The following is a 72089-nucleotide window of genomic DNA, read 5'->3' as shown; positions in this document are numbered from 1 at the left end:
TGCATGTTTCAATGCTACGTGTTTCAGTCACAAGTTCCCAGACAAAACAGTTTTCACATCTGGGGTTATTGGTGGCAACATGGTGGCGCAGTGGTTACCACGGTCACCTCACAGCAAGAAGGTCCTGGTTCAACCCCCAGGGTAGTCCAACCTTGGGGGTCGTCCCGGGTCGTCCTCTGTGTGGAGTTTGCATGTCCTTCCCGTGTCTGCGTGGGTTTCCTCCGGGTGCTTCAGTTTCCTCCCACAGTCCAAAGACTTGCAGATCAGGTGAATCAGCCGTACTAAATTGTCCCGAGGTCTGAATGCACGAATGTGTGTGTCGGCCCTGTGATAGACTGGTGGCCTGTTCAGGGTGTCTCCCCGCCTGCTGACCAATGACTGCTGGGATAGGCTCCAGCATCCCCGCGACCCTGAGAGCAGGATAATCAGCTTGGATAATGGATGGATAATGGATGAATAATGGATGGTTATTGGTGTTGCCTTAAGACATATTGTATCCCATGTAGTGTATAGGATGAATGTTGTAAAAGAAAAAGTACTTAATGTTATCCACATGTATTCCACATCAGTTTTTGTATAATGCTCCTGCAAACACTGTTTTATCAGAAGAAAACCCCATGTCTCTGCTGGAAAGTCTCTGCTCCTCGTTTAGCCAGTATGCAAACAGAAACTATCCTCCTTAGCTCCTCTTTCTTTCCCCGCCACTTACTTGAGCATTGAAGGTTGTCTTTTGTGGAGTCGCTCCATGAAGTCTAGAGTAAGATGCACACATGCCACAAGCTTGCCTCATGCAGAGCCTTTACTTAGGCAATAGGCTAGAGGCTCCATTTGCTCATGGCTCTTGATTGAATTGCCTTTGTCATTGTGGAATAGCTCCAGGCTGTACATGTGCTGACGGTAAGTGCTCTGCCTCGCTATCCCCCAACATTTTCTTTTTTCCCGTCAAGTTGTATTAAATCTTGCAGAAATGCTCCAGACTGTAGTCTACATTTGGGCTCAGCTCAACTTTGGTGTCACATTTAATTTCATTGCATTTCATGTTTAATCACTTTTTTTATATGATGTCATGTTCCTGAATGGCTTCAAATTGCCACATCCCTCTCGTGAAAGTGGTCGTCTATTATCAGGGAGTCTTCACAGTTGACTGAAATATACAATTAAAGCTGTTATATAAACCGTTTTGTGCATCACATTGTCCAGTGCAGGTGTGTTGAAATAACTGAAAGCTTAACACCCTTGGAGAGTAATCTACCCCATTCAAACAGCGACCACTGAGCATGCTTCAAAACATACCACTGATATAGGTCTGTATTACAGCTGATGGTGTAAAGTAGATACTGGAGTGGTGTTACTGTAAACTATGGCTCTCACTTGTTTTTCTTTTCTTGTCTTTTTTCTGTCTGTGTCTGTTTATGCTTGCATGCATGCATCCCTGGGTGTCCATACATTGTATATTCACAGTACCAAGACTAATAAGGAGGAGGCGGTGCTGCAGAGGAAAACCGCGGCCAGCGCACCTCCCCCACCCACCGAGGAGGCCATCTCCAGCACATCGGAGGATGACTCTGAGGAGGACCGTGATGATGACGGAGCCGTGTCCCAGCGGTCCACCCCCATCAAGCTGGTCACCGAGTGTGGGGATAGCAGCCGCACACAAGAGGTATAGAAAAGACACACAGACACGTGCACGCACTCAAGCACGCACAGTGCAAGATGATAAAGTTGCTCATACATGGAAAATGGTACACATCTCATCTGTGCAAACAAACACAAGTAACATGATCATGATGTTACTTGGCACAAGTTAAACAATGGAAAAAAACCCACAAACCATCACATAATTTGGATATTATTAAACCACTTTTTTTTTCTTCTTTTTTTTTTGATCCCCCCCCCTTTTTTTTTTCTCCCCAATTGTAACCAGCCAATTACCCCACTCTTCCAAGCCGTCGTAATCTCTGCTCCACCCCTTCTGCCGATCCGAGGAGGGCTGCAGACTACTACATGCCTCCTCTGATACATGTGGAGTCACCAGCTGCTTCTTTTCACCTGACAGTGAGGAGTTTCACCAGGGGGACGTAGTGCATGGGAGAATCACGCTATTCCCCCCCAGTTCTTCCTCCCCCCTGAACAGGCGCCCCGACTGACCAGAGGAGGCGCTAGTGCAGCAACCAGGACACATACCCACATCTGGCATCCCACCCACAGACACAGCCAATTGTGTCTGTAGGGACGCCCAATCAAGCCAGAGGTAACACGGGGATTCGAACCAGTGATCCCCGTGTTGGTAGGCAATGGAATAGACCGCCACACCACCCAGACGCCCCTGAAAACCCTTTTTTGACGAGTGAAAAGATTTGAGGAGAGGATAAAAAATAAAAAGGAATAAAAAACACAAGCCTTTGTCTTTGCAGAGCCTCTGCTGACCTATTGTGAGCCCTGCTGGAGAGGAGAGCCGGCCAAGCCAACTGTACTGTCTCCTGATTTGAGGACACATGATTGCCTCAGAGGCCCTCACAGAAATGTCAGCAGGGCTCGCACATTAGATTGAGACTAGCGCCCTGGCCTCAAACTGAACTCGTCACCCTGGGTTTAGCGAAAGTCATTTTGCATTTGCACTTTGCATTCTGCAAATAAGATTTGAGTGCCGAACACCGACTGTATTCTCTCCTCTCTGTATTCTCTGAGCCTCCCAGAAGAAATTAGTTTTCTCCTCTTCTATGCGTCACAGTGGAACAATTGACGTCAACTCGACTGTCTTCATGATCAGTTTGCTGAACAGAAGTTTGAAATATCATCAACATTTCAGTTTATTTAGGTGTTGATTCCAAGAGATAAATGAATGGTGCTGAACTCAAGGTAGTTAGTGAACTCTCCCAGCCTCTTGCCTTCTCTATTGCTCCCGTCTCCCCCATATTTCCCCACTGAGATGACCATGCTCTCTCCCATCACCTCTCACAGAGTTCAGGGTTTCTTTTGGAAAAGCAGCTCCTGTTATTGTCCTTCTTCTTCACCATAAGCATTGGTTAACATCAAATCGGCATTTCGATGCCCTCGCATTCCTTATCTGGCTTTCTTAAACATATGCACACACATGGAACAGAAAACAGACTCGATGTACAACCCTGTTATGACATGAATTCCTATTCGGTGTTGCCATGACAACGTCGAAGTTAATAATGCTCCCGTGGAAGGGGTCGGTGGGAAGAGGGGTACAGTGGGGATAAGAAGAACTCTGATTATATCCGTTGTTGCCTGTTAGTGACAGCAGATGCTGGCGTGACATAAAGGTACGCAGGTGCCAAAGTTAACTCAACCATGATCAGTTTAAATGTCGCACATGACGTTGACAGTTAGTCAAGGAAATGATTTGCCTACTTCATTTGTTGAGAACCCAAATAGACATTACAAATTGAGCAAATTTGATACAACTGTTACTCTGCTTTGGTTTTATGGAGTTAAAAAGAAACTAACGGATCTGCTAGTTTGTAATCTCCTGTACTGGTTGCTGAAATTATCAGGATTTTGTCTCTCGTCTTTGTGGCATCTTTCAAATGCATCGACTTGAGACGTCCAAAAAAAAACCTTGGGGGCATCCAGGTAGCATAGTGGTCTATTCTGTTGCCTACCAACACGGGGATTGCTGGTTCGAATCCCCATGTTACCTCCAACTTGGACGGGTGTATCTACAGACACAATTGGCTGTGTCTGCAGGTGGGAACCAGGATGTGGGTATGTGTCCTGGTTGCTGCGCTAGCGCCTCCTCTGGTCGGCCGGGGTGCCAGTTCAGGGGGGAGGGGGAACTGGGGGGAATAGCGTGATCCTCCCACGCACTACGTCCTCCTGGTGAAACGCGTCACTGTCAGGTGAAAATAAGTGGCTGGTGACTCCACATGTATCGGAGGAGGCATGTGGTAGTCTGCAGCCCTCCCCGGATCGGCAGAGGGGGTGGAGCAGCGACCGGGATGGCTCAGAAGAGTGGGGTGATTGGCCAAGTACAATTGGGGAGAAAAATGAAAAAAACAAAAAAAAGAAAATAATGAATTCAAGTGGCTGATGGACAAACAGGACCTTCGTTCCTTTAGCTCCTAACTTAGAACAGGAAAAAACCAAATCCATAAAAAAAAAATGTGTCGTTTGCACTAAACCCCATAGTAATGTACTGAAATGACTTTTCCTTGTACCAGGAGCAGCCTAATGATCCTTTGGTATCGCTCCCTTTTCGTCCATTATTATCATGCTGGTTATGTATGTTGTTTACAGCTTTGGAGCGTCCTCGCTTCCTCCGTCAGCTCATTCATTTCATGCTTAAGGCGAACCGATTGCACACGTACCAACCTCCCAGTAGCGCAGATATAACACCACACAAGCAGAACCCAATATTCAGAACAGACAACATGAATGTGTAAATGGCATTGGATAAAAGGTACAAGGAAATACCATCCTCTTAAGAAGGTGTCAGTGTAAATGACATCCTCTGTTACGCATGAAAAGGCCCATAAAAACATCCCCGCTACACTCCCAAGACCCAGCCTGTCTTCCGTAGGGCCATATGGCTCCATAGTTATTTGATTTCACACAGCAAACACTTCATATAGACAACCCTTTGCGAATGAGGACACTTGAACCAAGAGCCCTGGTGAAATGGATCAATTCTCACATAAGGCACTGTCCAGCACAATGGGGAGAATTGTGGATAAATAGCCCTTTTGCCCATTCAGCCGTCACTTGACAGCATTGTAAGTCATGGGCAGCTCCACTGAGACACAGTTAATTTCTATTTTTTGGCGGGGGGGGATTTTTCACCCCTTTTTCTCCCCGATTATATCCAGCCAATAACCCCACTCTTGCGAGCCGTCCCAATCTCTGCTCCACCCCGTTTGCTGCTCCGGGGAGGGCTGCAGACTACCACATGCCTCCTCTAATACATGTGGAGTCGCCAGCCGCTTCTTTTAACTTGACACTGAGGAGTTTCACCAGGGGTACATAGCACGTGGGAGGATCACGCTATTCCCCCAGTTCCCCCTCCCCACTGAACAGGCGCCCCAACTGACCAGAGGAGGCACTAGTGCAGCGACCAGGACACATACCCACATCTGGCTCCCCACCTGCAGACACAGCCAATTGTGTCTGCAGGGACACCCGACCAAGCCGGAGGTAACACAGGGATTCGAACCGGCGATCCCCGTGTTGGTAGGCAATGGAATAGACCGCCACGCAACCTGGACGCCCCAAGACACAGTTCATTTCTAATGTTAACAGGCATTGCTCATCTCTCCTCCTCTTGTGATAGAGTTTTATAGGGTTATTGAGTAAGGAGGTTTGTTTTGGGATGAGACATATGATTGTTGATTGGAGAATTGTTGGCAGTAAATTTACCTCGCTGCTTATATGCTGCTGAACAAAGCCACCAACCCCTCCCCACTCCCAGACCACCCCAGCAGTGGCTTGCTAGTTCCTTAGTTCTTTCTTCTGTGTGTGTGTGTGTGTGCGTGCGTGTGTGCGCGTGTGTGTGTGTGTGTGCGTGCGTGCGTGTGCGCGTGCGCGCCCCCCGCCGTCCCCAGCTACTACTTCCATGAGGTCATTTCTGTAGAATTGCATAGAGTACACACTTTTCAGTTTGTCTAATGAAGTATAAGACTAATGGGTTGACTTTTTAATTGCAGTTTGACCCTCTTTGATTTTTTTAAATTTATTTCGGTCATTGTAATATGCTTAAAAAGGTAATAATGGCGTCTGTAGAACTCGCTATGGGTAGTGCTGGAAATAAGCTTTGGCTATTTGACAGGTTAATTAGGGGGACTCGACATAGTTTTGTGATTTTTGACAACACTAGTCCATGTGTGGCTCCAAATCATTTAGAAACAAGATCCCTGATCTCTTTCATCTCCACAGACTCCACTGTAGCCGGCGCTCTCCCACCTGTCCGTCTGGGGGCTTTCTTTTCCCTCTGATTTCTAAAATACTTTCCTGGGAGTTGGTGGTGAATATTTTGGTAGTGGCCAGCGAGCTCACGTGTCGGGCTCACACCCCCCCGCGTGTGTGTCGCGTGTCACTGCCTCCGAGCCGTTCCCCGAGGATTGATGGCCCCGGCGCCAGCAGAACACAAAACTGTTAAAATATTTAAACATCAGATCATTACCGTGTTCGCTGTGTAATCACCCACACTCGTTCCAGAGCCCGTCCCCCCCCACCCCCTTTTGGGTGCATGTGCGCTTGCACAAATGTGAGAGGAATGCGAGAAAGTGCGTGGGTGAGTGCATGTGGGGCTACATAGGTTGTGGGTGTGCATGCGTGTTTATATGTTTATGTGCACGTGCACATGCACATGCACACGTGCACAGCTGTATGTACGACTACAATGGTTTTTGTCCCCGTGTACTCTGTTCTCTGCTTGCATGGCTCTCTGTACCTTTGTGGGGGTTTTGAGTATGCGTGCATTCTTGTTTGTGTGTACGACTGTGTGTTTCAGTGTGTGTGTGTGTGTGTGTGTATGGATATATGTGTGTACACAGCTTCTGTCTCTTGGACCCAGGCCTGGAAAACTCCAATCTCCACTTCCAACACACACCCTACCCTCCACTGATCCACACACACACAATGAACAATCTATGCTAGATCAATACAAATAGAATGAAAATTAAATGCACTAAGTTCAGAACATCGCTGCAATGGTCAAAGCAAGAATAATGGACCGAGCAACTGTTTTGAAAGCCAATGCCATGCATGTGGTTATGTAATAGGCGTACTTGGGTGTTTCTTAGTTTGCTCAGGACAGATGGTGAGAAAGATGCACCTCCCTGCCACTACCCGTCTTTCATCTTCTCTTATGAAGAAGTTGTGTTCCATGCACTCCATAGACAGACAGGGGCGACTTTTGAAGTGATTATTGGTTGCGATTACTTCATTTTCTATGGAGGGAGAGTGGATGCGGTCTGTGGTTTTGACTTGTATTCCTGAACTGTGAGCGTTGAGCGTGCTCCCTGGCCGGTGGCAGAGCACTGCCCTGCTGCCCTGACGGTTTCTCACCGCTCATGTCAACGAGTCTCCCTTAATGGTCCTTCTTAAATGCTGTGCTCATAGGTGTTGGTGACTTGCTGCAAAAATGCCACTGCATTTAACAATGTGAAGGAAAACGTATAACACCAACCATCAGGGGTGCTTCTGACACATCGCTCTAGGCTTGAATACAAAGGGGACTGGAAACGGTGCCTATTTTGTTTTTGTTCAGAATGGCGGTCATTTCCCCCCCCCCCTTTTCTCCCCACTTACGCTACTCTTCCGAACTATCCCGGTAATTGCGTCACCCCCCCTGCCAATCCGGGGAGGGCTGAAGACTACCACATGCCTCCTCTGATACATGTGTAGTCGCCAGATGCTTCTTTTCACCTGACAGTGAGGAGTTTCGCCAGGGGGACATAGCGCATGGGAGGATCATGCTATTCCCTCCAGTTCCCCCTCCCCCCGAACAGGCGCACTGACTGACCAGAGGAGGTGCTAGTGCAGTGACCAGTACACATATCTACATCTGGCTTCCCACCCGCAGACACGGCCAATTGTGTCTGTAGGGACGCCGACCAAGCCAGAGGTAACACGAGGATTTGAACCGGCAGTCCCTGTGTTGGTAGGCAACGGAATAGACCACCACGCTACCCGGACACACTAGCTATTTCTTTTTAATTTAACAGTATAATAAAAATACCTGACCAATCATAGCAAAGGCTGTGATGGAAAATGTCATAAACACAATAAGCTGATACATCACTGCCATTTAGCTCTATGCACTGTATTGGGTATTGGACAAATTTGTGTATGTAATGGCGCTATGATCAAAACTTTTGAACGTCATTGCTCTGGTTCTCATTGCTCCTGATCTTACCTTTTGGACCTCTCCTAGGAGTTCCAGCAGCAGCAAGTAAGGGAGACCTACGGACTCAATCTCGCCGAGTTTCCTGCCGAGGAAGACGTGCACATATACGAGAGGTGAAGGGCACATTACCCAGCCTACACTTATAGTAGTATGTGGTATTATATGACACACCATATAGGTCGACTCCTTATCCAGAGTCTCCCAAAATGTTGCTGTTGGATACAGTTCCGCATGTGTGGCTCCAATGCAGCATAACATTGTTTTGTTTTGTTATTTGGTTTTTAAGAAAGTAATGTTGCCTCTGTGTAAGGTAGACTAACTGAAATACAAAGGACGCATACATAAGAGATGGTAAATCTTGTAAATTGAACCCTAACATTGGCATATCAATTCTGTTTATCATTTAGCTTGTCATGTGGCTGTATTGCTTTTTGTTAACATAACAGATGAAATTACTCTGGACTAAGGCCATTGTAAAATGTTGCATAAAACACATGACGTAATGACACTTACTTTAAAACATAAGTTAAAATGGCCTGTTTGAGAATTAAATATCTACACCTGCACATTAGATGCATTCAGTTGAGTAGGCAACAAAGTCTATTTTAAAAAGATAAAAGAGAGCCAGAGAGATGAGCCCCCACAGCTCCAATTAGTCTTCTCTTGATCCTCCTGAGCTGTCAGCTGCTTTATGGTTTGACCCAGAAAGTTGAATCAGTTCATCTGGACGCAAAGTTTAGTGGGAGAAACGTTTCATCGCTCATCTAAGTGACTTCGTCAGTCTCAGCTGACTGCAGGTATCTCCAACCTTAGGAACAATACAGTTGCATCGCAACCGAAACCAGTGATCGGGTTCGTATGCAAATTGCTGTGACTATTCATTAGAGTCACAATGGCCATGTGTACTGTTCACAGAGGATTTGGGAATAGTTGCAGTCACAGCATTGTAAGATGGCGACAGATGTACTCTTAGACCCCCCCCCCCGGGTTCAGGGATGGTAGTTCCCTCTTCACATAGATGGCCTCTTTGACTCCCTGTTCAAACCAGTGTGCCTCCCTATCAAGCATGGCCACATCCTCATCCTTGAAAGAGCCTGTAGATGGTGTAGACTGCGGAGTCCTGGCCTGACGTATTGGCGCTCCTGCGTTGTGCCATCCTCTTTGCCAGCGTCTGTTTGGCTTCCTCAATGTACAATTCATGGCAATCCTCCTGGCACTCAACAGTGTACACTATATTGCTCTGTTTGTGCCAGGGGACCCAGTCCTTAGGGTGGACCAACTTCTGGCATAACTTGTTTTGGGGTTTGAAAGCAACCGCGACATGGTGTTTGGAAAATATGCGTCTCAGCTTTTCCAACACTCCCGCCACATACACAATCACCACTGATGTTGTCAGCTCGGTGGTACAGCATCCTGATGACTCCTAGTTTGTGCTCCAGTGGATGATGAGAGTCAAACCTTAAGTACTGATCAGTATGTGTTGGTTTACGGTAAACATCAACAATCAAATGCCCCCGTCACCAATTGCAATTTCACAGTCTAAGAGGACTAACCTGTCATTTTTCACATCCTCCCTGGTGAACTTGATGTGGTTGTCCACAGGGTGAATGTGGTCAGTGAAATGCGGTACCTCCTGAGATCTAATTTTAACCCAGGTGTTGTCCACGTATCTGAACCAATGGCTAGGTGGTCCCTGGATAGGGCATCAGAGCCCTCTTTTCCACTTCTTCCATATACAAGTTAGCCACTACAGGTGAGACTGGGGAACCCATAGCACACCCATGTTTCTGCCTATAGTACTGCCCCCTGTATGTGAAGTACGTGGACTGAAGACATAGTTTCAGGAGCAGACACACTTGGTCAGTGTTAGGGGTGATCTTATTGCTAAGGGTGGGGTTGTTTTGTGATTTCATACGGACTACCTCCACTGCTTCATCAACAGGAACACACGTGAAGAGAGGCGTAACATCATAAGAGACCATTGTTTCATCCCTCTCCATAATGATGTCCCTCACCTTATCCACAGTGTTCTGAATGTGATATTCATTACTGCCTGCCAATGAGTTAAGAAACTTACAGATGTTATAGGCCACTGAGTTAATCATACTAACAATAGGCTGTAATGGCACACCCTGTTTATGTATCTTAGGTAAACCACACAGACTAGGTGTAGCTTCCTCTGGGTGTAATCTGTGGTACAAAATTCTGTCAATTGCATTGCTCTGTTCTAACAGCTTCAGACAATCACCTTTTTCTTGTAACCCCGGCCTGGATCTCGTTTCAGGGGCTCATAAATATTCATGTCGCTAAGTAACGTCATAAATTTCCCATCATTGTCTGTCAGGTTTAATAAAACAGTGCATCTACCTACCTTTGTCCGCTGGAAGATTGATGATGCTATTGTCATTATTGAATGCACTTACGACTGAGAGAGGTGAGTGCATTCCTCTTGTCTGCTGATGTTGGACAGCAGCGGCTTTGTGTTGCTGAGGCACGCTGAAACTTCCATCCGCAGTTGCTCTGCTTCCAGGTCCATGATTTTGTTACAGATCGCTGATTCTGTGGCTGTGATCAGTTCCACTAGTGGGATTTGCCTCGGCGTGGCAGCAAAATTCAGCCCATTAGCAAGGATATCTTTATCCGCCTGGGTCAGTCGTCTATTGGACAGATTCTCCACCCTTATTTCCGGCGTGTGTCTGGCGTCCATCTCTCTGCCTGCTGTTGAGGGCACTGTCCATTGTCTGCCGACGTCTCTGGCTTGCAGCAAGTAGGTCGAACTTCTTTTGATGCCTGGTTTTTGACTCGCCATGTTGTGCTAGACGAGCGTTCTCCGTGAACTCAATCACATGTTGGAACATGATCTGATCTAGACGTGACGTAAGTCTCTGTTGGATCTGCTCCTCTTTGGCTTTCAGAACGTCGATGGTAAAATTAGTTTGTCGCACCCGTTTGTTCAACAACTGGCTCTGTGCCTTCTGGAGGATCTTGCTAGCCTGGTGGCCCTTGACAGAAGATTTCATTTGTAGGCTCTTAGGTGTAATCCCGCTTTGTCTGCACCTGATGCTGAATTTCAGGTGGTTCCTGTAGTCGCCCATCTTAGGTGCTGTCCACTCATACTCATGTACAATTTTAAGGCAATCCTCGCAGAAGTGAGTCAAAATGTCTTGAGAACTTTCTGGGATTTCCTTACCTGGATTATTGAGCAAGCATCAAGACATTTTTTGTTTGGCCTTTAGCTGTCAGTATGTTACTAGCATGTTTTCTTTTACTACATTGAAGTCAATTTCTTGAGGATGGAAGGACTCTGGCCTTGCTCTCTAGATGCCTTGAAGCGGACGTTGTCTTTGTAACTGCAGGTCCACCTACCGTTGCCTCCATGATAGGGAAGCAACGGACACTTAGTGTCAGCTCTCTCCTCAGGGTGACCGGGACGATTTTGGTAAAGGGATGCTGTCAATTCGAAACCCCACTGTGTGGCTTGCAGCTCTGACATTATCCTGTCTTTGTTCAGGTCTCTTTTTCTTCCTGTCCTTTCAACTTCCGCCTCTCTTTTGCTCACACTTTCCACTCAATAGCTTTGATGGTCATCTGGCACAGTGGTTCTCAGTCTGGTCCTTTTAGCTGCACAACACTGTTGATCTTCTTTTCAACCAGGTAATTGAATACGGTCAGCTGTTTTGCAAGATCAAAAAAAAAGACTAATTTATGGTGCCTTCCAGACAGCTCGGAAAGTAAAATATCCAAGCTCCTACTAGGGAAGGTGCAACTGAAAGTCATTCAATGCCGTTCAATTGTACTCAACTTCCAACTAGTAAACTTGGGCAGAATTCGTCAACCTTTACTTCAATGAGAGGCAGTTATATGACATCACATGAACATTGCAGCACGCAGGACAGAGTACACCATGAATGGAAAAGCGCTATAAAAAATACAACTTGATTGATTGATTGATTGATTGATTGATTGATTGATTGATTGATTGAATGGTAAACAGTCATCTTAAGACAATTTTAAGCTATTGGAATGCATTGCGGAGTCAAATTTTCAAATGGCATGATAAAAAGGCCTGTTATACTTGGCAGTGACAGGTATATAATCACAAAACATTCGCTCTATTTATTTATTTTAGATTTTTTCCCCCCCTTTTTCTCCCCAATTGTATCTAGCCAATTACCCCACTCTTCCAAGCCGTCCCAGTCGCTGCTCCACCCCCTGTGCTGATCTGGGGAGGGCTGCAGACTACCACATGCTTCCTCCGATACATGGGGAGTCACCAGCCGCTTCTTTTCACCTGACAGTGAGGAGTTTCACCAGGGGGATGTAGCCCATGGGAGAATCACGCTATTCCCCCCAGTCCCCCCCCCCCGAACAGGTGCCCTGACCGACCAGAGGAGGCACTAGTGCAGCGACCAGGACACATACCCACATCCGGCGTCACACCCTTAGATACGGCCAATTGTGTCTGTAGGGATGCCTGACCAAGCCAGAGGTAACACAGAGATTCAAACCAGCGATCCCCGCACTGGTAGGCAATGAAATAGACCGCCGCGCCACCCGGACGCCCCATTAACTCTATTAATATGTATGTCGTGCTCTCTGTGCTCCGCTTCAATTTGAATGAGAGATGATGGTTGCTAATGTGGAGTATTACTTTTGTAGTTTTCTTTTGTTGTAATTATAAATCATTGAAAGTCTGGCAGTTACATTTACAGTTACTCATTTAGCGGATGCTTTTATCTAAAGTAACTTAAAAGAGAGTCAGCAATTAGCCGATAAATTGAAATCTTACCATGTGGCATCATAGGTAATCATATCATATCCAAGAGTGCATTCCAGGTTGAGTGCATTTAGTGTAGGTGTGCCAGAGCATCGAGAGGCGGGGGAAAGGGAATGGAAGTACAGAAGTGTACTTATCAATAAATGAAATAAGGACAAACCTGTGAGACCAAAGCAGCAGTGTTGATAAGCCTTAATCTTATGTCAAACAGTGTTTGACCTTCTACAAATTAACATGGAGGAATGCGTGCTTAGAAACAAAAACATCCACTAACCGAAGGGAAATATAAATATATCTAAGCTTAAGACCACCTCTGTCTATCTCAGTCAAACCAAACATTGCTCTTGATAGTGATGTCTTGTCAGTGTCTAATGTGAAAATGAGATGCCAGCAGACACAGCGGTAGAGGGAGAAAAAGTTAAACAAACAACACTTTATGCATCTTCAAGGAGTGTTAGTATGCTCCCACAGGGCACATTCAGAAACAAAGGTGGATACTTAACATAACAAAAAAACAGCTAATGCAGGGCGTCTGGGTAGCGTAGCGGTATATTCCATTGCCTACCAACACAGGGATCACCAGTTGGAGTCCCTATGTTACCTCCGGCTTGGTTGGGCATCCCTACAGACACAATTGTCTGTGTCTGTGGGTGGGAAGCCGGATGTGGGTGTGTGTCCTGGTCGCTGCACTAGCGCCTCCTCTGGTCGGTCGGGGCACCTGTTCAGGGGGGGGGGACTGGGGAGAATAGCGTGATCCTCCCATGCGCTACCTCCCCCTGGTGAAACTCCTCACAGTCAGATGAAAAGAAGCGGCTGGTGACTCCACATGCATCGGAGGAGGCATGTGGTAGTCTGCAGCCCTCCCTGGATCGGCATGGGGGGTGGAGCAGCGACGGGGATGGCTCAGAAGAGTGGGAAAATTGGCCAGATACAATTAGGGAGGAAAAAAATCCACAAAAAAAAAATAGCTAATGCACATTCATTCAAGTTTTTTTTGTACCATATTACATTCTTTTGAAATGTCTCCAAAGATGTTTAGTTGGATTTTCAAAGTGATGCTAATGATTATATTAACACTAAAAAGTATTGCTCCAATTGACATAAAATTAAAGTGGTGAGTGAAGCTTGAGAGGCTTGAAAATGAAAACAAAAAAATTACCAACACATTCAACCATTCCAAGTACAACAGAAATATGAACAGCTCAGCGTTCAGCCCCCAGAAGTCCCACTTGGATAGATCATAGACATTTCTCCTGCTACTTTGAGCTGCTGCAACAACTTTAACACTCAACATTTGTACTCAGTAACAAGGTATGACACTGTCTGTCCTAGTTCATGCACTGTCTGTAGATAGGCTTTGAGCCCTGTACTTCACATATAAGGATGGGAAAGGAGCATGGCAGACAGATGTCCATATAGTGTTTTGCCTTATTGAACAGGAATATTTGTCTGTTTCAATTTACTCGTTTATGCTTCTTGACTGTGTGTGTGTACATATGTCTGCAGATTTGCACGTCTGGGCCAGAACCAACACAAGGTGGAGAGAACCGAACCCATACATCTGGCCAACATCATCTGCCTGTGAGTGGAACATGTGACACACACACACGCTCACGTGTAATGCCAAGTGTTGAGTCAAGACGTGTAATCCCGGTGCTGATTTATTTTTATGATTCAGCCCCTTCAAAAACCCACTCCAACATTTCCAACGACCTTGGGATGAGAGAGGGCTTTTTTCACTCACTAGTCTTCAGGGAGGTTTCTAGCTGTTTACTGCTTAAGCTTCAAGTGCTTTACTCCTTCTTTCTCCTGCTCACATCATCCATACCATCCATACCCCAACCTCCCCATCTGACAATCCTTCATCCGCCTGCTCTTTTTCCTGCCATGATCCAGTGGACTGTGGATGGATAGATAGATGGATGATTTTCCTTAAAGAGATTAAAAAGTCTGCACATTGCCCCCCTACACGTGGAGGGGCAATGTGCAGCTATACGGACTTACTGAGCAACTGCTTTCTCGTACGCCCTGCTCTCTCACACCGATTCCTACTCAAACAGGCGGTGTACACACACATACACACACATCATCTCTATGACAAAAGCCTCCTGGAGGGCACTCCCAAGATTCATTATTTTGAATTCTTCTTATTTTTCTCTTCCTCGCAGTCTCTCCCTCTTTCTGTCTCTCTCTCAAACATTAGTTACTGTTGTACCATGACTACAACTTCGGCCACAGTGCTTATTTGAAGTCGTGTCAGGGATAAATGAAGGCATATGAGAATGAGATACACTATACAACCAAAAGTACGAAGACACCCAAACATCACACCCATATGTACTTGTTGGACATCTCATCCCAAAACCATGGGCATTAATATGGAGTCGGTCCCCCATTGCTGCTATAAGAGCCTCTACTCTTCTGGGAAGGCCTTCCACTAGATTTTGGAGCATGGCTTCAGGGATTCACTCCCATTCAGCCACCCGAGCATCAGTGAGGTTGGGCACTCATGTTGGGGAGAAGGCCTGACTCACAGTCGGTGTTCTAATTCATTAAAAGGGTGTTGGACAGGATTGAGGTCAGGGCTCTCTGCAGGCCAGTCAAATTCTTCTACACCAAACTCAGCAAACCATGTCTTTATGGACCTCGCTATGTGCACAGGGGCATTGCCATGCTGAAACAGGAAAGGGTCTTCCCCAAACTGTTGCCACAAAGTTGGAAGCACACAATTCTCTAGAATGTCATTGTATTCTGTAGCATTAAGATTTCCCCTCACAGGAACTAAGGGGCCTAGCCCAAGGCATAAAAATAGCCCCAAACAATTATTCCTCCTCCATCAACCTTCACAGTTGGCACTATGCATTCGGGCAGATAGCGTTTTCCTGGCATCTGCCAAATCCAGATTGATCTGTTAGACTGTCAGATAGTGAAGCGTGATTCATCACTGCAGAATTTTATGCATCTACTAGCAATGGATGTGGCTGAAATAGTCAAATCCACTAATTAGTAGGGGTTTATACATACTTTTGGTTGATTGGTTATAGTTAGATAATGGTGTCTCCTCTTCACTTTATTTCCCTGGCCTTCGCTTCAGTCTCTCTATTTTTATACCTACCATGATACCTGCATTCTCCGTTTACTAACGTGCACACACACTTACACACACATGCACACACACAGGGCTGCTGAAGACATGATGCATACAGACTGTTGTATTCACAAGTTCACATATCAGTGGTCTGTACATTCTTGGGTGTTTAGTCGGCTTCACCATTAGTGTGGTTCTGATGAAGACTGTCCCATCGAAACGTGTAGTAGGCCTACCATGCTGGAATAGATCTATTTTAGACCATTTGACTTATTCAGCAAGTCCTATTTTTTTCTGAATCATGTTTGATTTCCTTGACCCTGCACCTGAAGAACATTGTTGGATGTGTGTGCATCTTTGGGACACTTTTTGACCATTTTTCAACAGTGTACTCTGCCATCTGTCGAGTCTCCATCCATACTTGTCACCATTTAGGACAGGAGGAGTATGTCAGAGGAGTAATACATTTCCCAGACCTGAGGCTCCATTGCTGGAAGACACTAAATGACAAGGAGACATGTCTTTTTGTCACATATCAGTGTGGGTGCAGGGCATTGGGTGATGAGATGCTTGTGAGTAAACAAACGTGCAGCATCACACACAAGAGTGGTTGGTGAATACTGAAAAGGGATGAAAAGTCCATGAATCTGCTTTTAATCCATCTGCTTTTAATCCAGTAACACAAAGACACTTCTGCAGCACCTCCAAGAACTACAAGTCGACACAACATTGGTTTTATGGATTAAAGATTTTTGAAGGATATACTCCAACATGTCAGAGTGAACGGTTTTAAATCAAGCAATATTGTTTTAAATACCGGGGTCCCACAGGGACTTGTCACCCATCCTCTTCTCCATATACACAAACAAAATCACTTGCAATAGCAGTGGACTGTCACTTTTTATATGTGCTGATGACATGGCCTTGGTGACCCATGTGGACACCATGGTTCTCTGGTTCCAGGAGAGCTCCCTGGAACTGCACATCCGTCAGATCAAAGAGCTGTGTTGCAGGGGGCAACCAGGCACCTGACACCCCACAGCCTCTCTCTGGACCACTCGGGCTGGAGGGGCAGATGGTGGAACAGGTTGAGCTCTTCAAGTACCTGAGCACAGAGATCGACCACCATCTGTCCTTCACACAACATACGGACGAGGTTTACTAAAAAGCCCAACAGTGCTCGTTTCTCCTGAGGAGGTTGAAAGGTTTTAATGTCAGACAGGATATTTTAACAGCAGGATACCGGTCACTCATCGAATCAGTCCTCACATTCAACATTACATCCTGGTACAACTTCCTCAGAGAAAAGCCAGAAAAACTCATAAGACTCATCAAGCATGCAACCAAAATTATTGGCACCCCTCAAATCCAACTCTCAGACCCTTATAGTCACGCTGTAAAAACAAAGACAGACTCCATCACTAAGGACCCTTCTCACCCCCTTCACCACTCCTTCCAGCTGTTCCCATCAGACAGACACTTCAGAGCATCTCTGGCCAATAAGAGAACTTACATATATATATATTATAAGTTTATAACGTATTATGCTTATCCATCCATCCATTATCCGAACCGCTTATCCTGCTCTCAGGGTCTTAGGGATGTTGGAGCCTATCCCAGCAGTCATTGGGTGGCAGGCAGGGAGACACCCTGGACAGGCCGCCAGGCCATCACACAGAGCCAACACACACACACACACACACACACACACACACACACACACACACACACACACACACACACACACACACACACACACACACACACACACACACACACACACCTAGGGACGATGTAGTACGGCCGATTCACCTGACCTACATGTCTTTGGACTGTGGGAGGAAACCGGAGCCCCCGGAGGAAACCCACACGGACATGGGGAGAACATGTAAACTCCACACAGAGGACAACCCAGGACGACCCCCAAGGTTGGACTACCCCGGGGCTCGAACCCAGAACCTTCTTGCTGTGAGGTGTCCATGCTAACCACTGCGCCACCGTGCCACCTATTATGTTTATATTACTTAAATAATATAATAAAAATATATACTATATATTTATGTTATCTATTATATATGTATATGCAATATATTATATAGTTATGTTATAATCATAACAATAATAATAATTTGTACCCAGTATATAGCGGTTGTGTGTGTATTTACATTTTTTATAAATGAAAGTCAATCAGCAGAGCAGCCATTCGCCTTGATTCATTTTGTATCATGAAAACCATGATGGTTAAACACATCTGAAGTCTTTTAATAAGAGCTTTGAAATTGTGATAGCCTGATCTCTGTCATCTCACGTCAGGCTTGGTCGCTTTTGTGCAAGGATCCATCTAGGAGGCTGCACATCCAGGGACTGACAAGCAAAACTTTTATTAGGAAGATTTTTTTAGCTCAATCGCTGCACATTAACAACCCTTTTTTTTCCCTTCCATATTTCTTTTTCAGTCGACGGGCACTGTGCAAAAGTCTTGTAATGGCAGGAAAAACACTGTTTTTGTGTCTGTATGTGTGTGTGTGTGTGTGTGTGTGTGTGTGTGTGCGTGTGTGTTGTGTGTGTGTGTAGGGAAGGGCAGACACGTGCGCTTGGCGCAGATCTGCATGCAGCTGAGTGCAGATCTCTAGTTTATGGGAGTTTGTGTTTTAATGCAATTTTATGCGAGTCTTTCATGGGTATGTTTTTATGTTGTTTGTGAGCTCTTAACCTAAGACAATTTCCTATCATTATGAGATAGACAAAGTTTTTTTTAATCTTGAGTGTGCGTGTGGGCGGCGTCAGGGAATAGTGCACATCATTTATGTTGCCATGTGACAAGTTTCGCCTTTTAGAGGCTCCTCGTGCCGCCCGAGTCAGGAACAAGATGATGGATGAATTTTGTTTCATGTTGTTTCGTTTTCTTGCCCTTGTGTTCTGAATTCAAACTGCAAATGTTGACAGAAAGTGTTTATTTCAGTGGTCCCCACATGCAAGTTTACAGCCAGAGGCTACATCAGCTGACTTCACCACTGCAAGGCCTCTTAACATTCAGTCAAGGGAAGAAAACTAGTTGATGAGGTCAGCAGGGGCCAACATGTTTACATGTGGTGCACAGCTTTAATAGTATGCATTTACTTTAATATCACATCTTCAGGCTGCAGGATATTGAACATTTTGCCGACATGTTTTTTTTAATTTATTTTTTTTATTGCCTTTGTCCTTTTGGCTGATAGCAATACTGACATTTTTTATTTCGTTGCAATACCGCCATGGTCTTTTTTTTTTTTTGGAAGTCCAATAACAAGGCACCGCTCAGGTTCAGATCGGGGAGGCCGTTCCTCCCAATCACGCCCCTCCAGGTTTCTCCATCATTGCCCATGTGAGTGTTGAAGTCCCCCAGCAGAACGAAAGAGTCCCGAGGCGGCGCCCTATTCAGGACACCACCCAGGGACTCCAAGAAGGCCGGATACTTCGAACTGCTATTCGGGGCATACGCACACATAACAGTCAGAGCCTTCCCCCCAGCGACTCATAGTCGTATAGAGGCGACCCTCTCATTCACCGGGGAGAACTCCAACACGGCGACGCTCAACCAGGGTATCCCCACACCCACCCAGCGCCTGTCACCTTGGTCAACTCCGGAAAAGTAATGAGTCGAGCCCCTCTCCAGGAATTTGGTACCAGAGCCCATGCTATGTGTGGCGGTGAGCCCAACTGTATCTAGTTGGTACCGCTCCACCTCCCGCACCAGCTCAGGCTCCCTCCCTGCCAGAGAGGTGACATTCCACGTCCTGAGGACCAATCTGCAACGCCGGAGGTCAGCACACCCCGGTCCCTTCTTTTGCCTACCGCCCTGCCTGTGTTGCAGCCTACCCCAATGCTCATCCCTGCGTGTGGTGGGTCCATGGGGTGGTGGCTCCATGTTGTTTTTTCAGGCTGGGCCCGACCGGGCCCCATAGGCCAAGGCCCGGCCACCAGACGCCCGCCAGCGAGCTCCCTTCCCAGGTCTGGCTCCAGGAGGGAGCCTCGGTTTCCCTTTTCCAGGCGAGGTGCTGTAACTCTGTTGGTGTAATTTCAAAAAATTTTAATTGAGTAAAAAATGACATCCCAACAGGATGCAGAAAAACGTCCATACCCCGCTCTCTAAATGCCATGAGATAATGATCCCTTCAGAGGATCTGTCTCTGGAGTGGCAGAGGCAGATCCAGAAGCAAGAGATGAAGTATAAAGGGAAGGAGTAGTTTTGCTCTAAAAAAAAAAAACATCTACTTGGCAGATTGAAAGAGAAGTTCTGATTGGTTATAAATGTTTTAACTGGACAGAACGCAATGGTGAGCACAGAATGAAAAGACAGAAAAGCAGAAAAATTGGTTAACTTTTTTTTAAGACTTTTCCCCCTTTTTCTCCCCAGTTGTATCCAGCCACTTACCCGACTCTTCCGAACCGTCCTGGTTGCTGCTCCACCCCCTTTGCCAATCCGGGGAGGGCTGCAGACTACCACATATCTCCTCCGATAAATGTGGACTTGCCAGCTGCTTCTTTTCACCTGACAGTGAAGAATTTCCCCAGGGGGACGTAGCACATGGGAGGATCACACTATTCCCCCCAGTCCCCCCCGACCAGGTGCCCCAACTGACCAGAGGAGGCGCTGGTGCAGCGACCAGGACACATACCCACATTTGGCTTCCCACCCGCAGACACGGCCAATTGTGTCTGTTGGGATGCCCGACCAAGCCGTAGGTAATACGGGGATTCGAACTGGCAGTCGCCGTGTTGGCAGGCAGTGGAATAGACCGCTACGCCACCCGGACGCCCTGAAAGAGAAGTTCTGGTTGGTTATAAAATGTTTAACATGACAGAATGCAATGGCCAACACAGAATGAGAAGACGGAAAAGCAGAAAAATATGTTCGCTTTTTAGTTTTTCCATCTGGTCTGCTCTACTTTGGTCTGCATGCATGTGAGACAGTCAGTAAGCATTTGTGCAGGAGAGAGAGAATGAGGGAGACAAAGAGAGACAAAAGGTGTTTTGTCTGTGTACATACGGCGATCTTACTCAGACATGCATTTGAAAAAGTACATGTGTGGGAAGCGTTGTTACTGGTAGAGACTGATTCAAAGTCCACGTGTTGCTGTTGCAGTCTCAGTGAAGCCGGGCTCCTGAAGCAGCTGAGACTCACCCAGACAGAAATGAGGCCAGTTTTCAGAGATGGAGGTGGGCTACAGTGACATTTTTACAGACCGGGGTTGTTGGATTTCAGAAAAAATGGTTAAAGACTGGAATTGGGTCACATCAATGAAAGGGGTACAGACTGAGAAATTGAAGAGTACTGAGAGCAAGGGAGGTGAAGGGAAGCGAGTTACCATGGCTGAACCAACCACGTGGCAGAATGACATGATGACGTATCCTCCGAACATCGCTCTTTTATCTGGCATCTTGGAAATGCTGATGGTATTTGCCAAGTTGCCATTTACAGGTCAGTATGCTGACTTCCAAATGCTGTTCATCCCTAAGATTACCGAAACGCTCTTGCGCATATTTTTTTGCTTTATTGTAAGCCTGAATAGCAACTCGCCTAACAAGTTGCTACCTTGAAAAGCTTTTATAGATTATTTGCAAACGTGCGGTGAATCATTTCTGCATTTCTGTCAGAGGGGAAGTGTACTGTAGGGTCCGAACGGGGCACTTAAACAACAGTTCCAAGGACAACCATCTTTCCGCCTCCACTTTATCCGGATGGCGCCGTCATGTACTATGAAAGGTAGCCTGTCCCATACATATGGATGCTACCCAGGCCCAGCAGGTACATGACTCTTGGTCAGACAGCTCATCACATAGACGGGAGAATGGAAATGTTGTAATAAACCGAGGGAGGGATGGCATTTATCAGAAGCTGTGGCCATGGCTGTGCCACATGTGCAGCATTTTTATCTTTTATTTTCCCCATTTCATCCTTCTTTCACTCTCAATTGTATCTTTAGTATTTCCAGAGGGCACACGTGACACATTTTCTTGAATTGCGTGATGTTGGACTGCTGATTGCAGTACAAGGGCGTACTTGTTAATACAGATTTGGCACCGCTCTCAAAGTAGTTGCACCCAGCAAAAAAAAAAAAAATACAACAAAAAAAAATGAGACACTCATGTCTGCATGCATTTTTGCGTGTTTGTGTGCACGTTTGTGGTGAAGAGCTCAGTTAAGCTCAGTTGAGCCTCTCGAGTCCTCCGTCTCAGGTCTCCCTCCGAAGTCATTAAATCAAATTATCTTTTCATCCTTCCTCTCTAGTACCTAGTTTATTTTCATCTCCCTCTATCTTCCTCCAATCTCACCGTCCCTCGGTCCTTCCGTCTCTCCATTCCCCTTGGCTGACCCACGGGGTCCAGCTGGGGCGTCTGTTATTGCATAACAGGCTATTCTGAGCCACCATTACAACATCCAAAGTGTTTTTGGTCCACTGGCCATGTGCTGGGATCACACAAGGTAGCCACTGGATGGGAAAACAAAACATCTGAGAATGTAAAAGAGGAGAGGTCATTGATATGCGGTACTGGTTACTGTTGGTGACAAAAAGGAGCGATCAAATTTGTGTTTCTGACAGCGTGATATCGGTTATGCCTTGACCAATAAACGAAAGGGGAAAAAAATCCAATTCTGTCTATGCCGCATGTGTGTGTTAATATGTCACTACCGAGAGCCGTGAACATTATATTTTATGTTTTATGTACCTAGGTACTGTCGCTAAAGGTAAATCACTAAACCCAAAGCTACACGAACATCATCTGCACAGGAAAAGAGAGGTGCAGAAATGTTCCGTGAAAGTAAGGACACCTGCATGTGCCTCTGGAAAGAGTAGTGTCGTCAGATTTTGCGCGGGAGAAATGCATTCTTTATCAGAGCTGGGCAACAGGGTAGGATTCATGAGTGAAGCTCGGGCATCCGGGTAGCGTAGCAGTCTATTTGGTTGCCTAACAACACGGGTCTCACCGGTTCGAATCTCCATGTTGCCTCCGGCTTGGTCGGGCGTCCCTACAGACACAATTGGCTGTGTCTGCGGGGGGAAGGCGGATGTGGGTATGTGTCCTGGTCGCTGCACTAACACCTGCTCTAATCGGTCAGGGCGCCTGTTCGGGGGGGAGGGGTAACTGGGGGGAATAGCATGATCCTCCCATGCGCGATATCCTCCTGATGAAACTCCTCACTGTCCGGTGAAAAGAAGCGGCTGGCGACTCCACATGTATCGGAGGAGGCGTGTGGTAGTCTGCAGCCCTCCTCGGATCGGCAGAGGGGGGGCAGAGCAGTGACTGGGACGGCTCGGAAGAGTGGGGTAATTGGCTGGATACAATTGGGGAGAAAAAGGGGGGGATAATAAATAAATAAAGCTGTTGGTAGGTTCTTCACACTCTCTTCGGGGTATTTATTAGACATTATATGGTCAAAGATAACTGCAAAAAACACCTTAGGGTGGGTGTGATAATAAGCCTCCTACATTTTAGACTTGTTTTAATCCAGTTAATGTGTTGTCCGTGTGCTCTGTATCTTAACTGATGTGGTAGAGCTGGTATTTGAAAAAGCCACGTCATTTAGGGACAGGGTCACTGCACGAAGAAAATATTTACCCATTCGGTCAATGACGCCTGTGCTTTTGGGATTCCTGCTCACACAGAGCACCTTTTGTATTTCTGTGGCGAGGCAGCTCATGTTTTTGCTGTTTACTTGGGTTTTAAGTATTTGAAGGAATCCTCTCGCAAAGCCTTTTAAAAGAACAGCTCGGGTGAAGGGAGGGTAAGAACCAGATGTATGCTATCAACGAACCGTGGGGGTGGCACGGTGGTGCAGCGCGGTCGCCTCACAGCAAGAAGGTCCTGGGTTTGAGCCCCGGGGTAGTCCAACCTTGGGGGTCGTCCTCGGTGTGGAGTTTGCATGTTCTCCCCGTGTCTGTGTGGGTTTCCTCCGGGTGCTCCGGTTTCCTCCCAGTCCAAAGACATGTAGGTCAGGTGAACTGGCCGTACTAAATTGTCCCTAGGTGTGTGTGTGTGTGTGTGTGTGTCTGTGTGTGTGTGTGTGTGTGTGTGTGTGTGTGTGTGGACCCTGTGATGGGCTGGCGGCCTGTCCAGGGTGTCTCCCCGCCTGCCACCCAGTGACTGCTGGGATAGGCTGCAGCATCCCGCGACCCTGAGAGCGGGATGAGTGGTTTGGATAATGGATAGGTGGATGGATGGTTTACCGTTGAAATTCAGTGTGCCGTGTGAAAGTGCATGTTAAATGCACATCAGACAGCAGACCATCACGCTGTACCAGTCCAGACTGCTTCTTATTCATTAGAAAACACTGATTCCACTTCCGTCAGTCAGATTAAGAAAATTTCTGTCTCCTTTGTTTCTCAACATTTTATCAGACTACATGTTACATTTGCATATTTGAACTGTTTTTTCACAGTGAGTTTTCAGCTGCTAAAAATATCCATGCTTTTTTTTTCTGCACTCAGTGTTCTTGCTGCTTTCTTTCCTATCTCTTATTTGCTATGGTTCCCGGTTAAAATGGTCTTCAAATACTCAAGCACAGGACAGTGATGTCTCGTGAGCCATCACTAGGGTGGACACAGTATATACCCTCATCATGTAGGGCAGTGACGCTTCCCACTTCTGAGGCATCGTGAATGCTCGTATAGTTCAGCAGACTTTCTAAGGGACTCTCCCTGGGCCACCAGCATCTTTGTTTTGTCTGTGAGACAGCCAGCTCACATTGAGGCTCATGTGTGAGACAGCTGTACTCGCAGGCTCTTCCTCAGTGGGGTCTCAGCTGTCGCTGCTGAGTTGCTAACCAGCTGATTGACGGGATGGCGATGAGTCTTCAAGGGTCGATAATACCTCCCAGAGGAAGACCAGGCCCGCTTAGTATCTTTAGTGTCTATCCTGCAAATTAAAAAAAATACAAAAAACTCCTACTGACTCAAAGTGCCCCCTTTCACAACCCATCCGAGGGATTTCTGTAAACATCTCTCTTCCCCCCCCCTTTTTTTCTCCCCAATTGTACCCAGCCAATTACCCCACTCTTCCGAGCTGTCCTGGTCACTGCTCCGCCCCCTCTGCCAATCCAGGGAGGGCTGCAGACTACCACATGCCTCCTCCGAAACATGTGGAGTCGCCAGCTGCTTTTCACCTGACAGTGAGGAGTTTTGCCAGGGGGACGTAGCACGTGGGAGGATCACGCTATTTCCCCCAGTCCCCCCCCCAAACAGGCGCCCCCGACTGACCAGAGGAGGCGCTAGTGCAGTGACCAGGACATATACCCACATACGGCTTCCCATCCACAGACACGACCAATTGTGTCTGTAGGGACGCCCAACCAAGCCAGAGGTAACACGGGGATTCGAACCGGTGATCCCCGTGTTGATAGGCAACGGAATAGACCACTACACTACCCAGACACCCCTACATCTCTCTTTTTAATGCTTCATTCAGTCTTCCTTCTACACAGTTTAGATGGAAGATTGTGATGCATTTCTTGTCGAACTTTAGCAGGAGACGACTGTAATTGAAGTGGATTCTTGTGAAGATGTCAACCTTGGAGCAGTTGAATGAAGTTTGGCACTTCTTTTTATCACGCTACGGCCTGGTCGTTGCTGTCTTTATGCACCTGAGTTGGTTGAGTTTCTTCTGCTGGTTGATTTTTCCAAGTTTGGCGGTGTTCGGCATCCATAAATTGGTCAGCCTACTCTCATATTTTCCTTCTCTCTAACTCTCTCTCTCTCTCTCTCTCTCTCTCTCTCTCTCTCTCTCTCTCTCTCTCTCCCTCTCTCTCCCTCCCTTCTTTTCCCTCCTTTCCAGACAGCCCGTGTCATCCTTCCAGGAGGACAGCATCTATGCTGTTTGTCCTCCGCAGGTGGACAGAGGGAGCCGTGAGGTGTTTGAGAGCCACGTGATGACCGGCCAGGGCCTGATGAGGGCGCTGTGCAGGGAGGACATGTTGATGTACAGGGAGTACATCAAGAACAGATATATGTGAGACGCTGAGACCAGCCACATGACTTTTAAGCCTACATGTACAGCCAAGGCCTTACCTCAGAGGTCAACCACTGACCCCGCCCGTTACCGACATAACACCATGAAACTCACAGTGATGGCATTACAGCAAGACCTGGGAAGTTGTGGACTGGGAAAATGACCAGGACAGTGATTGGTTTCTTACACCCAAGCCTGCGACTGGATTTTTTTTTTATTGGCGTAGACAACAGTGTTATGATGATAACGATATGTTTCATGTTAATGTAATGTAATGTAACTGGACCAACTTATTTCTCAAGATGGATTTTAAAGAGACAGGAAATGTAGGCACGGCCTGTTTTAGCAACTGTTTGAATGTAATTTGGGTGTAAGATGGGTCTTTTTTTTCTTTCTTTCTTTTGGAAGGCTGGCCCTGTGTTGCTTTTTATTTATTTTTTATTTCAATTGTCCACCCGATTCAATTTTAATTGCAACACATTTTAGAGGAAAAATTCTTCAACTGAATGTGATTTTGTCCCTTGTTTTATTTTCATTAAAAGGATGTCATTTGCAAAATTTGTGGCGACTCCTTGTGAATTCAAACTCGGTTATAAATGTTGTCAGGATTTGACAGCAGAACATGCATAAAACATCAGGCGGATCGCCATTTTAGTCTCACATACCTGCTTTTAAGAAACACCTGGAACCAGTCAACTCTGACTGGTTCCAGGTGTTTGCCAGGTACCGACAAGATATCACGACAGTTTTATTATTCGTCACTGGTGTTACGGAAAAGCGCAGGCTCTGATCTTTTACCACGTTGAATTTAAAGTTTACTTTGTGATCTGTGGAGCAAGTTAGGGCCATGTCCTAGCGACCTTAAAACATGCAAAGTAGCCAATTATAAAGTCAAACGTATAAGAAAGACAGCGAGGATACAAACACCATCCCCGTCTTCCTCACTGAAATTCCTGCAGACGGGTGCATTTCATCTGATAACAGTGTTATATAACTTAATGAAATCACAATGTCCATCTCAATTCTTTTTTTCATTTTATTATTTTATTCGTGATCATATTTTGTGTTTACTGCTATGGCAACACCAATATTTGACTAAACTTCTCAGCCACTGGGGGGAAGATGAGATGAAGTTTGTATTCCAGATTAATGAAGCATCACTTCCTATGACGCAGCATGAAGGGTGTTTAGTGAAGCCTGTCAAAACCATCGGTGCCGTCAGGTGATTTGAAGGGGTCAGAGGAGAGGAGAATGATCTGATGTAAACCGGCACAACGAGGTTTAGAGTGAAACCCCATGAACTTGTCATTTGAATTTGTTTCTGTCTTAACGGGTGTCTGATGTTGAATTTTGTTTTATATCACCGCCTCACAGAGATGTCATGTGATTGTTATGTCATGTGATTATTATGGAGCATTAAACAAATGTATTTATTAAATACTGCCCGGTCTCGTTTGGTGCCTTGGTTTGCTTGCCTGCTAGAAATGCCTGATAGCATGCGCCCTCCTCTCTCTGCTTCTGTGTCTAAGCTCTTCGCAGCATTGCTGATGTTGTCCCTCGTTCCTTTTATAGGCAAATAGCAAATCAACCCCCCCCCCCCGCCACACCTGCATAACTGCAGTCTTACCATTTTGTCTGCATCCTTCTCTCTTCTACTGCCTGTCTCTCTTTCTCTTCCTGTTTCTCTCTTTTAAATGCATGTTATTGTCTTTTCTCCTCACCATCGCTCTCTCGCCCCCCCCCCTTTCTCTCACACATGCTTTCGGTATCCAGTTTTTCAGCCACAGGTGACAGAAAAGGTTGACTGTGATGACAGGTGCTGTTGCCTAACACACACACACAACACACACACCTGTATACAGTCAAATCCACACCGTCATGTAATCTCTCACAGCTCCACATTTAGATGGCGCACACTCCTCTTCTCTCACTCGCTCTTCACACATACTGACCACTGGCTGACTCAGAGCTGTCTCTCCGCCCATGCCTCGTGAGCCTGGGCATGGGGGAAAAGTGGTGAGTGGTACACCGAGGGTGAGGAGGGGGGTGAGAAGGGCGGCACCAGCGTGTGGTGGAGGGTTAGAAAATGGATTGTAACATGTGAACGAGGAATAAGAGCTTTTAGCTGAAAGCGTCTATTAAGTCAGGAGGAGATGGAACAAAAGGACGGAGCGGGAAAGCATGTTAGCTAGCCCTGTGCGGTAATTGTATCGAGTGCAGAGAGACAACAATAGCCTCCAAATAACAGTACGCTCCAAAATATATTCTGTCTGTGGGTGGAGATGAGAGATGGGGGGGGGGGGGATCTTGGTAGCTACAAAATGCTCTCTCTTAACCTCCCTCATTTTAAGAGCAGTAGAAATGGAGGGGGGGGTCAGGGGAGTTCATTTGGGTCTCATTGCTGTTCTCGGGTGTTTGTGATGCAGCTGGATAAGACCGAGGAGGGAGAGATTGGCAGCGTTAATAGGCTGCTGCCTCGCTTTCCCATCTAAATAAAAGCAGTGGAAAGATGGTTGTACCTCTCTCTGCTGGGGAGGCTCCCTAAACTTGTCTTCTGTTTCTGTTTGAGAGGACAGAAATTGTTCAGTCATGGTATAAGTATAAGACGTTTCTCTCCTTCCCTCCTCTCTTTTGTCTTCTCATCATTATCAGCACTAGTTGAAATTGTTTTGGACAATTGTTTTGTCCTCTCTTCTATATATATATATATATATAAAACATAAAATCCAGTGAGTCAAGTACATTCTTTATGAGACAGTACAAGTCTGTTTCATGCCATAAGCAATCATCAGCTGTCAATAAATGCTGTGTATACACACACACACACACACACACACACACACACACACACACACACCCACCGATCAGCCAAAACATTAAAACCCCCTGCCTAATATGGTGTAGGTCCCCCTCGTGCCACCAAAACAGCTCTGACCCATCAAGGTTTCCCAGCAGAACATTGCCCAGAGCATCACACTGCCTCCCCCAGCTTGCCTTTTTCCCATAGTGCATCCTGGTGCCATCTCTTCCCCAGGTCAATGACACACATGCATCCGGCCATCCACATGATGTAAAAGATGTTATTCATCAGACCAGGCCACCTTCTTCCATTGTTCCATGGTCCGGTTCCGACGCTCGCGTGCCCATTGTAGGCGCTTTCTGCGGTAGACAGGGGGCCATCATGGACACTCTGACTGATCTGCGGCTACACGGCCCCATACGCAGCTGAGATGCCCTATGCATTGTGACACCTGTCAATCATAGCCAGCGTGAACTTTTTCAGCAATTTGAGCTACAGTAGCTCTTCTGTGGGATTGGACCAGACGAGTTAGCCTTCACTCTCCACATGCATCAGTGAGAGTTGGGCACCCATGACCCTGTCGCTGGTTCACCGGTTGTCCTTGCTTGGAGAACTTTTGGTAGGTACTGACCACTGCATACTGGTAACACCCCACGAGACCTGCCGTTTTGGAGATGCTCTGACCCTGTCGTCTAACCATCACAATTTCGCCCTGGTCAAAGTCGCTCAGATCCTCACACCCAGATTTAGAAGATTAAAATGGAAATAGACTGGGGGATAGGGGCCTCTTGCATGTTCTATATTATAGACAAAACAATGGATCATGGTAAAACATAATTTAAGTTAAAAATGTCCATATAATCCTTGACCTTAATGCCCTTCTTCTGTCTTCCATGTGATGTCTACATCCTCCACAAAGGTTCAGTTTGAACAGTAAAGTGTATTTACTCCATGTCTCCCTCAGATTTAGTGTAGGCTCATCAAAGTGGGGCTAAACATTCATGCAATTTGTTGTAGAATGACCCATTACATTTTCACATCTCAAAAATATTGTAATCTCATGTACATTTTCATACAGCATCTGTTTGGTCTTGTTTTGCTGAAAAGGTGCAGCAGGGTTTGAAGAATGAATGAAATGGGGATTAATATTCTCACCCATTATCAGGCGTGAACACAGTAGAGGCTTTATCATTGGACGTGTATTTCGTCACTAGTGTGTCACGACGTGATATATAGACATGCCTTTGTTTATCTCGTCCGAATCCAGGGTCTAAGGATGAGGGGTGTCATACATAGTACAGAATTTACGTGTGATTATAAAACTCTCTGGGACTAAATTGTGATTCAGGGCTGAATAAATGTGAAATGACTTGGCTTAATATAGTATGTTTGTCCTGTGGGAGAGTGAATCATTCCAGATGAGGTCAGGGGTTAGCCATTTAACAATCATGCACTTCACCAGGATTTTTGTTATTGCCATCAGTAACGCTCTGAAATGGACCATCAACACCAGCCACATCATCTGAAAGGCTCCGCAAAGACTCAGCCAACTGAAGTATCATGTCAAAATATACCTGTTGGTCCATTTCTACAAAGCCATCATAGAGAGCATCCTCGCATCATCTCTCACTGTCTGGTATGGGAGCTCAGACAGTCACACAGGAGCAGATTGCCGCTAAAGCCTCCAACCCTCCCCCAGTCAACTCACTCTATATACTAAAGCACACCTTCAACTGGGCAGCTGAAACAACTAGTGACCCCTCCCACCCAGCCTACCACCCCTCCCAGCTTCTCTCCACTGGAAGGCGCTACAGGTCCATATTATCCTAAACCACTCTATTCAAACACAGCTTCTCTCCTACAGCAGTCAAAACATTTAATGTTCCTTACTAGCCCCCCTTGCTACAAGACCCCATATACTGACCTGAATGCACTGTCTGCACCGGACTGAGCTCAGACTGGACTGCGTTGCACTGGTACATCAGTCATTGTACTCTCTGCCTGTTGGGCTACTTGATGTGCTGAGGAACTGAGCTGTACATATCCTATATATTCAATGTACATGTTCTCACATTCATGTGTGACACACTTTTTGTGTGTGTTGTTGTAAGGGTTTATGGTGCTGCTTGTTTTTCTCTTTCTTTTTGCACTGGAACTGAGCTACCATGCCGTACCAAAACAATTACTACCAACATTGTTGCATGGCAATAATAGTGTCCATCTATCATCCATCCATCCATCCATCCACCCAACCATCCATCCATCCATCCATCCATCCATCCATCCATCCATCTATCTATCTATCTATCTATCTATCTATCTATCTATCTATCTATCTATCTATCTATCTATCTATCTATCTATCTATCTATCTATCTATCTATCTATCTATCTATCTATCTATCTATCTATCTATCTATCTATCTATCTATCTATCTATCATCCCATCCATCCATCTATTTGCTCACGTTGCTGAACTCCAAATTATTTGTAGAGGATCATTTTGTCGCCCCCGTCACATTTCAGTCTGTAATTCAGCATCTTACAAGCAATAGATGATTCCTGAACTTATTTTAGTTCAGATTTGTTTATCTCTTTTGTGGTTACCCACTAAAGAGCAGAGCTTTTGCACACCTGTAGATGAACAGGCACGTAGGCGAAGACCATGGAGTCTACAATGGCAGAAAATAACCTGATAAAAGTCTTTGTTATTAAATGTCTCCGTGACTGTGAGTATAGAGGACAGTGTGTGTGTGTGTGGGGGGAGGGGGTCTTTTGTTCTGCCATTATGGGTCACCCATTGCAATACCCTCTCAGCACTGTCTACATTGGCTGAGTCATATCACCGACTGAATCAGAAATTCCCTCAGGTTGTTCTTCAGGCTATTCTGAGGGCGACCCATTCTTTTCGTTGCAGGTATGAGCATTACGCTATAGTGTCATGTGTAGGCCAAGATCCTGTGTGAACATAACGCTTTAGTCCATCACTTGGAACAAATCAATAATCCCGAGTGCTCACTCTCAACAATTACTGCTTCTTTCACTCACTCACACACACACACACACACACACACACACACACACACACACACACACACACACACCTCCGCCATCCCACACCTTATGCTCTTCTGTACATTATCTCTCCTTCTACCTCCACCAGTCCCCTACCACTCACATGTCTGTAATTCTCCTTCATCATCATCCCCCACCTCCCCCCACATACCACCACCACCACCACCCACACACCCCTTTCCCCATTCTTCCTGTCAAACTGTTGCTCTCCTTGAACAATCCTCTATTCGCTCCTCTGCACTCCCCCGGTGGTTTGATTCCTCTTCCCGGTCCGTTGCCTGGTTAATAACTCCCTCGGTCTAATTAGAGACAAAGGTTCCTCCCAGGTAAATAAGCGGGGGTGGGTATTTATGGATGGAGGGGTGAGTCACCATAGGTAGGTGTTTGTGTGCGAGCGCGTGCCTGTGTGCTCTTGCCGCTGAGTGTGCTGATGTGCGTCTGCGGGGATTGTGGACACAAGAATACATTAGTTAAGAGAAGGGGTGTTGTTGAGGCAGAGAGGTGCTTTACATAAGGCCCTGTTTTCCCAGTGTGTGTTTGTGTGTCAAATGCGAGGTGTCTAATTACAGGGGGGGTTTGTTTTGATCACCGCAGAGCCTTTCAGCACACATGGCTATGGTTGAATATGTGCATGTAGCCAGCGACGGCAGCCTGCTAATTTTGTACTGCTACACCGTTATATGAAGACACCACCAACATATAAACATCGCGGGTGAAGTAAGCACACCACCGGTGTTTGTTTCAGCACTTGCGGGAAGCCAGCCCTGTTTTGCTTCAATTGTTTTTTTTTGGATTTTTTTTTCTGCTGAGCTTTTTCCTCTCTGTTAACTCGACACACAAAACAATCAAGACATGACTCTGAATTGTACTAGTATGACTTGCATAGCATGACATACAGTGGCATCTGACATATGACACGTTACGTAATTGTTCAACTCATGAATGAAGTTTGTTCTTTCAGTAATAATAAGGGTCATAATGACCCCCCCCCACACACACACACACATACCATTGGCCATGCACTTATACACACTTCTACAGTCAAATGTCACCCTCTCAGAGTATCATGTTCCACTGTTGTCAGTGTGTGCCATAGACATACAGGTGGTCGGTATCAAATCCTCTAAACGACAGTCTAGTCTTTATTATCATTATCGTTTATGTGACAAAGCCTATGTCCAGAATTCCTATGGCTGTATCATGTAGATTTATTCATTGCGTCATAGATGAAAGGAATCCTGTGATAACTTTAGGATTCATGGTGATATCACACATACTGTCCGGGTTTTATGAACAAAGCTTTAAAAATATTTGTCTCTCGGGGTTGTCATTTACGTAGGCCCAAGGACCATGGCGGTCTGACAGGACGCGGAAGCGAGACAGGCTAGGCTAACGGCTAGCCCATGCAGACCAGCAGTTCCGACAGCCATCCTGGCTGGCGTTCGTTCTCCTGGACAGTGATTTTTTTTTAATATAGTTTAGATATATGTGTTAGTTCGGATGTATGTGTTCTAGTAGTTCTTGTAGTTTTTGGATATGGGTTTTTGTCTTTGTGTTGACCTGCTGTGGGCTGGGGGAAACGACGTTACGACAAATAAAGTGTTTCTGATTCTGATTTATTTTCAGTCCTTTCGTCGAGCGCTCCGTCATGTTGCATTTCATTTTTGGAAGGGTTGATCTTTATCTTCAAGCATAAGCTGAACCTCTTCTATGGGTCAAATATAGGTTTGGTTTTGGCCCAATTTCTCACCGAGTTCAAAAGAAATGTTGGGGCACTGTTTATAAACTGGAAATAAGTTAAATTTCAAACTTTGTAATCTGACAAGTTTTAACTGCGTTATTCAATATGCTCAATCTAGCACAATACCTCATTAGTTTGAAAGCTAAGCTAGCAGGCTAATGCCACTAAGCACTCTACAAACGCCATAGACGTGGCAACACTTTGAATAAAACGCCATGACTCGACTTTAGTTAAACGTTTTTATCTGTCAGCCACATGACTAATAATAATAATAATTCCAAATCTGCTACACATGCACTTTACAAACAAAACAATGACGTCATACTGTAGCGACCGGGTAGCGTGATTTTTTCGTACCCGTTTTTCCGCAAGAACGCACCTCCGTCACGCCTGGATTCCGGGAAGACCCGCCCTACTCTATCTCATGATTGGCTAACCCTATCCCTAACCCACCCTAACCCTAACCTTAACCAACCTAACCAACGGAGGCAACGCGTACTAGCTAATCAGAGGCAGAGTTCCCAGAAAACGGGTACGACAAAAAAATCACCTATTTCGTAGCCTACCAATATAGACTCGCCGGTTCGAATCCCCTTGTTACCTCCGGCTTGGTCGGGGCGTCCCTACAGACACAATTGGTCGTGTCTGCGGGTGGGAAGTCCGATGTGGGTATTTGTCTTGGTCGCTGCACTAGCGCCTCCTCTGGTCGGTTGGGGCGCCCCTGGATCGACAGCGGGGGTGGAGCAGCGACCGGGACGGCTCAAAAAGAGCGGGGTAATTGGCCACATACAATTTAGGAGAAAAAGGGGGGAAATTATATATATATAAAAAAAAGACTGTCGGCGGTTCTGCGCTGGGAGAGCGCAATGGCTGATGAGACTATTAATGTTAGATTTCAATTTGTGTTTTAATGATGTGTTGTTCATGTGGTTATTTTTGTGTTGTTTTGGGGTTCGACTCAGACGCCACTTGGACGTGTGTGTGTGTGTGTGGGGGGGGGGGTCTCGTTACGTTGTTGTCAGTCATGGTCCGTTCTGGGCGGGGTGAATAAAAGAGGTCTCCCGGGGTCGGGCGGTGTATGGGTAACGGGAGTCGCAATTAAAAAGCGATCTCTGCCTCTCGGCTCATCCTTACACGCCGGCTCACCACAACTACTTCCCGTTTTAGCTGGCAACCCCCCTACCTAAAACATCTCCCCGCGAGCCTGGGGCTTGCGATGTGGCCAAAACACGGAACGGAGTCTTATTAGGAGCTCCGCCGATTCACGGTGTTTGCGGATTGAGCTCAACCGGTCATTTAAAAATCATCAAGTTGCTGAAGATATCTTTGAAATATAGCTGATAGCCTGCCGTATGGCTTTTCTGCCCCCCCCCCCCCATTTCCCACTCAAAGTAATGAAGAGTGGCGAGCCGAGACGCCGGCATATGTCCGTGTATTCCCATGGCCTCTGCGCCGAGGCACGTTTTTCCCCACCTGGCTCTGGTGACACATGTGATGAGAGGGCGTCCTGAGGAAAGCTGCGAGTAAAATGAGCCTACGGAAAAACAAAAACGCGTGGGGATAAAGGGTAACTGTAAGAAAGAGAGGGGGCACAGAAGAAGGTGAGGCGGAAAGGGAATGAGACGGGCAAAACGATGCAAATCGGGCCCGCTGGTACAGTAAGTGGCTTCTGGGTATTTACGGTGTTTGAGTCCGGAGGAACAACCCGTACAGGCTCACTGGATTCTCTGTGTGTGGTGCTCCCTCAACATCCGCCGGCTGGAACTTGTGGCAGCCATGTGGGAAGACCCAGCGCACACAGATGGGCACAATATATGTACACCAAAGTATACAGGATCTGTGTACAACAACCCGCTTCACAATACAACGCCTATGTAACGCACGCACACACGCGCACACTCGCACACACAAAAGAAGGTAGAGACGCGTCATATTCCACAGCCTACATACGTAGGGCCAGACTGACTTGGCTTTTTGCTTCATATGGACACTTGCTTTTAGAAATCTCTGTCTCATATTATAGATAGATAGATAGATAGATAGATAGTAGATAGATAGATAGATAGATAGATAGATAGATAGATAGATAGATAGATAGATAGATAGATAGATAGATAGATAGATAGATAGATAGATAGATAGATAGATAGATAGATAGATAGATAGATAGATAGATAGATAGATAGATAGATAGATAGATAGATAGATAGATAGATGGACGGACGGACGGACGGACGGTCGGACAGACAGACAGACAGACAGACAGACAGACAGACAGACAGACAGACAGATAGATAGATAGATAGATAGATAGATAGATAGATAGATAGATAGATAGATATCTAGATAGATAGAAGATAGATAGATAGATAGATAGATAGATAGATAGATAGATAGATAGATAGATAGATAGATAGATAGATAGAAAATCCTGTCCTCAGTGGGGACAGTTTTGTTTTACAGCATAGCCATAACAACAATAAGCAGTTAGAATACATTACAACTGTATATGCACACAGAAAAAAAAGTAATTGAATTAAAGTAGAACAGAATGAAAGTGTCAGATGTGCAAAAGGCGGTCACATTATCCATATCAACCGCATACATTATTGGATTATCGCCTGTTCAGTTGGATGCTTGCCATAAGGATAAATGGGTTGTTGTCCCAGTTTGTTCTCATTTGGGGTGTTTTTGATCTTCGTGTCGATGGCGGAGGCTGACAGTGACACAGTGTGCCTTACTGGTTTAGAGGAGAGAGGCGCAATTTATACAGATCAGACGCCAATGACTTGACTCCGAGTGCGCACTACACCCTGCCCTACTTTATCTCTCTGTGATTTTTGACCGGACAATATGCACTCCAGAGAGGGAGTTGATCCATGGGACAAGGATGGTTATATCAATGTTGACAGAATTCAGGTAGACCACACACACTGTTGCCCTTTTACTTGGGGGGGGGGTCTTTTTTCTGAATATGAGCCCAACACAGTTTGGCGTCGCTAAGGAGGCCGGGGTAGCATGATCTGGTCAACTGCAGCAGGTGTCGTCGGAGTAAATAGGCAGCCGGGGTTCAGCGAGAAAAAAGAAAAGAAAGAAAAGGATTTGAGGACATTTAACATTTCTGAATGGGAAGGCGGAGAGAGAGCACGCATAACCCGTGTGTTGGGTTTACAGAGGTGGGAGTCCATATACGCCCCCCCCACCCCCCGTGCCAGGCAGGGAAGAAGCCTGGTCTGACACGTGTTTTATCTTTAGGCATGTGATCGAGGGGCGGTCTCTCTCTCTCTCTCTCTCTCTCTCTCTCTCTCTCTCTCTCTCTCTCTCTCTCTCTCTCTCTCTCTCTCTCTCTCTCTCTCTCTCTCTCTCTCTCTCTCTCTCTCTCTCTCTCTCTCTCTCTCTTTGTCTGTCTCTCCCCCCTCCTGTATTCTCCCTCTTCGTTTCAGATCATAAATCCTGACGTCACTTGGTTTTATAGCGGTCCCCGCGCGTCCCGTCAGTCCTGATAGTGTGGCTGCTGCGCGCCATCGGCGACCCTCCTCACACTCTTCTCCTTCACCTCCTCCTCCTCTTCCTCCTCCTCCTCCTTTAGCTGAGCGGCCAATGCTCCACGTCGACCCGGCCCGGGGTGTTTCTCCCATGCGTGGGAAACAGAACAAAATCAAGGGCTTCACCTGAGGAGGGTCTGAGGAGGGTCTGAGGAGGACAGTCGCCTTGTGTTTTTTTTTTTGATAGCACGCCATCGAGAGGCTCCAGTTTCACTGAAATCTCTGCTTGCTCGTTCCTCGCAGGAGGTATGTCCTATACTATGCTTTGCTTTGGTTTAGATTTTGCACATGTATGACTGTCTATGAACACCACAGACTGCGTGTGTAGGCTGTGTGTTTGACTGGCGGAGAGTTTCAGTACCGCGGACAGCGACGGCACACTCTCCGCCCGTGCACAAAGTTCACAGCTATTCACTTAAACGACTCGTGCTTCAAGTAACTTTCATTTAACAAACAGTTGTGCAATGCGAACCAGCAAACTGCAGAAACGTGTGCAAGTTTAAGCGGTAAATGTTTTCCATGTTTGTTTGTTTTTTTGCTTTACTTGCAAACAAAATCAACAACAACAACAAACAAAAATAATAACCCCCTGTCTGTTTACGGTTGTGCTCTCTGCAGGACAGGCGCAAACGGGGCCGAGATATGAACGAGTCGCTGACCGTCAACGACTCCTCGGCGGCCGGTGCGGGAGGAGCGGCTGCTACCTGGATGGAAGCCGAGTCTCCGGAGCAAAACAGCAGCCTGGAGTTCTCCACCGCCCCCCGCTGAACTTACCCGTCAACCCATGGGACATCTTGCTCTGCATGTCAGGCACCGTGATCGCCTGCGAAAACGCCATCGTGGTGGCGATCATCTTCTACACGCCGAGCTTAAGGACTCCCATGTTCGTGCTGATCGGCAGCCTGGCCACGGCGGACCTACTGGCCCGGTATGGGATTAATCCTGAACTTCGTGTTCCAGTACGTGATCTCCTCTGAGACGATCAGCCTGATCACCGTGGGCTTCTTGGTGGCCTCCTTCACGGCATCGGTTAGCAGCCTCTTGGCCATCACGGTGGACCGGTACTTCTCTCTGTACAACGCTCTGACTTACTTCTCGGAGGAAGACTCTGCAGTGTGTGCATGTGATGTTGATAGGCACGTGGGGGGTGTCCGTTGTGCCTGGGCCTGCTACCCGTGCTCGGCTGGAACTGCCTTGACCAGCCGGAGTCGTGCAGCATCGTTCGCCCGCTGACCCGCAGTAAACCTGACTCTGCTGGCCACCTCTTTCTTTGTCATCTTCGTGCTGATGCTGACTCTCTACTTCAAGATCTGCAAGATCGTGTGCCGCCACGCGCACCAGATCGCCCTGCAGCAGCACTTCTTCACGACGTCGCACTACGTGGCCACCAAGAAGGGGGTCTCTACGCTGGCCATCATACTGGGCACGTTCGGCGCAAGTTGGCTGCCCTTCGCCATCTACTGCCTGGTGGGCGAGAGAGAGTACCCGTCGGTGTACACGTACGCCACGCTGCTGCCGGCCACCTACAACTCCATGATCAACCCCATCATCTACGCCTACCGAAACGCAGAGATCCAGCGCTCCCTCTTCGTGCTTTTCTGCGGCTGCTCTCAGGCCAACGGAGCCTACCGCTCCCGGTCGCCCAGCGAGGTCTAGGGGGTCAGGGCTCTGTGTGTGTGTGTGTGTGTGTGTGTGTGTGTGTGTGTGTGTGTGTGTGTGTGTGTGTGTGTGTGTGTGTGTGTGTGTGTATGTGTGTGTTTGCGCGCGCGCGCTTGGGGGGGGGGAGTGAAGGGAGAGGCGTCACCTGACCATTGACAATCCGCTTCTATGTGACAGTGATGCTTAACGAGAACTATCAAAGGGGGGCGCGACGCTCACAATGTATATCTTACGCATATCTGCACTTTATCCTGTCTCAACACAATTTAGGATGAGATTTCAAACGCTGTGAGCAAAAACTTTTTGTGTGTGTGTGTGTGTGTGTGAAAAGAGAAAACAAGCATACGAATGTACTACTTAAATGAGAAAAGGAATGGAAATCTTGCACTTTATTGATCGTTTTTTTTGAAATGCCAAAGCAGTATTGCATAAAGCCTATTATGTGTCAGAGTTTGTATTGGTCAGTACTGTGAGTCCTTTTATATTTTGTATTGTACTGTCTATGATGTAAATTTTCTACCAGAAGAAGTACATTAATAAAACTAGTGCAAAAGAAAGTCTGCGTCTCGCGTCCGCTGTCCTCTCTGGTTTACTTCCGCTTCCGGGGCGCAGGTGCGTCCGCCAGCAGCCCGCCCCGGAAAAATGGCTTCAATTTGCACCAAGGCACATTTAAATCTTGTTTGTGCGTGTGTGTGTGGTCAAATCCACTCTGCTATTTAGTCCTGTACCCTCGGTAGGCTACATCTTCCCTTCCCGCTGAAAAATCCAAATGACGATTTGCTTGTTAAGTTTTGAACGATATGTCATTCGCTACGATAGCGAAGTGTTTTGTTTTGTTTTTTCAATGAGGTAAATTACACTTACCTTGGAGTCCTACCACAGGTCAACCAAATGGCCCTGACAACAAATTCACAGTGTCGAAGCCTTCAGGTAGATCCTCTCTGCCTGCTGCCCTTCAGCTGCATGCACATGATTTGCGGAGTTTGTTAGCACAGGGAACAGGAAAATGTGCTTCAAGGATCAGCTTTTCTTTCCTGAATCTATAAAAACCATGCAAATCTTATGCAGTGTGTGTGTGTGCGTGTGTGTGTGTGTGTGTGTGTGTTCTCTTGTTCTTTGTTAGTTACAGTTTGAGTTTTTAACCATAAGAAAGAAGACATTTTTCAGAGTGAGGACATTTTGGCTGGGCCTCACTTCTTTAAGGGGCTAGGATTTGGGTTTAGGGGTAAGGTTAGAGTTAGGGTTAGGTCAAGGGTTAAGGTTAGGCATGTAGTTATGATGGTTAAGGTTAGAATTAAGGAATGAATATCGTCATGTGGGGTCATCACAAAGATAGAATTTCTCACAAAGAAATCACAGAGATAGAATACAAAGTATAAGAATGTATATGTGTGTGTAAGAGAGAGATATACAGAGAGCAAAGATGGAGAGATATACAGAGAGCAGAGAGGGAGAGAGATACAGAGAGAAGAGAGGGAGAGCGATACAGAGAGCAGAGAGGAGAGAGAGATTTATATATAGAGATACAGAGAGGAGAGAGCGAGGTGAGAGAGAGAGAGAGATACAGAAAGCAGAGAGAGATACAGAGCAGAGAGGAGAGAGAGCAAAATAGAGAGATACAGACAGACAGAGATACAGAGAGCAGAGAGACAGAGATACAGATAGGGGAGAGAGGGGAGAGAGAGCGAGAGACAGAGATACAAAGAGCAGAGAGAGACACAGAGATACAGAGAGCAGAGAGACAGAGATACAGAAAGGAGAGAGAGAGAGCAGAGAGGGAGAGCTATACAGAGAGGAGAGAGAGAGAGAGAGAGAGAGAGAGAGAGAGAGAGAGAGAGAGAGAGAGAGAGAGAGATGGTTGTGTGTGGTCCTGGTAGCCTCAGACACAGTGGTTTATCAACAGCCTGTTTAAACAGATTTGGCCCTGATGACGACATCGGGGGCCCGACCAGGCTGTGGGACATGTAAGAGCCTGGTTAATAGGTTTAGACATACTGCCTCCCACAAAACGGGTTTACACACGGTGTAAGGCAATGCTCCTTTTGTCCCCCGTTCAGAAGTTGTTGTTGTTTTCACATTAAATTCTACCATAGGCACCTCTGCTCTTCCCTGATAGTTATATTCAATTACCTTTCTCGACAGCTCATCTTTAAAAGAGAAATTGCGGACCGCCCTACCGGAGCGTAAAGACATGCCCAATGGGACATCAAGCACTGAGGCCTCCGTCACACGCCGCTTGTGAATTGGAGCAAAGGTGAGGGCAGCTAATGGACAGTGTGCTCAGTCTGGTTCTCAGTAGATGAGAGCAGGGGAGATGTTTGTTCACTTCTCCACAAGAACAGATGTTGCTTTTTTGAAAAGTCTGCAGCCACCTGTTGCTACATGGGGCCCCAAGAAGGTCAAGTCGTGGCATAGTTGGCTATTTATAGCCTGAGAGTGAAAATGCCCCATTGCTAATACGTAGTATATTGATAAACTGCATGCATGGCGCTAAAACGTAATCTCCCAACAACGCCGCAGCTTCGGCACCAGGGACAGAGTACTACAATTGTGTGTCAACGGCTCCGTGGTGTGTTTGCTGGATGGGCCCGCTCGCTTTGATAGCGCATCCATTAGGTTTTATAGAGGCAAGGAGTAATGTTTGAATTATGTAATGCTCGGGCACAGCAGACCTGAGCAGCACTCTAGGCAATCGCTAAAGTACACTGAGGAATGATTCAGTCATTAATAATGTTAATTACTGCGGTGTAGCAAATACTTTCCATGGGCCGATTATCATTACTAGGTTAGCCATTAGCTCGATGAGAAAGAGGGTTTTATTTATTGTGCAATCATACAAATTGCTAGTTTCTGCACCACCTCATATTCATGTTGCTGCCACTGAAATCTCTGCTCCTCTGTATGAGTAGGGGATGGTGGTAAGAAACGGGGTGCCGTCACTCTTTCACTAAGTCTTAAGCGTCATGGGGGGGTTTTGTGGACAACATGCAGCCCCCCCCACTCCCTCTGTTCAATACTTAGTGCACAATTAAGGCTCTCATTCACATGCACAGTCTCTTCCTGCGCACATACATGAGGTCCCTCATCATTGGCGGTCACTCAGGGTGGAGTATGACCATCCTTCCTCTGGATCCCTCTGGGTCCTCGGGTGGGCGTAGAGGCCAATCCTGGAGCCGAATAATGGGAGGATGCCTACGCGTGACAGCTTTTCAAGTGGAGTGGCTGATGCGCCTGCAGCCACCATGTGGTCCTTGGCAGGGGGGTGGCCAGAGTCCAATGGCATGGAGAACCAAGACGATTGGGGACCACCCTCTGTTGCGGCCTTCATCCGGCTTCACTGCCGTTGTGACCAGGAGACATCTTCCGCCAGTTCTGCTGTTGAGGTCTTTGTTGGATCGTGCTTTGCCTGGAACCTCCCCCTTGACCTGTCCACCTTGGGGGAGCCTACCAGAAGCCAAGCTCCGGATGGCATAGCTTTTGGGATTATTGATACACGCAAGCTTCTCCACCACGGCAAGGTGGCGATCCAGGAGAAGTCCCCTCACAACCACACAAACTAAAAAAAAAACTAAAAAAAAACTAAAAGCTCACTGTAGTCAGCCTAGATAGCTTTGCTCCTCTCACAGGGACTGGATGGGAAGGGAAGAACCAGTGAGGACCTGGAATTGCATGCATGGGCATAAGACACTATTCACTGTTAACAGTACACACACACACACACACACACACACACACACACACACACACACACAAACTAAGGCACGTTATCTCCTGCAAAAGTGGTGGCAAACGTACAACTCCCACATAAAATCTGCCAGGCAATAAAAAGCGATCCTGATCTGCCTTCCCATCTCTGCCTGTATCTGTTCAAACAAAACTGTGTGTTTATGCATGTTTGTGTGTGTGTGTGTGTGTGTGTGTGTGTGTGTGCGCGCGCGCACATGCACAATGATGAGGTTGCGTGTGCATGTGTGTATCTCAAGCGGTCTGGCTGATACTAGATTTTGTCGGGAGATACCTGACAGCATGTGTAGGTGTGTAGGTGTGTGCCCGCGTCTACTACATGTGTGTATCTGTGTGTGTGTGGGTGTGCGCGTGTGCGAGAAAGCGGTGGGGGGGGGGGTGGAGGTGCGAGGGGAAAACCAGTCTAAACCCAGCACAGTGAAGACTCACTCCTATCTTTGTGTTTTCAGGAAAACACTGCGTGAAGCGGTGAGTGTGTGTAATAATACGTACAAGCATTTCCAGGGCACAATGAGCTCCACAAGTGCCTGTGAGAGCCACTCATCAGCTCGTCTTCTATTTTTGTTATAAAACCTGTATGGTGTGCTATTACTTTGACTGTGAATTGAAGTAATGGCATATGGTTGAAGTGCAAATCAACCAACCGTGTTTAAGGGTTGTTCAAAAAGCGACTAGGGCCTAGTCCATGAAGGATGCTGAGGAGGGAAGCGTCCTGATTTATCATGCCCATATTGGGGGGGCAACAAACAACAAACAAGTTACACTCTTCTCACACCTTCTGATAATCAGCGCATCAGTCTTTATATAACATATCCCCGCAGCCCAAGGCTTCCAAGACTTTCATGTGTACAGTCCAGAGCCTCAGTGTGTTTGCTGGGTGCTCTCTCTGTACCCACACACATACACACACACACAAATAAATAAATACATACATACATAAATACCTGGTCGCGAAATCAAAAACTCGCCAGCTGCTTCTTTTCACCTGACAGTGAGGAGTTTGACCAGGTGGCTGTAGCGTGTGAGATGTAACGCGTGGGAGAATCATGCTACCCCCCCCCAGTTCCCCCTCCCCCCTGAACAGGCGCCCCGGCCGACCAGAGAAGGCGCTACTGCAGCGACCAGGACACATACCCACATCTGGCTTCCCACCCACAGACACAGCCAATTGTGTCTGTAGGGACGCCTGACAAAGCCGGAGGTAACGCGGGGATTCGAACCGGCGATCGCCATGTTGTTAGGTAATGGAATAGACCGCCACACTACCTGTACCCTCCAAACCACATCTTTTACTACCCCATTTTCATCTTCTACTTCCATATCTGCATATCATCATCATCATTCCTTAGCTACCTTGTGGGCTTTTCCTGTATTAATCTTGAATTGGTATATGGTGCACTCTCCCATTAATGCCTGATGGTCAAGCTAACATGAAAGGAACATCAGCCTGACCATGAGTTGCCTTTTTAGTTGACCTTGCTTATGCCTCTTTTGCACTCACTGTTAAAGTACAAATTCTTGTAAATATGGTGGTATCAATGTGTGTGTGTGTGTGTGTGTGTGTGTGTACATACCATACTATATATGTATATTTGTATACAAATATATATATACATACGTATATACATATGTATATAGTATACATATATGTATATGATATACGTATATTTGTATACATATAAACACACATATATATCCATACACACATCTATAGTATACATATATGTATACTAGAGATGTATACAAATATGCACATGTAGTATACACATATATATATATTGACTTAAATTGTTAATTTTTGTGCATGTTTCATAATTGTAACCCCTAGCATTATGTCTCCTCTTGTATGTCGTTTTTTACTTATTTGATTAGCCATCGATAACGCCTATGACTGGAGATGTCTTCTTAATGTAATTATATCAACAACATATGGTTTTATTTTCTAGTAAATACCAGAACCACCTAAAAGTTGTCTGTGCTTCACCAAAATACAGTTCATGCAGTTAAAGTGTTCAAAAAAGTTTGAAAACGTTGTGCCACTTAAAAATGTGAACCCAGACACAATATGATAAGTAAAACGTCTTGAATTATTAACCCCAAAAAAAAAAGTAAAATTCTTGTTGTGTCTAAGTATTAACAACATCACGGGAGCATTTTCAAGTATACAATCTCAATTAATACTGCAGCCTGGTCGGCAGCCATTGTCAGTCCATTCTTCCTCCTCCCCGATCATCGTTTGATTTTCACAGAGGTGCAGCATAATGGGCCCGTTTACATTCGTTTCTTTGGAGATGAGAGAGAGAGAGAGAGAGAGAGAGAGAGAGAGAGAGAGAGAGAGAGAGAGAGAGAGAGAGAGAGAGAGAGAGAGAGAGAGAGAGAGAGAGAGAGAGAGAGAGAGAGAGAGAGAGAGAGAGAGAGAGAGAGAGAGAGAGAGAGAGAGAGAGAGAGAGAGAGAGAGAGAGAGAGAGAGAGAGAGAGAGAGAGAGAGAGAGAGAGAGAGAGAGAGAGAGAGAGAGAGAGAGAGAGCGTGTGGAGGCGAGGAATCCGTTAGGACTCCTGATAGGCGCGTGGCTGGGATGAAGGCCACACAAACAATCCTATCTCTCATATACTGAAATTCCAGCTATCTCACCCCCTCTAGATTTGCAAAATAACTCATAAAAAAAGAAACTTAAAGTTTATTCAGTAAGTACAGTGAAACCTGGTTTAACATCGCAAATGAGTTTGTTACTGCACATGCAGTGGTCGCTGCAGTGGTTAGGGCCTCTGGGGGACCACAGCAGCAGGAGCACTGAAAGCATTGTTCACAGATGACCCATACCAAGCACAGCTACAAATATGCACTGACTGTAACTAGCTCAGTCCTTTAATGACATCTGTAGCTGATAACACATGACTAAAATTTCTCTAAGCTGCTACAGGGAGAACTTTTGTCTCCCTGTGAGACTCATTAAAGCACTCTCTTAGCAGCCACAGCAATATAGCTTTCATGTATAATTTGTATTTTACTTGAGGGGTTCCTCGATACAAAATAAAGTAATAAAAAACAAACTTGACTATTTTGTAAAGCGTGTTCTTTAGGTTTGGATAGTGAAGCCGGTGAACATAATTGTACCAAACAAATGTGCAGCAAATATTAATAAACACCTTACGGTTTCAGTTGAATTTGTTGAAAAGATCAAAGATCAATCCAACCAAGAGCACACTGCCTTATCTAATTTCTTTCACCCAGGACACTGCCACAAATACTAATGATGTAAAAGAGCAAAAAAAAAAAAAGTTAAAAAATAATGCCTTCGTACTTTCATGAATTTACATGGGCCTGACCTGAAGTTACATGCCAATCTGCATGCTCTGCTGTTGTAATGGACTACACTATACATATTTTAATGTTTGTATTAACAATCTTGTATCCTTGTCAGCTTCTCTACTGTGTGGAGTCCCTCAGGGGTCTGTCCTTGGGCCAATACTCTTCTCTTTATACATGCTTCCTCTGGGTCATTTGTTTAGTCACTTTCAAGACGTCATACCACTGTTATGCTGAGGCTGTTCAGATCTATTTCTCTGCCAAACCCAATAACCTGAATCAACCATCCTCCGTCCATGATTGCTTAGCTGCCATCAAAGACTGGATGTCCCTTAATTTCCTCCATCTAAACCTGAGGAAGCCTCTCGGATGAGAGGCGAAACGTCTTCACGGATATATACCAAGTCCAGTTGCACTTGATTCAACTCCTTTGGATAACCATGACCTGGATGAATGAGAACATTCACAGACTCCATCTAAACCCTGACAACTGAAGACCTCTTGACTAAACTAAACTAAAGTTCTCCTGAGAACTTTGCCACTGTAGTTGATCAGTTTATTGGTCCGCTTCATTCAAACATCAAACCTACTGCTAAAAATCTAAGTATCACCTTTGACCAGAACATGTCTTTTGATCACCATCATCAAAATATCTGTTCCAATCCTGTTTTCTTTAGCTATGAAATATTGCTAAAATCAGAAATATTTTGTTGTTTAAGGATATCAAAATATTAATTCACTTTTATTTTCTCCAGTCTAGATTACTGTAACTCCCTCTACTCTGGCCTCAACCAAGCTACTTTAAATCGTCTATAGTTGGTTCAGAATGCAGCTGTTAGACTATTAATTAGAACTAGCCGTAGGTCCCATATTATCCCTATTCTTGCATCCCTCCATTGGCTCCCCATAAAATTCAGAATAGCCTATAAGGTCTTACTGATTACATTTAAAGCACTGCATGATCTTACCCCCAGTTATATTTCTGATCTTCCCATTTCTCATTCCACTTCCCGACCCCTTCGATCCTCAAACCTCAGTCTTTTATCCATTCCTCTCTCCAACTGCAAAACAAAAGGTGACCGCGCCTTTGCACTTTTAGCCCCAAGCCTCTGGAATAGTCTTCCCCAATCCATTAGATTCGCTGAATCTTTGGACTGTTTTAAGCAGTTTCTAAAAACCCATCTTTTCAGGCAAGCCTTTTTATAGATTCCCACCCCTGACTTCTGTTTTGTTTTGTTTTTTAGCTTGGTCTGTTACTCCCTATGCCATGTTTTATATTCATTCAATTTATTTTATGTATTTACTTATATTTTCTCTATTGAGTGTAAAGCACTTTGCGTGTTTTTGAAAGTGCTATATAAATAAACATTTATTTACTTACTTATTTACTATTGGTCTTTGGTTTAAATATGAAAGAGAGTCAAGAGAAGTTGTGCACTTAGGCAACTCTTTTAATTCTAGTTGTTACATAGGCACATATTAAGGAGGATGGTGATGGATGGATGGATTGGGGCAGAGGTGTGTATAAAAGATTTGCACGTACATAAATGTGATAGGATCGTGTGAGCAGTCCCTCCACCAACAGTCCAACCAAACCTATTCTCGTAAATTGTTACTCAGCTTTACTGAGAGTTACGGAGACACAAATAAACTGATGGAAGTACAGATCTAAATACAGGCAAAATCTCAAAAAGACGAAAACATGCAGACAAGAAATGCACCAAAGTCACCTGCCAAAGCACTGAGGCAGTTGTATGTTAGAAAGAGGAGAAAGAAAGCCATGTTGTTTCGTCATTGTACAGGTTACAGTGGAATTTGTTGTCTGCATTTAATCCATCATATTGAACAGGAGCGGTGGGCAGCTGCAGCACCCAGGGACCAACTCCAGTTCTTCTTTCCATGCCTTGGTCAGGGGTTCAGACAGGAGTAGTAACCCTAACATGCATGTCTTTTTGATGGTGGGAGGAAACCGGAGCACCTGGAGGAAACCCACGCAGACACGGGGAGAACATGCAAACTCCACACAGAAAGGACCTGGGACAGCCTGGGGTTCGAACCCAGGACCTTCTTGCTGTGAGGCTACAGTGCTAACCACTGGGCCACTGTGGCTGCATTAGAGGCATGTTAATGCTTTTCTTCACATTTTTTATTCGTTTTTGGAACCTGTGTACCGGACATTTTTTAGAATCAGACGTGAGCTATAGTTGTCTTGTTCTTTGCTGTTTTTTTGTCACATGATCCCTTTGCAGGTATGTTTGTTCTACTTCTTTTTTATGGGCCTGTCTGTCATGAAAGCCTCTCCACCTTTCATGCCATCAACTCAAGCTGAGAGTCAGGTATTATCCTTTTATGTTTTGTGCTCATTTACTGTAAGGCATACCCTAGCCTATTATTAGTTTAACGTTACATATTTGACAGTGATGGCATGTAAAGGGCAACTTACAGAGAATATACCAATCTTAACTTTTCAGATTCCATGTTTTCTGCTTTGTCTGGAGTTCTCCCTCCTTTTCAGTTTTGTTTTTTGTTTTGTTTTTTGATTGAAGTAGACTTTCTTCGGTATAAGTGTTCAAGGGTAGTAAGTTATTATATTTTAGCTGCTGAACCCCTCCATTTGTGTAATTTGTGCATGCAAACAAGTGGCTAACAGACTGTGTAATACCGGCATGTCTCCAGTAGATGGAGTGAGCATATTTACTCACTACGGTCGTGCGTAAATGCAGGCGCCGAGGCCAAATTCGTATCTTATCGTGCTGAACGTGGGCAGTGAAGGATGTGACGAAAAAGGAAATCCGTTTGCTGGGTTTTTTTCTTTCAGAAAGTGGACCATTTCATTCAAAGAACAGGACACTTTACACGATATTGTAGGCCATATCACCAACAATGACAAGACGGCCTAGAGGGACGAGATTCACCCCCTCACATCATGGTGCACCACTAACAATCTTGTCCTCAATGAGCAGAAAACGAAGGAGCTGATCGTGGACTTCAGGAGGTCTAGAAGCCGCAGCCACTCCCCCATACACATTAATGGGGTGGAAGTGGAGCATGTCTCCAGCTTTAAATTCATTGGAGTCCAAATCAGGGAGGATCTCTCCTGGACATCAAACACAGAGGCCCTTGTGAAAAAGGCCCAACAATAACTGCATTTCCTGAGGAAGCTGAGGAGCGCCCATCTATCCCCAAAATTCTAACCAACATCTACCACCGCACCGTAGAGAGCATCCTGACCAGCTGCATCTCAGTGTGGTATGGCAACTGCACCTCAGTAGACCATAAAGTTCTGCAGGGGGTCTTCAAGTCGGCCCAGCATATCAGCGATACCCAGCTCCCAGCCACAAAAGACATGTATCACAAACGCTGCCTTCAAGGACGTCTCAGCATCAGCAGAGATTCCACCCACCCCAACCATGGGCTGTTCTCCCCCCCTGCACTCTGGGAGGCGCTACAGGAGCCTCAGAGCCCACACTACCAGGCTCAAAAACAGCTTCTTTCCCCAAGCCGTTACCCACTTGAACCTGGCTACCCACTGAATGTCTGTAAATATGTTTGTACGCTTGCTCTTTTTTTACTTTATCTTTAGCTTTTAGTTCTTATCTGTATATATCTATACTGTGTTTGCCTATGTATGTCTTGCACTGTTTGGCGAAGCCCTCATTTTGTTTTTACACACGTGCCTGCACATTGTTTTTAATGACAATAAATTGAATTGAATTAATGCAAGCCAGTCTCTGACCTGCTACGGCTATGAATGCACTATAATTTATAGTATACTAAAACTCATAATTTAGTGGAGGGATTGCCAAATAATGGATATAACAAGCTAAAAAACATTGAATGGACATGAGTATGAGCTGATTATTGAGCTGGTAACTGCTGATTGGTTTCATTGAATACAGGTTAGTCAGACATTTTCGACATTTCATTTTCTGGGTTATTTTGGACATTTTGTTTTCTGGGGTAGGTCAAACAACACATGCAGCAACGCTCCTACCCTAACCACCCTGTTACACCCATAAGATGAAAAAGATGAGACATGCTAAAGTGGTTCCCATCATAAGTTGAAGGATTTTCTTTTCACAATTACTTTCTGGGTAGTATTTAATGGTAATGTGGAAAGTAATGGTAAGACTAGCCAACAGAAGTTCAAGGCTACGTTTGACTCACAGGAGATGCTGAGCCACTAGGGCTTTTTGAAGACGGTTGTTTAAAGTAAGATGGGAGGTCACAGCTGTGCTGATTTTGACCGTTTCAAGGACTGCTATATTCTTCTCAGTTTGTCAAATAGTGCCCTTTCTCTCTCCAAAGTAGTCAACTACAACCTCAGAACATCCACCCAGAGGCAGGCAAGTTGTTTAAAAAAAGACTAATTGAGGTCAGAGGTCAAATGGGGATGACATGAATCGTACAGAGCCACCGACAGTGAAAGATATTCTGGCAGCTGTCCAGAGTCTATATAATATGTTATTGCAAAAGCAGAGAAGCCTGCGCTGCAGAGCGCCAAGGAACAGCTCAGTGATGAGACCCATCAAAAAGAAGAGCATGATCTCGTTCATTAGAGTCGTGGTCAAAACAAAAGCTTATTCTTGTGCTCAAGATATATTCTTTAGCATCTTGGAGGAGAAATAGCATGCATAAATAGCATGGGGTCGGAGGGCTCGTTTTGTACAGCATGTGTCTCTCTGCATGCACATTGGGTGTGAGTGTGTGTGTATGCGCGTGAGGATGTGTAAAACCTTGCTTTTGTAACATCTTCATCGTGCCTTTGTGATATCTTTTATCATCCCTATCTCACAAAGGTCATGACTGCAGAGAATCTGTATATCCATAATGAATGAACACACTGAAAATTGAATTTTCATTGTTAAAGTATTTCTCCAGAGGAAGATTTCCTTGCCCTCATGTTCCCCTTTCAATGAGTTAATTTTTCCAATAACTCATTTACTTGAATGCCTGTTAAGGTAAAGAATCATTTCCTTTTATGTCATATTTGTGGTTAAAAAGCAGTCAAAATCATTTTGAAACGGACACTTAAAAATGAATGGACAATAAGGGTGCAGACTTGGGTAGGGGTTGCCTTCTGGTGGCTGCAGAGGAAAAGCACACTGCTGGTATGGGTTGTAACACATGGGCCACCAAAGTGATGGCATACAAACTCTTTTGTGCCACACGATGTTAATTAACCCTCATTTAAACCCCGTTAGGTCCCATAATGGTCCTTTGAATTATAGTCCAAACTATAACTATCAAAGCAAAGCAAAGCAAAAGAATTTAACCTTTTAGTCTTTTTTTTATTGGTATGTTGAAAGAATACATTTATAAAGTTTCGTTACCTCCAGTTGTGAAAAAAAAACAATCATACCATACTAAATAATTTACTGATAATATAAAATATAAGGCCCTATGTGTGTGTGTTTTTTTTTTTACAATCTGTTTTTGTGTGTTCTTTAAAAGAACTGTGCCCATGCTTATACTGCCCCATCCCTGATAGGAGGGAATATATCAGAAGCAGTGAACAGGTTGAGAAAACATCAAAATACATGATTTCTTATGTTCGGTGACAACAAAAACACACAAAGCATGAATAAAATAAAAAAAAGTGGTTCATGGAAAGGATCCCAATGTATTGTAGCGACCGGAGAGGGTGGTTGCTCTGACTGTCAGCAGTTCTGCACATAATCGTGATCTATTTAGCTAAAAGCAGACTTTGGCATATTTGCGTTATGTATTACACAGTCCTTGTTTCTTTTGATACTGCGACCTTGTCTATATTATGCCTTTAGCACTTTCAACATTTCACACTGTTCTCCATGTATGAATTAATTTGGCAAAAGAGTTGAGTCGTTGAGTCCATTCACTTCAGCAAGTGGTCTTTGAAAGTACAGTAGTGCTCTGTATCAGAAAACACAATCGAGGGAGTGGATCTTTATCAAACTGCAAGGTTAACTATCTATCTCCCTCCAATTATCCAGCTTGACAGAGCCAGACGAAGCCAGCACAAGGCCATCCTCTAACGGTCAAGCAGCTCTGCAGTCAATACAGCTGCCTGAGCAATCTTTTGATCTTTTGTTGTATAAAAGAGATCCACCCAAACAGGCCAGGGGGAACATGGAAACACCGACGTCATCGGGAGCCTGAGCATGTTGTGTGGATCTAAAACAATCCATTTCCATTAGACGGTTACTGTTTTTTAATTTGTGTAAACATCGCTAAATGGCTTTGAGCGCTGGACCCATGTCACCTTGTTGTTTCCTCTGGAGTGCCATTATGATGGAAGAACACTCGATAAACCCTCTCGGCTTTTGGACAAGATCATGAGAGGTCTTCTTCATTAAAGAAGAAGGCATAATAGAAGAGGGCGCTGACAACCAGCAGAGCAACAGACAGCATCATGTTTCTTCGGTTCTCGCCTCTTAAGGCCACGAGCTCGTTATCTGGGAAAACAAAAAGATGTCATAGCACAGTCATTCAGCAATAGGAAGCAAATGAATCATGGTGATTGGGGATGCTAAATTCAGAGGTCAAAGGTGAATGATCTCATGTAAACCCACCAAACTTCTTCACCCTCTCTTGCATTACTGCCAATCTATCTTCGAGTTCTTTTCTGGTGAGCAGGAAAAAAACAAAATTCAGTCAGCTAGGATCAAGCCAGTAGGTCCAAGAATTATGAGAAAAAACATTATCTCCGGAAGTCGACTATAATGAAAGAAAGTTTGGCTCGAAAATCTTCGATCCAGCCTCTAACATCATCGACACTAATACCCGCACCTTTCTCTATCAGAGTGCTTCTCGCATCTCCGTCTGTACTCGGCCCTCTCGATACTGGCCTGACAACGTGACCGCTTCTCCTCCATACGATCAATCTAAAGAAATAGAAAAAAAAACGTTCAGAATAAACCAAGGAACAAAGACTATGAAACTTGAAGCTTGCAACAGCACAGCATAACGTCTCTAATGGTGCATCAAGATTTACGATGAATAGCAAGAAAAGGTTATCTTACTTCACTGGCTACGCTAATTTTCTCTAGTTTTTTGTCCTTTGATTTCGTCATTTTGCAACAAAATGTTACAATCTTGATAAGTCAGCCAATATGAATGAGAATCTGAGAATTTGGTGACTATGCGGAAGTGCTCGAATTTCTACTTCTCGTATCTATTTACTGTAGAATTAACAGCATCCGGGACATTACTGCCCCCAATTGGTGAGCGCGCAAGCAAAGTCAAAACAGGGCCAACGTCTCAATAATAACAATAACAATAACAATAACTACTACTACTATTATTATTATTACTATTGAGTTTTATAATTGGAATGTCCAGACGCACGGGAAATTGATATTTGTTCGTGGTACCATCGGACAAATACCATTTGACAAATAGCTGACTGGAGATGACAAAGTTCATCTGGCAAAGTCTGTGTGCGCGTGTGTGTGCGCGCGCGCAAGGTTATTAACAGCCCATCAGACTCGAGGGAGAAATGAATTATCAGTGTAAAGTTTGCAGGTGATATTCTACGTTTATGTTTTCAATTTAAGCGGTCTACGAAGTTTTAAAGTCGATGAACCAAAAGCAGTGGGACCAGAGAGGAATGCTTTCCAAACGTAAACACCTGCGAATGCTCACAAAGGGAGACCCTCCATTTCTCCGTGCCGATGGAAAGGTCCGTACAGACGACAAACATATACATCAACATATGCATCTGATTGACACACTTCAACTCTTCTCCGCTGATTGATGGACTTGTCCGCTGATTGATAGATTTAACCGCTGATTGAAATCTTCACCTCTGATTGAAATATTCACCGCTGACTAACAGCCTTCAACGTTGATTGAGAGACTTGACCGTTGATTGACAAACTTCACCTCTGATAAACAGTCTTCGCCGTTGATTGACAGACTTCCATCCATCCATTTTCCGGATCGCTTATCCCGCTCTCAGGGTCGCGGATGCCTATATCCCAGCAGTGATTGGGCGGCAGGCAGGGAAACACCCTGGACAGGCCGCCAGACTATCACACAGGGCCGACATACACCCACACACTCTTAGCTAGTGACAACTTAGTATGATCGATTCACCTGACTTACATGTCTTTGGGCTGTGGGAGGAAACCGGAGCCCCCGGAGGAAACCCACGCAGACACGGGGAGAACATGCAAACTCCACACAGGACGCGGGGCGCGAAACCAGGACCTTCTTACTGTGAGGCGACCGCACTAACCACTGCGCCACCGTGCCGCCAGAATACGTACTTCTGCTCTGATTCTCAGTCTTCGCCTCTGAAAAACTTCGCCGTTGATTGACAGTCTTCAGCCCACGTTTGCCTTTCGCCGAAGTACAGTTAAACATTTCCGTTGGTTAACTGGCAGTTTCCCTCAGAGCACCGTTGGAGATTCATAGATATGGAGTGTAGATGCTTTATTGAATACTAATTAAAAGCAACATATACACCCTACCGTAACTGAGGTATGTAGCATTAAACATTAAAAATAAAATTACAATTGGTGTTACAGTATCCGTTAAATGTGAGGCTGATGCAACTCTGAGCTAGCTAGCTAGTTAAACTAGTATTAGCAAGTAGGCTAACGTTAATGCTAGCTTCATTCCCACTGACTTCACGCTAGCTATTTTTGAAGTTATCGCTAAATGTCATTCCTCGGTACGGTTTAGATCACATAAATTTGAATCAATCCTGATTTAAGCTTCTTATTATTTTTATAGCAATAGTTCAGCCACGATGGTTTTTATTTGCTTGAAGAGATGTTAACATACGTATGTAAAACTAAATATGAGTTGGGTGGCCAAAGCACAAACTTTATTCACTCCCTGTCAGTTTGGATTCGAGCACCAGCATGCCTTTACAGTATGACATATACTAGCTAAATAACGGCAGACTGTGAGAAGTTTTTGATTTATTTTCCGGAAACATCTTAAACATTCCTGTGGTTTATGGATGTTTTAAACAATTTTCATAACCTAACGTTTTTTATTAGTAAAAATACCATTTACATATAAATAATTTCTGTCTGGTTTAGTTTCACACTAAAATTACTCAAATTTATATTGTTATAGGTTTTAACTTGAATTTTACCCTTGTACGACAAGAATCAGTACTGAGGGTTCAACGCATCATTCATCATACTAGTGCAATGAAATGCATAAAATCTTCATTGTTCCTAATTTCAAGTGTTAAATGCCAGATACTTAATTGGAATGATAAATCCTCACCTGCCAATAAGCACATGCCCATCCACAGCACATGCTCATCCAAACTACTACAGCGTCACAATAGTTTGAGTTCAGAGTCAGTTTCTCCAGGCAACTTATGTAACATGCACGGCTGGTTTCCAAGGAGTAATCCTCCTTAGTAATTATTTTCAGTTAGGGAAGAAAACTCTTCTCAGCATCAAGCCTCAAGGTCTGTGAGGTGCAAGTACGCCTGCATTCTTGGTAGATTCATTTAAAGGTTGGCTATAGTTAAAGTTAATGGTCATCGGGAGATGAGTTTGGATAGGCTAAACGCACAGAACTCTCCTGCTATAGCTTTGTTGTCATTCCCTATCGCCGATGCTTTGGGACACCTTGCATAGCCAGATACTATTATTGAACTCAAGCTCTTTAATGACAGAATGTGAGTGCTTATCCATAAATGTTATCATATTTTACAAACACGGTGTACCATTTATGTTATGTAGGGTTTGGAGGAAGGGTAAGTATTTATTAGTTTTCATAGCTTTTCATCCACTTTTCCAGAAATTGACCAACATGGAAGGTGATAGGATGGAGTTGGTTACCAACGTTCAGGTTGTGGCAGATCTCAAAGAGTGCGAGCGAAGGACAGAAATGAGGGAGGCATGCAGGCAAAGGTAATTTTCCATTGCGTTTACCACGTCTCTAAAGCAACTGTTACTGCTGAGGGAGGTTTAGCTTATTGTGGAGGGTAAATTGAAGTTGAATTTCTTGGAAACAGTTATATAAGGAAATAATATAAGCAATATATTTCTTTTTATTGGACCATAATTTCCCTTATTTAATGTCATCAATTCAATACCACAAACACAAAATATACACACACACACACATGCACACACATACACGTGCAAACAAAAACAAACAAAGTTACTCTTTATCTCCTTAACCTCTTATTTACCTACCTCTGTTGTCCACCATCATCATATTCCCCTGCCAGAGTGGAGAAGCTGGAGAACGAGGCTAAGTCTAGCAGGGAAAGGTTTGATGAGATTGTCAGAAAGTGGACTGAGGATCAGCAAAGAGTGAATCCTTCACTGCGGGATGCTCTGCAGAGCCAGGTGCAACTGTGTACTGTAATCATAGAGGACAAGAACAAACTCATTGATGAACTGCAACAGGTAATGGTGACAAGCTTCCCACCAAAAACCTCTTACTAAAGTTTATCATAGCTTATGGGGAAAGATAGACTTTCTGGAAAACCATGTATTTTCCTGTTAAACCTGATTTAAAACTATATTACCACAGCTGACTACTCCAACTGCAACCACTACTACGGTGACCACTATGAGTACTACCTCTTGACACTTTATCAATATTTATTTAGACTAACAAGTGATGTGAGTGCATTTGAATTATGCTGTTACATCACAAGATTGTGACAGACCTCTGTTTCTGCTGAGCCTGCAGCCGGGCTACGGTAATCTGGAACTTAAATCAACACGCTAAAAATAAAGAGGCAATTTTCAGAATGCCCGAGTGGCAGCCACATGTATGTTTCTGTGGCTCTCACTCGCTCTCTCCATGGTGTATCATCTGTGGGTGTGTTTACAATTTAACTTACCCTTTGCCAATTAATCTGATTCGGAACAGGAGGACCCGAATACGCTCTGCCACAAAGATAAATTGAAGTATGGTATAATTGATGCAAAAAATAAAAGCTGATTATAAAAAGAAATGGGAGACATCAATTAAAAAAAAAAAGATTAGATGAGAATACAACAGGCAAAAGCTACAAGAGCACAAATATACAAACACAAAAACATGTTTACCAATTTAAAAGATTTAGACCACAGAAAACAAACTCTTTTGAGAGCCAACCCATTCAAACACAAGGATTTATTTATATTGCATCACATGGTGATGAAACTGACTGTTGCAGTCATCAGCAAGGTCCACTGCCTTCGGACCAACCAAATGGATGGAAATGGATGAGCCGCTGTGGCGAAGCCTAATGGGAGCAGCTGAAAGTAGTAGTAGTAATACATGGTGATGATCAGGTTAATCCGTACATTGACTTTTACCCTTTCCTTTATGTGTTTGTGTCTCCATGTGCATGCATGCATTTGCCTCAGCAGGAGCTAAAAGCTAAAGAAGACTGCTATCATAAGGACTTGAAAAAGCAGGCCGAAGAGGTGGATCTAATTATTGAGAAGATGGAGGATGAGATAAAGACCCAAATGAGGATTTACAGGGAGGAGACGGACCAGATCCAGGTAGGACCACACCTTAGTGAACGGGTCTCTTCAAATGACACTGTTATAGATAGTTGGTTTTACCTGCCAGAACTACTGCCACGGAGTGTGTTTACAGCATCAGAACAGTTTGGATAGTGTCAAATAAGGGCTTTTTTTTTTATTTTTTTTTTTACACCAGGTAATAAGGTCACAGTAATATCTTACTGTATCTGACTGCCCTCTCACAAAAATGCTAACCTCAAATTATGCAAGTTATGTTCTGCTAGTACACATGGTTACTGATTTAAAATGAACTTGGTCTTTAAAGGTCCATTTAAAAGGATTAATTTCACCGGCAGACACACAAATGGACTAACAAATAATCAGCATTTGTAGGTTTTGAATAAATCACATGGGGCTATCATTACATAGGCTCAGATTTCAGTATTTTTTCTTCCAATTTATTGGCAACTTTTCATTACCTTATAACCAATCCCCTGTCCTAATACTGAAATTACTCAACTTTGCTAAGAAAGACTGTCAGAAATTAAATAGTTACATGTGGATGTTTTTGTTCTGTGAAGTAATTTGCCCTAATTCCAGTAAGATTGTTATGCTAAATTTCTCTTGCATGTGAGATTTTGCTCATTTGCCCTCTGTTGCCAGTTCCACTGATGGTTACATGTTGACTATTTATTTATTTTAATTTTCTAGAGTGTTTATGAGCAAGAAATTGAGATCCTACAGATGGAAAACGGAAAGAAATGGGAGCAGCACATGAAGGAAAGGCATGACAAAGAGGTCAATATATGACATCTCAGAAAGGGACTTTTCTCCTTCTGTTTTCCTTTCTCTCTCACAAATGTACACAGACACCTAAATACATACACTTCAGTAATTCTGCCCTACGTTCCGTAGCACACAACCTTTTTTGTTTTTTTTTTGTTTTTGATCTATCTGCAGCTGGAGCAACTGAAACAGAGGGTCAAAAATGTAGAGGAGTACCAGGCGCAGCTCCAGCAGCTGAGGTTGGACGAGGCTGATGACAACAGCTCATTCAAGAACAAACTGGAAACTGAGGCTCAGGTTAGTACATACAGTGCTGCTTGAAAGTATGTGAACCCCTTGAGCAGTTTAGATGTTTCTGTTGTTTTACCACGATTTTCTTATTCTATCATCACCAGTTTTTATGTGTGAAATGTCAGATATATGTTTATCAATTGCATGTACTTGTTTAGTGGGACTTGTTTAAGTAGCCCAAAAACTACATGAAACATGGAATTAGTGTATGTGCAAAAGTAAGTGAACCCCCAGCTGCATTGGTTAAGTCAAGCAGGTAACAGACTCAGGTGAAACACATTTGGATGCTTAATTAATCATTTAAGCAGACCAATGAAATGAGACATCCTTGGGAAAGGGTTTGGCCTGCACTAATTAAAAGAGAGGAAACCAACCAAACCACTGTGGTCCCATACAAATCAACAATGCCGAGAGCAAAGGAGATATCCGAGGACATGAAGAAGAGGGTAGTGACAGCCCATCAGTCTGGGGAGGTCTATAAGACCATCTCCAAAAGATTCCAGCTTCATCCATCCACTGTAAGACAAATTATGACAGCAACTCTGCCTAGAAGTGGACGCCCATCAAAACTATCACCCAGAAGCACCAGAAAAATAATAAATCGGGTAAAGGTCAACCCACACATCACCTCTAGAGAGTTGCAGACCTCTCTGGTAGCATCTGGGACAAATGTGCATGCATCTACAATCAGACGAAAATTGAATAGCCATGACATTCATGGGAGGGTTGCTAGAAGGAAGCCTCTGCTCTCAAAAAAGAACAAAGCTGCCTGTTTCAACTTTGCCAGAGAGCACCTGGACAAACCAGAGGCCTTCTGGAAGTCCATTCTCTGGACAGACGAGTCCAAAATAGAATTATTTGGTCACAATCAAAACCAACATGTTTGGAGAAAAGCCAACACTGCATATGAAGAAAAGAACCTCCTCCCAACAGTGAAGCATGGTGGTGGAAATGTGAAGGTCTGGGGCTGCTTTTCTGCTTCTGGACCTTGACGACTCCATATTATCCAAGGAACCATGAATTCTCCGGCATATCAACAAATTCTTGACCAGAATCTCCTGCCATCAGTCAGGGAGTTGAAGCTGGGACGAAAATGGATTATGCAACAAGACAATGACCTAAAGCATTCCAGCAAAACTACAAAGGAATGGCTTCAGAGAAAGAGGATTCGTACTCTGGATTGGCCCAGTCAAAGTCCGGACCTTAATCCAATTGAAATGTTGTGGCGAGACCTGAAGAAGTTGGTACATACCAGATGTCCCTCCAACCTCTCTCAACTGGCTGAGTTCTGCAAGGAGGAGTGGGCAAAAATCCCTATAAGCAGATGCGAGAGACTGGTTAGTGGTTACAGAAGACGTTTGGTTGAAGTAATGGCTGCAAAAGGAGGAGCCACAAGCTACTAATACAAGGGTTCACATACTTTTGCACATGTTAAATTTTCAGTTTTTGTGAAATAAACCACCTTTGTTGAATTAAATAATGAAAATATATCTCTTTTTGTGTGTATGTCCATTATTTGGAAGGTGTGCTTTAAAATAAGCTTATTACACATACATCCAAATCCCAATTTGTAATGTTTTTTACAAAAACAGTGACCATGTCTGGAGGGTTCACAAACTTTCAAGCAGCACTGTATATATAACAAACAAGTACACATCACTGTATTGTTGTATTCACCGGATCTTTACAATTAAGATTTCTAGTCCAAAAACATCAGAGTGCTATGGGGGATGCTCAAGAGCAAGGGACTATAATTGTAATAACTTGTATAATACTTTAGCAGTACAAACGTTTACAAATTGCTATACAGCCAAGGCAAACAAAGGTCGCAGCGACAAGGTTACACAAGAAAAGGGCTGATAATGTTATAGGAATATAATTATGACATACTTATATGCTGCAAACATAGTACAAACAATATGCCAACCATTGTACTACTTAGAAACAAATGCCAGCAAACAGTTTAACATTAACACTTTCATAACAATAGAGGAATATGAATTTCTGTTACCTAAAAGATTGCAAGTGGAATACCAATGTATTTCATTGCCCGCTATGCTAGCTCTAAATCCCTAGTTTAGCTTCGCCGTTGTAAATGTTGCACACTGCTTCCTAGTATAATACTCTCCCTGGTTAACAAACAAGATGAGCTCAATATCCTCATACGCAGCAGACAGGACATTGCAAACTGCTCCCTGCTCTGCTTTTCAGAAACATGGCTGAACCCAAACATCCCAAACTCCACACTACACAAAGAGGGTTTTTCCTTGCACTGGGCTGACTGCAGATATTACAGACTGGTCTGTCTTTAAGGAGTCATGCCATGACTTAGACGATTATGCCAGTGCTATTATGTCTTACATCCATTTCTCAGAAACTGAGTGCATTCCATCCAAGACAGTGACTGTGTAGTAACAACAAGTCATAGTTCAGCAGAGAGGTTAAAATGTTATGTAGGAAGATAAACAATGCATTCAAGAGGGGCGATGGAGCTCTCTACAAATCCACAAAATATGAATTTGAGTGGGCACTGTGGAAGGCTAAGGCCAATTACAAAGGTAAGCTGGAGAACAGGCTCTGCGACAGACAGAAGAGGTGTGTGGTAGGGACTGCGGCAAATGACCAAACACTCAGCCTGGATGATGAACCCAAGCTCCCTGATGAACGTAATTCTACTGTTGTTTTGATAAAATCTCAATCCACCAACAGAGTCTGCCTACAGTGGAAACCCCCTGGGTCCACCTTCTGTGGTTGGAGAGCATGATGTCGGGTGTCTGCTGCGCAGTCAGAACAGCAGGAAAGCTGCAGGCTCTGATCTTGTGTCCTTAGCCACTTTTAAGTGGTGTGCTGCTGAACTTGCTTCTGTTCTCACTTGTATTTTTAATTGGTCTGTCAACCAGTGTTAGCTACCAGCATGCTTTAAATCTGCAATAATAATTCCTGTACCTAAGAAGCCCATTGTTAGCCATTTAAATGACTACAGGCCCGTTGCCTTAACCTCTTTTTTTTGCCCCCCCCCCTTTTTCCTCCAATTGTACTTGGCCAATTACCCTATTTTCTGAGCCGTCCCTGTCACTGCTTCACCCCCCCTGCCGAGCCTGGGAGGGCTGCAGGCTACCACATGCCTCCTCCGATACATGTGGAGTCGCCAGCTGCTTCTTTTCACCTGACAGTGAGGAGTTTCGCCAGGGGGACGTAGCATGTGGGAGGATCATGCTATTCCCCCCAGTTCCCCCTCCCCCCTGAACAGGCATCCTGACCGACCAGAGGAGGCGCTAGTGAAGTGACCAGGACACATACCCACATCTGGCTTACTACCCGCAGACACGGCCAATTGTATCTGTTAAGGACGCTCGACCAAACCGAAGGTAACACGGGGATTCGAACCGGCAATCCCTGTGTTGGTAGCTAACGGAATAGGCCACTACGCTACTCAGTCGCCCCTGAGAGTCGCCCCTCTTGTAATAAAAGTGAGGGTATCATACATTAAACATCTGTCCAATGTTGTGCTAGATACAAATCAGTTTGCATACAGAGCTATCTCTGTCTCCACTCCATCTTGGAGCATCTAGAGGTGCCTGCCACCTACACTCGGGTACTGTTCATTGACTATAGCTCAACTTTTAATAGTCATACTCACAAGGCCATGTAACAAACTTTTGCAGCTAGGTTTCCATCAGTCTCTGTGTCTCTGGGTCTTGGACTTCTTTCTGGGCAGAACACAGGTTGTCAAAAATCAACAACAGATTCTCAAACTCGTTGACAATTAGCACAGGTACCCCTCAGGGTTGTGTCCTCTCACTAGTGATTGGGGGGCGACCCACAACCCGCGGATCGGGTGGGTTTGGGTAAGCCTACTAAAATATCAAGGGTTTGGGCTGGTGGGTCAAAAAACGACAAAGCAGCATTCCAAGTAAGTTATAACAGAAACTTTGCGTGCAATAGCCTAGGCTGTGAATTACTAGTCCACCTTCTCTTTCCCTCTCTCTATCACTTTTTCTCTCTCAAACACACACGTATACACACACACACACACGCAAGCAGCTTTATCATCAATCGCAACTGTGGTTTTGGTTAATGCATGTGTTTTAGAGTGTTAAGGCTTCACCTATGAGTTATTACCGCAAGTGGTATCTGTAGCTTTTGTTTACACCGCCAAAACTTTGTTTGTGTGTGTATGTGTGTGTGTGTGTGTGTGTGTGTGTGTGTGTGTGTGTGTGTGTGTGTGCGCAAAAGAGAGAGACAAGTTCATGTCTTTGCTGCTATTCAACAATAAGGAACACCGTATGGAGCAATTCATTTGTTTATTTAGCAGCCTAGATCCAGACGCTATTAGGCTAATATACAATAGGCTATGTCTTGCAATCAGGGTATTATGCTGGGTAAACAGCCCAAAAACAAAATATTGGAACACTGCTCACTTTGCCGTAGCCTAGGCTAAATTTGTAGGTTTGCAGGTCGGGTTCAGGTGGTAAATTAACGCGTATTTTAGTGGGTCGGGCTGTGCGGATTGGCTCTCATAACAGGTCGGGTGGCTGCGGGTATTAAAAAATCCTGACCCGCACATTACTACCTCTCACCTCATCAGTGACTGTTTTTCACAATCTGACACTGTAAAGATGACTAAGTTTGCTGATGATGTAACACTGGTGGGACTGATTTCCTGTAATGATGAGGCAGCTTATAGAAATGAAGTCTGTACTTTTGTTGACTGGTATAGCAATAATAATCTGGGACTGAATATCAACAAAACTAAAGAACTTGTGGTTGACTTCTGTAAAAATCAGGGAGTGTTACTACCGCTGGCCATTAACAACCAGGTGGTAGAGAGACTGGATAATTTCAAATTCCTTGGGACTACAATCTCCTCCTTGAAATGGGAAGACAGCTTCACCACCATCCAGAAGAAAGTTTACCAAAGACTATTCTTTCTAAGGCAGCTTAGGAAATTTGGAGTGTCAAGGGTTGCAATGTTACAGTCCTACAGAGCTATAATAGAAAGTGTGCTCACTTTCTCAATAACTGTATTGTGTGGCTGTAACACACTCATCTCCCTTCGGGTAAAAGACTCCGCAGTATTAACACCAGAACATCTCGCTTCCACAATAGCACGTACCCTGCAGCAATCCACATCCTAAATATTTCAGTAGTTGTATAAACTTGTATAGACTTCTTAAGCACATGTACTTTATGGGCATGGGCCGTATGGGTTGCATTAATTGAATTATTGTAATACAGTTGTAACAGCCTGTTTTTCTACTGATGTTATCTTTGAGCACACTGAAACAAATTCCAAATCAACTGTAAAGTTGATATGGCAATAAATTATTGAATCTTGAATTTCAAGTGATCAGTTAAGATATTGTGGTCTATGGTGTCAGAGACAACACTTAGATCCAGAAGCATTAATGAAATAGTGGAAGTTCAGTAGAACCTTCGAGTTAAGGATACTGAGTCATTTGTTGGGGATCAAGTACATCATTAGTACAGGTATGAGGACTCATGAAAGATGGAGAAAATGATTAGGCAGTGATAACTTAGTTTTTTGCTGGAACTGAACTTGCTGACATTTAATTCTAATTGCCATTTTTTAATGTACATAGGTTGTTCAGTATGATACTTGTCAGGCCTAGCAATTCATTGTAACAAGGAAGATATGGAGAAAAATGTAACCAAACAGCTTGGCACAAAGCTTGAGAAGACAAGGTTGATACAAAGTTTTTCCTGGAAGGTTTAGTGCAGGAAGTTGTAGCCTTGGAAAAAAAGCATTCTGAACTAAGATACAGTGCAAATGTTGGCTGATAGCACCTTAGTATCCAGTCTTCTGTTTGCAAAAATGTGGGAAAAAAACACAAACTCCAAGATGGAAAAGTAAACTCCACACATGTCCATCATCCAAAACCTGTTTGTAGATCGCCGAGCCGCAGCTGCAGCAGATTAAAGTCCACCACCACATGAAGATGGCGAATCGGTTTGATTCCAAGGAGTGGGAGAAGAGAGACAGCACTATTGCCAAAATTCAGCAGAAGAATAAGATCATCCGGTAACATACACACACGTACACTGTCTGTGTGAACCCTGGAATGTGTGTGAATGTGTCCTGTGGCTTTTTTCATTAACCTCCTAGCTCAAAACACCCACCCCCCGCATACACACAGGCACACAAACACACACACACACACACACACTGCCATCACATTAAAGTCAGTCATTCTTTCTACTGGTACGTTCATTCCAGGAACCCAAAAACCAAGTGTGTCAGCCAGGAGACAGCGTCTAGAGAGAAGATCAAGAAGTTGTTCATGGAGAACAAACAACTTAAACAGCAAATCAAAGAAATAAAGATGGGGATAAGGTGAACAATAATTTATTTTTCCTACACACACACACACACACACACAAAAGCACTCTAAATTATAGGTGGTATGTATTCATATTACATGTATAATATAGTCATATTATGCTTCAGCTATTCTGAAGCATAATATGACTGGTCAATATTAGTAATATTAGTAAGGATTGCTGAATGGCAGTGATCGAAAATAGGAACCCGGCTGTTGTTGTTTGATGCCTTGCACCCCCTAAGACTTCTCAGCATTAATTGCAGAAAATGACATCTAGGAGTTTAAAAATGGCAGATGTTGGTAAATATGCTGTTTATCCACTGCATTCCTACTCTAAATTGTTTGTCTTGATTGCTTTCATTTGTTGTTGATATTCACATCGCCGAGTGATAGGTCACAATTCAAGTAAAATTACACATAGTGCCTTTCAAACCCCATTGACCTTTTATATTTGGCCCATTCATTGCACTGTCCCTTTCTTAGTTCTCTTAATGCCCTGCATTCCTTTCTCCCTTTCCTTCTCTGTCCATCCTCACCCGCTCCAGACACTTGCAAGATTCCAAGAGGTTTAAGGAGATGTGGCTGATGAATGAGTTGGAGGTTAAGCAGCTGGTGGAGAGGGCTCTGGACATCGACTGGCTGATTCATGAACATATAGGCCTAGCCTGGGAGTGGCCTAACGCTGCCCCGCTTATGGAGTGCCCAGATCCCATCAATTCTGAGAAAAAAAATCAGTGGACTGCACACCAGGCTTCCTCCCAATTGATCCCAACTGGGAAGGCTCCTAAACTTAGCTTGGAGTTGAAGGATGCCTCTGTCAGACATACGTATATGACTAAGACTGGGGCTAAGTATGTTGCTATGCCGACATACAGAAAGGGGTCAGCTATGCAGAGTGAGAGAAGCACAGAGCTTGAGAAGGAGGAAAGTACAGCAGAGCAGAAAGGAAAGTTGTCAGTGAACAAAGGAAAGGTGTCCATGAAGACAGTGAATAAACTGCTAGAGCTGCTGTGTAATGAAGCGGTGAGTGTCATTTTCAACAGAAGTTTATTAGATGGCAATGCCTCAATGATTCCAAAGTCAAAATGATAACACTGTGGGCGTCCAGATGCCTTAACTATATCATGTACACTGGAATGCATGGGTTTGAACCCCAAGCCATGATATGTCAATGCATCCGTTGACACCCTCTTGTGTTACTTAATATTACAATCTTAACTAAAAAAAAAGAAAGAAAGGTCAAATCAATACATGAGACAAAACTGAGCTTGTTGCTGTTTCAATTCATAACTTTAATAATGTTATATTAACTGTTTATCTTCCAGGGCTTCCTGAGAGTAGTGGAGGGTAAAATCCAGAGCCTGCTGTCTCCTCTGGACAGGAATACACAGTCTCTCATTAAACTGTGCTCCATCTTCTCTGTAAGTTCATACATATTGGTTCTGTTTTTTTCTCTCTTCCACAGGACAGCACTGCATTCGGCAAAACTGCCCATTGTACAGAAATAGGGTTGAGGGAGATTGTTTTATTGGGAAAAAAATAGTGAAATGAAAAGTAAAGTTTGAAAAGTGTACTACATTCTAGATTCTTGTCAGTGGTGACTTTTTGTGACCTCTTCCAGGCCTTGGGTATTGAGTGTGAAGACGACATGTACAAGCTGGCTGAATTCGTCCTAAGGTTTAAACAAGAGCAGAGAGAGCAGGCTGAGGTAAGAAAGGAAAGAGATAAAGAGTCAAGAAGAAAGAAAGGTAGATAGATAGATAGATAGATAGATAGATAGATAGATCGATCTATCTATCAAAAATCAAAACCTACCATTAATAGATGAAAACCAATTAAACTTTCAAAAGGGTAGACAAAGTTGTACCATTACAAATGTTCCTCAAATCAGCAGGGGGTTTCTGAAGAGCAAGGTGGCTGCGATGCTATGGTAGAGGAAGGAGAGAACACTAGCCTGACCTCTGACCTTCTTCATCCTAACAATGTCCTGGCCGCTTTGAAAGCCTTCACTGCCCAGCACAGAAGATCCAGGTCAAAACACAGATCTTCTGTGTAAACTTGTTTCATTATGAATGCTCTATTTCTGTGAAGTACATATTGTAATCAACAATAGTAACAGTTGGAAAAAAATACTATTACATTTTCTTTTGACTTTCATTTAGTTACTTCACCAAACTAGTCTACATGTACCAGCAATGTGTCTCATGAAGCTAAAGCTATACTTTGCGTATAGAGACAGTTACTGAGTTTCTCTGATGGATTTGTCTGTGATCTGTTGGCGCTGTTGTGCTCTTGGTGTTCTGTCAGGGAGCACTCAACCCCCTGTCAACCCAGTCTGATGGGTCTTGGAGGCAGGGATCATTCTGAGGATGCAGCCTATTGGGAAAGTATGGCCAACATTATTTCTGAGTCCAAACTCAAGATGTGGGACACACTGGAGGATTCGCTGAAGAAGTACCAGTGAGTACCCCCCCCGCCGCCTCTACACTCACGCACTCACTCACTCACGCACGCACGCACGCACGCACGCACGCACGCACGCACGCACGCACGCACGCACGCACACACACACACACACACAGTAGTAACCCATGCATACACAACCCTGATGACTTATCTGCGTTTCCAGTGCTGCCCTGAAAAAGAGATCTAAGCTTGTCACCGAGATAGGCTTTCTTAAACAACAGAACACAGACCTACAGCAGCTGCTGGAACACATTCTCAACTGTCAGGGTATGTGTACTATGTATTACTTGCAAGTCTGTCAGGATTTCCCTTTTATTTTTTAGCAATGACACAAATTCCTCCTCAAACTTTAGACCAACAATGAGCCGAAGTGGAAAATCATTGCTTTTAAGATAATACAGTGTGCTAATAATAACTATTAAAAGCAATTAAAAACCTAATTTGGATAAGAACTAGGCGATTATAAAATGGATGTAGAAAAACAGATACTCAAGCAACATATTATAGGATGAAAAATGCTGTGTTTAATTTATTCCCATCAACTTTGAGTGTCTTTTCTGATAGGTCAAGGCACAGCTTGAGGTCCTGCCCACAGAGGTGATGCAGCTGGCTCCTATGTAAGATGAATAATCATAACAGTTTCATTTTGTACTTGTTTAATACAAAAAAGCCTGTATTATATAATACAAAGGTTGCAGCACATAATTTTATACTACTACCATAAAAGATTTTGTCAGAGAGTTGACCTCAAAATTGTCAAGCTAAACAGGTATTCATTCATTCATTCATTCATTCATTCATTATTCAAACTGCCTATCCTCACTCAGGGTCGCGGGGATGCTGGAGCTTATCCCAACAGTCATTGGGCGGCAGGCAGTTAATCAAAGGTGTATAAACTCCATTTGATTTAGATGACCAGCAGTGGGCAAAAACATAGAAGGAAACAGAAAATGTGCACATACACACAAAGTATATGCATTCTTACTTTCTCACATGCCCTTATTAGTTGTTGTTGCGTTACATTTTTAGAGACATGTTCAAACACCTTGTCTCTCACTTCTCACTTGCAATCTGTCTCACCTTGTTATATTTAACCCACATATGGCAATTATATGTTCACTGTAGCCCGTGGTGTGGTGGTTTCTGTCAAGAAAACCCCACCTGGAATGCATCTGGATTATTTAGGATAAAGTCTCTAAAGGCTCAACTAATGCAAGGAGATGTTGCAATGGAGTGTTTGGGGGAAACGAGGTGGCCCCATATCAAGTGATATTATTTTATTCAAGGAAATAATTAAGGGAGGCAATGTAGGTATACATTTGAATTTGACCCCCTCAGTTTTGCCAGAGAATCATCTATAGAGAAAAAAAGTTTCTCTGTCCCTATTTTTCATACTACCACACGAGGGCAGTATTGTAATTTTTTTTAGTTTGACTGGTACTCCAGTGGAAAAAGTGACTCACAGTGTTGGTTCTAAGTGCGCGTTGTGCGTTGTTGTTTGCGTGTATATTTTTTGGTTTCTCAGTGCATACCTGTATACAGTGAATGGGAGTGCGTTTTGGTTGTGCTCAGCTGCACGTGTTAGCTTGCATACTCTGCAAGCAATGCTTAAGTTTTGGTGAACTCCAACACGTGTGATCATTTAAGTGCCAACATACGTGTGTGTGTGTGTGTGTGTGTGTGTGTGTGTGTGTGTGTGTGTGTGTGTGTGTGTGTGTGTGTTTCTTTCTGCTTAGTGCTGTGTGAGGATTCAGAGGTATGGATTATCTCGCCCTGGGTTGTATTCAGAGAGCCCAGCCAAGCGTGAGGTGGAGAGGAGAAAGGGGGCATTGTGGTCCAGATGAGTGTCAGAGGTGCCTCAGAAAATAGATTCACTCATGGGGGGGTTAACAGAAACACGAGGGCAACACCCGCCCTGATTCTGAAGACTATGACCATGCTAAAACCCTTTGTACCATAGTGTGTTGGTGAAATGTATCAATTCACACGGTTTGGAATTCACATGTGGCTCGTAGAAAAAGGTGGGATAAATGACGGTTAGGTGTAGGTGCCATGTCGATCAACAAGAAGGTGCGGGACAACAATAGACAGGAAATGCATTGTTGATTTAACAGAGTCAAATTAGAAACGTGACCACAACTAGGTCATATTGTGTTTGTTTTCCTCCTTCTTTGGGTCCCAGATTGGTTTGTTTTACCGAGTCAGGGCGTTCCTGATGGTAGAAGGTCATTTGTCAATCAAAATTTCTACCACCCACAGCTCAGTCCTCTGTGGTAAACCTTGCTTTACTCAACACAATCTAAAACTAATGCCAGCCCAAATCAGCTGAACACAGTCCAGTGATACGTGTATCTATACTCTATCCACATCTCTCTCCTGCAAATCTTGCCCTATTCACACTCTCTCTCACACACACACACACTCTCTCTCTCTCTCTCTCTCTCTCTCTCTCTCTCTCTCTCTCTCTTTCTCTACATTCTGACACATCTCACACAATGACACACAACCCCCATCCAGACATCTGGTTTGCCTATACAATTTACCACCAGCATGCATTGACCATAGCAACAGAAAATATGTTTTGTTTCCCTCTATGATTTACTCACAAGTAAATGAGAGCATAAAAAGGCTGTCTGTCACAAAAAAAAGAATGCTAGAATTATGACCATCCACTCACACAGCGCCCTGGGCCTCTGGACTTTCAGGAGACTTTGGTGCCCCCCCCCCAGGATCTGTTGCCTTCTTTATGGACTCCCTTGGTTGTGTAGGGGCCTATGATTTATGAGGCTCCATCTGGTGTTACGGGAACATCGTCGTTGATACTTGGGATATGGAGTTCAAGATGGGGTCTGGGAGGTCCTCGCACTAGGATTATTACAGACCCGTATGGGGAAATTGAGTCAGTGTATGGTTGGTGCGGTGATATGAGGGGAAGGTGATGTGAGGTGACTTGTATCAGGAGCATGTTGGGATGGTTCAGTTGGAGCTTGAGTCTTATTGTGAGCGTATGCGTCTGCTTGTGGGTGTTGTGCATGTGTATATTTAAGGTGGACAGAGGTGTGAAATGGTTTACAGTCCAGGGATGTTTTTCTTCTCATCTCCTTCTGAGGTAGATAAATTGTACGGTTAAAAAGCTACTTGAGCACAAAGGACTTATGTCTTGCTCTCATACACTTCAGGATGGAGACATTTACTGGGCACTAAAACCTTTGAGCTTTGTGTCTCTAATCATCAGGCCATTTCCCTGCCGCCCCAAGGAAGGAACTATATCCTTTTCCCTGTTTGAAGTAAATATGACACTGAAAGCATTTTTCTAAAGGTGCTTACTGTCCGTGCGAGTAATGGGGACCACATGGTACTCGCTCCATACTGTTCTTTATTCAATGAGTGTCCTGGCTCAAGGATCAGGACCAACTACTGTAGGTGTCGTTGAACTGTGAAATGAAGAATATTCATGATGTAACGATGTGGTAAATGTTTTGTGGATTAGGGTCTTTTCTGTCAAAGCAAATATGAGGTGCCTTTGGGTCAAAGAAACAGAACAAGCCGTTCCCTCTTCAAAAATTTTGTAAACCAGACATTTTTTTTAAAGAAGGTATCATTTTTCCTTGAACGACGAGAGTAAATTTATAAGTTGCAGAAAAAACAAACAGTGCAGCAGCACTCCACCCAGGGCTCTTAGATCTGGATCCGTTTCCCCAAGATGTTCCTTTTTTCTGGTAAACGAGTGGGTTTCCCGATCCCGGCCCTCCAGGGAGTACAAGTGTATGAATTGCTAATGTTCAGGGAAACCTCATCTGCTTTCATTTGATGCCAGGGAATTTCTCTCTCACTCTCAGGGAGCGAACAATGTGAAGCTAATACAAGTTCAAGAGAGTACTGTGTTGTTTCATTATTCTACTTGTAAAGACACCACACTTGCCAGTTTCAGATAGAAGCTGATATTTTTTGCCCCCAAGAGCAATCTGTGTCCTGATTTGCCTGGAATAACAGGCTCAGAATGTGGACAATGTGAGAGTCATGCTTCTATTGGCAACTTTCTTAAAAGCTTTACAATGACTCATAGGGATACTATGGTACTGATTGCATGAAATAATGTGGGAAGGCCGCTGGAGCTGACCAGTGGACCTGAACAGGAAAATTAGAGGAATGATCAGAACTGAAGACTTTGGATTCATAGACAAGGAGTACTGTATTCCGAAAAACTCAAGATGTAATTCTAGGTGGACTGCATTAAGCTGACCTTCGCATGACTTGTGTCCATTATGAATGCCTAATGTGTCCAGAATATCTGTCAAGTGTAACATTTGGCCCTTCTCAGGATAAACGATACATATGACATTGATCAGCTCACCAGCCCGGAGTGCTCCATTCTTAGGTCTCCATTGCACCTGATGTGAGATGACTGCCAGCCCTGCACTCCCGAAAACAGAGCTTTAATTGTTTTATTTCCCTTCCACATTCCTGGGCTTGCAGTTTCACCTCAACACACACTCAGCTGTTACCACACACATGTGTGTTTGCTTGCATGTAAGACATTTGTGCACAAATGCATATACATGCACAAAACTCAGAGAACACTTACTAGACCTTTGCATTTGCTCTTTTTTTCACAACGAAGTGCTATGGATGGTTGAGCGGCCATGTGAACATATACTTCGAGCTTGTGAGAATGTGGCCTTTACAAAAATTGGCCCCAAAGTGAAACCACATTGAGTCCAGGCAGATCCGAGCAACATGCCCCTGAAGGACATTTAGGAGAGATTCATAAAAATTCTAAATCTTGACTTACCTAAACAATACTGCTACAATTCCCTTTATAGACGAGCCTGTGAAATTTGAGTACTAGAAACTTAAAAAGTGTTAAATTTTGAAGTGAGCCTTTCTTGGAGTGTAAGATAACAAAGAATACCTATGGCTTTAAAACTGTTGCATATAAAAAAAAAGATTATTTTTAGATGTGATACAATTGTATTGCCTCTCAGTAAAGCTATGTAATGTTTTTCCTCATGATGCACTAGGAAGTACCTAAAATTTCCATTTTATTTCTTTGGTTCTTCCCATCATAAAATCCCCAGCTGCCATGTTTTTTCCTTTTTTCTTTCTTTTTTTTTTTTTAATTTCCGGATATTTCCTGCTTGCTGCCAGGACCTCATTTACTCACATTCAGGCTTGGAAGAAGG

The 72089-nt window shown here is 44.5% G+C and overlaps 3 protein-coding genes and 1 pseudogene across 4 annotated transcripts in view; 3 read left to right on the top strand and 1 right to left on the bottom strand.

Annotated features, from left to right (window-relative positions):
• fig4a (FIG4 phosphoinositide 5-phosphatase a) overlaps positions 1-27131 on the top strand; it is a 93457-nt gene extending 66326 nt beyond the window's left edge. The window contains exons 20-23 of one of the 2 annotated variants that reach the window (XM_056294317.1): positions 1462-1660; positions 7898-7983; positions 14154-14228; positions 25549-27131. In XM_056294317.1, coding sequence (XP_056150292.1) covers positions 1462-1660; positions 7898-7983; positions 14154-14228; positions 25549-25726 — 538 coding nt within the window. In that variant the 3' untranslated portion in view covers positions 25727-27131. The remainder of the gene's footprint in view (positions 1-1461; positions 1661-7897; positions 7984-14153; positions 14229-25548) is intronic. The other variant, XM_056294318.1, reaches the window with a different exon arrangement.
• A 10394-nt stretch (positions 27132-37525) lies between these two features.
• On the top strand, positions 37526-38539 carry LOC130125484 (G-protein coupled receptor 6-like; annotated as a pseudogene).
• Positions 38540-50869: 12330 nt separating this feature from the next.
• Positions 50870-52707, bottom strand: ccdc167 (coiled-coil domain containing 167). Its single transcript, XM_056295046.1, has 4 exons — positions 52595-52707; positions 52362-52456; positions 52145-52197; positions 50870-52027 (listed from the first exon to the last, which is right to left on the bottom strand). The coding sequence occupies exons 1-4, from the start codon at positions 52643-52645 to the stop codon at positions 51906-51908; spliced, it is 321 nt and encodes a 106-aa protein (XP_056151021.1). The 5' UTR covers positions 52646-52707; the 3' UTR covers positions 50870-51905.
• Positions 52708-55355: 2648 nt separating this feature from the next.
• Positions 55356-67527, top strand: LOC130124810 (dynein regulatory complex protein 1-like). Its single transcript, XM_056294158.1, has 14 exons — positions 55356-55456; positions 55780-55960; positions 56918-57055; positions 57731-57817; positions 57980-58102; positions 64009-64139; positions 64335-64451; positions 64986-65463; positions 65766-65861; positions 66062-66148; positions 66335-66492; positions 66775-66900; positions 67070-67199; positions 67471-67527. Exons 1-14 carry the CDS (start codon positions 55356-55358, stop codon positions 67525-67527), a joined length of 2010 nt encoding a protein of 669 aa, XP_056150133.1.
• Positions 67528-72089: the final 4562 nt, after the last annotated feature.

Source organism: Lampris incognitus, chromosome 15, assembly GCF_029633865.1.
Source record: "Lampris incognitus isolate fLamInc1 chromosome 15, fLamInc1.hap2, whole genome shotgun sequence".
NCBI lineage: Eukaryota > Metazoa > Chordata > Actinopteri > Lampriformes > Lampridae > Lampris > Lampris incognitus.
The sequence above is the reverse complement of the archived record's forward strand: the minus strand, read 5'-3'. Positions and strand labels throughout refer to the sequence as shown.

Coding starts and splice junctions, on each gene's coding strand:
- ccdc167 (XM_056295046.1), bottom strand. CDS start 52,645: ATGACGAAATCAAAGGACAAAAAACTAGAGAAAATTAGCGTAGCCAGT. Junction 52,457..52,594: donor AAATTAGCGTAGCCAGTGAA/GTAAGATAACCT, acceptor CTATTTCTTTAG/ATTGATCGTATGGAGGAGAA. Junction 52,198..52,361: donor AAGCACTCTGATAGAGAAAG/GTGCGGGTATTA, acceptor CCTGCTCACCAG/AAAAGAACTCGAAGATAGAT.
- LOC130124810 (XM_056294158.1), top strand. CDS start 55,356: ATGGAAGGTGATAGGATGGAGTTGGTTACCAACGTTCAGGTTGTGGCA. Junction 66,493..66,774: donor TCAAAACACAGATCTTCTGT/GTAAACTTGTTT, acceptor CTGTCAACCCAG/TCTGATGGGTCTTGGAGGCA. Junction 66,901..67,069: donor GATTCGCTGAAGAAGTACCA/GTGAGTACCCCC, acceptor CTGCGTTTCCAG/TGCTGCCCTGAAAAAGAGAT.